We start from the raw sequence: 72089 nt of genomic DNA, 5'->3' as shown, positions 1-72089 counted from the left end.
CACTTCAGGTCAGTGTTTGGGTGCACTTTATCTATCTTTTTCTTGTTTATTTTCCTTTTAACAAATCATCACTTATTCTTATTTTTTTTCCCCCTTTGTTTTAAACTGATAAAATGGAGAGAAAATGTAGCGTAGTATAGCAACAAACCAGAAAGTTGAAATAATTTTAAAGCATTCTACACCATCAAAGACAATATGACATTAAAAGAAAAAATACGCATGTCAGCAATAAGTTCTCTCGTTTGTCAATTGTTTTAAAAACTCTTAACTCTACTCTCTTTTAATTGGTCTTATTTGCAGGTGATGGAGGAGGAGAAGCTGGCAGAGAATGCTCAAAGGATGGGAGAGCTGCTGCGGTCTGAGTTGAGAAAGCTTCCCAAAGACATTGTGACAACAGTCAGAGGAAAAGGCCTCCTCAATGCAGTCGTCATCAAAGAGACCAAAGGTACAGTAATGTAAAACTCCCACAACGGCCCTCTGATAGCAAAGGTTATTGGGTAATTAATCTAATTAGAGACCAGTAGTTATTACTGCACTATCACACGAGTAATTAGTACTCATGAGTTAGACCACACCCATCTTCAACCTCGACCTTTATTTTTGATCTCAGTTACACGCTTATAAAGTTTCATGACTGTATCTTGCAAGGTTGTGGCACTATTGCAGGCATGTAAACACCTACCAAAGCACTCAAAGGCGCCTCTGTGGTAGTTTCTGCTACAGTAAGTGTCTCCAGGACAAGGTGAAAACAAAACACACTGTTGCGGCTGGAAAAATGTCACTTAATATACATTTTTCTTGAGCGCATTCCTCAGGCTACTAAATACATCAAACTCGTTTAATTCAGTATCTACAAATGTGTCTATGTACTGGAAGTCAGAGCATCAAGACAGAATTGGTTTATGTTTTTAAGTTGACTGGAACAAAAAAATATCCTAGATGTTTGTGCTATAGAACTTAAGGACAAGTTAAGTTAAGTTAAGAGGGAAATTGGAAAATGCAAAGTAATAGTTTATTGGACTGGATCTTTGTCAGAATTTATTTGCATCTTGCTATATTAAATAAAACGATCTCCCCCCAGACTACGATGCCTGGAAAGTGTGCTTACGTCTTCGTGACAACGGACTGCTGGCCAAGCCCACCCATGGTGACATCATCCGCCTGGCCCCTCCCCTCATCATTAAAGAGCACGAGCTGCACGAATGTGTCGATATCATCCAGAGAACCATCATGTCCTTCTAAGCAGCTGCTACTGTAGTAATACACAGACATTCTTTAAATTGATAATCCGCATTAGCTGAAGCTATGGCCTGTCAAAGTCGCCGAAACATTTATTACTTGTGTTCATTTCTATGTGTTTTTAAGATAGGGGCTCTTTGAAGGGCAATTACTGTAGAAATACAGTATACAGAGACTGTGTATGGAATGTGCTTCTACGAAGATACACTGACACTTTTGTACAGAAAAACTGCTGTAAAGAAAAGGGTTCCGTTAGACTGCCTGAGGAAAGACTGCTACACAGGTGGAAAACATCTGTGGTTTGTTTTAAATGTTCCCCATCTTAAAATGAATTCAATAAATAGATGGACTTTGAAATGGTTAATTCAGGGTTTTGCTGGTAATGGGTGATGTAAATAATGACCATTGTGTCTTGAACGAAACCTTTTTCATTTAAAAAAAAAAAAATCACTTTATTTCACTTTATTTTTTTTTCTCAACAGAGGCGCACAGATACATCTGACAGACTTTTGTATGGGACAAGTTACAAGTTGAAAAACATAAGAGGGAAAGACAGCTTGCTGAAGTGAAATTGTGTCTATAGTACTCAGTGTACCATAGTTTACTGCAGTAGTATAGATTAGTTTACAGTTACAGCTCAGTTACAGTCTACTCAGCTGCCCCCATCTGCTGGGGTTCACGTGCATCTTTAAAAAGCCTTGACATGTAGAGGAAGTTCTCAGATTCCAGGTCTTCAGAATTTCATAAAAAACTTCATAATTGCACTAAAACTCTGACAATGCTAAAAGTTTAAGTAGATTTAATGTCCCGTACAAATTATAAACATATTATATGAACCTGTTTCATTTTAATTTAAAATAAATGACTGTTACTGTGGAAGAAATGCTTTTGTGGGAACTGTAGTCCTTGAACTTAAATGCTGAAACCGAACATAAGTTTTTTTTCCTCTTTGTTGTATTATTTGGTTTATTTTATTTCTAAAAGGGACATGCTGTGTGAGGATTATGCTGCTAGCTAAGGCTGGTTTAGTTTCAAGTATTTACAGTATCCGTTCAGTTGTTGAACTTTCTAGTGAATGTTTTAACTGTTGTAAAACAATGTAATTTCAAGGGCTATATCACCTTGAAGTAGTTACATAACCCATTGTTCATCAAATAAATTTTTTGGCAGTCTTCACTCTTGTCTCTTGGCTATTTGTCCAAACTAAACAAATGTCAGGAAGCAGGTAACTGCTGATTCAAATCTGGAGCTTGATGATGTAAAAGGAGCCTTTCTGGATTAGCAACCAACAACCTTTAACTGTGTCTTGAAACACCGGGTTTTATAGTTACTGAGTAAAATATAAAACATGTCACTCTACACCAGATGATGCTCCATATTTGAAGGAGATAAAAAAAAAAAATGCCTGAGTTCTGCTTTGACATCATTACATACCCGAAGGAAAAGCGTACAGACAATTTTCAGTGCCACATTGTCAAATACTGTCAGTGCACCTCATCCATTATTTTTGCAATGATTGTAAATGTAACACTAGATGGCGCTGTGCTCTCACAGAACTGCGACTGAGCATCTGGGGTAGTTAAATGAAGTAGCCCATACAAACACTTAGCGGGGAGGCGTTAAAGCTTAAAGGAAGAAATGTGTGGATCAGATACTGAAGCTGCACTGAAGATACATTTCAAGACAAATCATGTTATAAAATCCCTGCTTATTATATGTTATGAGCCACAACCTGGATGATCCATCCATCAGTCTGTGTCACAATCCTCCACGCCAAGAGTACACTGACAGAGATTTGACATATTTGACACTCATCATACCCAAGAGACAAACTGCATCTTGGAAAAACAACCACACAGTGTGTCCACATATAATTTCTCACACAGCAACAATATAAACAGCGGCAGTAACAGAATTAATACTGAAATACAGGTCTGAAACATGGTATGAGTTAACATGTCACCACTGCTGTAAAGTGAATTAAGAGAAAGAAGGAGATAAACAAAGAAACACATTTTACATGTAGAAATTTAATGTGAAATGAGGACTCCCTGGCAAACTCTCATTGAATCATTGTGGGAGAACAAACTCAAACTGTGAGATCAACAGAGCCTGACAGGTTCTCCTTAGTTAGCAGTAATTAACAAACCACATGGTCTCCCATTTTCTCACTCGGCTTATTTAAAAGCAGCAAAGTTGTTTAGCAAAAGTTGTGCAACAGACATCAGGTTTCATTCTGAAGCAGGTGCACAAGAAGACATATTGCATGCTGTTAAGAATCAATAAAATCCACTCTAATTATTTTAGTGCCTCGCACTTTTAATGGCATATGCCTGGCCAACTGCTATTTAAAGACTTTGTATTGAGTGCATTTTTGGCACATACGATTTATCCAGGGGAGGCTTGGATGGTGTTTTGTAGGAATGCATTGCTTGACATACAGTACAGCTGCACACATTCTTGACTGGACACTGACCCAGCACTCCCACAATCTTATCTACTGGTCACTGAACAGCTGTGTCAGATTTATTTACATTTACTCATTTGGCAGAGGTTTTTATCTGAAGCCACTTACAAGTGAGGGACATCACTAAAGCTGCAGTGCAGTAGGAAACCTTGGTGTAAGTACTAAGTACTACATCTATTTAATAAGTGCAAGGAGATCAAAATAAAGAAGTGCACCAAAAGTGCAGGGTAAGTGCTAGTCAGGCATGTTAGGGTGTTTAGGAGAGGAGGCGCTTTCAGAAGAGATGAGTTTTTAAGAGCTCTGCTGCTCTGATAGAATTCAGTAACTTGTTCCACCACCGGGGAACCACAGACGAGAAGAGACTGCGATTTATGTTGCCAAACCAGGGATGAAACCTTTGTTTGAGAAAAAAATCTTAACTCAGTGTACACGTACCAGCTTTTCCCTGAGCTTTCAGCCACATATCATGGTCTTGTTCAGTGGATGCAGAATACAATAACAGCTCCTGAACTAATCATATGTTTTTTTGCATGTTTTGTGTGTAAATCCTTAAAGCTGCTATAATGAATTTAATTTTAATAATAAAAATGTATTAACTGAAAATGTGAATGTGAAAGAGGTCGCTCATACTTCTATCTACTTGCTCAGAGATACAAATAATGATTAGCCAATGAACACAGTGGAACATTTAGCAGCTAAAGGGTCAGATGTTTCCCTCAGTTGTTGGCAGAGATGAAAAATGAATATTGGACTTATCTTCACCAGCTGGCCAGAAATGCAACTCCAAATGAAAAATAATTTTGCTACGGAGATGGTGCATGTGTAAATACGCAACCATGAACTGACAAGTTTGCAAGTATCAACTTCAAAGGTGAGTTACGTGTTCACGACCCGTTTCCGCAGCATAAAACTGCCCAAAAAAATCAGTTATTGCAGGTTTAACTAGTAAGTACTGTTGTCAAATAAATCCGTAGTGGAGCAAAACAGTAAGATTTTATAAAAAAGTAGCATAACATGTTACTTTCTGCAAGCTCTAACTTTCTCTAACCTTCAGGCCATTCAGGCCTTTTTTTTTTTTGTTTTATCATTCGTGCTGTCAAAACAGGGCTTGTAGTTCAGGGTGAAAGTGCACACAGCCTACAATGTAGGGCAGGTCATTATTTCATATGAAGCGAAGCAGAGAGATGAGCGAGTCCCAGAGTTTGCTTGTGAAATATGAGTGGAATCCAGTCTGGCAGGAGAAATGAGGGTTATCACTGGGTGACACAGAGCAATGTGCTTGTGTCCTGTGCAGGCTTTGATCCTGCACTCTGCAGAGACCTGCATCCCTCTCTGCCACGACAGGAAAGTGCACCGTATTCCACAAATGAGCTCCAGTTTTGGCAGGGGAGTGACAGGCCACAGGCTCTGTGAGGATCTGGGAACACCGAGGTCCAGGCTCCAGCAGGGCTTCGACAGCCTCAGCCAAACCTAAAGACGCTCCTGTAAAGCTACTTGATTTTCAGCGCCACACACTCGGTGCCAACAGTCAGTGCCTGGTCTATTCAAGCATGTGGTGCAAGGCTGGCTTCAAAGACTGGTGTGTGTTCCACCACAATTCCTCGGACCCAGAAGGTCAAGAGGGGCTCATCCAGACTGGATAGCTGCTCTCGTCCCACTCTTTCAGCTCTTTGTTCCTCTCCTCCTCTTTGTCTTTCCTCTGCCTCTCAGTCTCACTCTTTTTTCTATTTTTTTTTTTAATTTGTTATCTCTCCCTGTGTCCTCCCTCTCTTCCTGCCCCTTTGTCCCTCTCTCAGCCGGCCCATTTGTATTCATCCCTTACATAATAGAGAAATCAGATTGTGGTACTTAGCATGGATGTAATCAAAGTACTGTGCCTGAAATTTAATTCAGGTAAAGTTGCAGTTAAGAAGAGGATAAATTATAAAGCTCTGTATCCATTAAATGTGAGGAGAATAAGGTGCCAGCTTGAGAATTATGACTGATGCAGTGCTGGAGTGGGATAAGCTATTAATTTTTTCCTGTACCACCACAGATAAATCAGAGAAACGTTGGGCTCGCCTGCCAGTGCTCATATTAACGGGCCTTTTGCATTAAGTTTATGACATCTGAGTGCACTGATAAAATACATGTGCATCTTAAAGGGCAAATGACACATAATCCTTAAAGAGTAATGTGCGCTGACCGTTTTTCTCTTCCTCCATGTGGCTCTTTCAGTTCGCACCAGAGGGGATATATATATTGATCAAGTACAGCAAGGTCCTCAGAAGGACGTGTTCCTCCCTGCAGATCTGAGGCACACTTGGCAAATGTGACTCTCAGACCAATTGCTTAAGTTGTCACGCCCTCACCTCATTTATTTCTTGGTTGCAGACACGTGCGCAGTCCTTACGAATCTTTACAAAGGCAAATATGACACGGTCACGGTTGTAGAAGTCTCACCACATTTTCACGATCTTTACACGACATTCAAGTTTTCACACGCAAATGACACAACACAGGTGCCACATACGAAAACATGGGTCACATGACCAGGAAATTATGCAAAAAAATAAATAAATCCCTGTCAATTACAACAATTTGTCTATATTAAGTATTTATGTAGAATACCAATGCAAAACAACACACAAATGTTATGTTGACTTAATAAGAACCCCTTATTATAGGAAATCAGTTTTTCAGATATAAATTAATGCCATCACACTGCATTGATCACACAGGAAATTGTATAAATCACAGTGAAGAGTGACGCATTACATCTCTGTGTGCATCTCTGGCCCCTGCGGCACTGAATGTAAAATGTCTGGCTGTAACTCTACTACATGCAAGAGGGGGGTGACTCATCCATCTGCTGTTCATGTCTCTGAACATCCTCGCTTCACTTTCCATTAGAAAATAAACTCAATTACAAATTTGTTTAATTGTATTATCCGCAGCTGGGAACATAGCCGTTCGTGTTTTTGACTGGTAAGTCATAATTAGACTCAATGGACTACCACCGGTTGAGCTTCGCTTCAGTATAATGAATGAGGAAAGGTTCACAGCAGAGGTAAGCAACGGTTAAAAAAACCAAGACCCTGGGCGGTGAGAGTCTGTTGCCAGAGAGTGTGATTCATTCAACTGACTTTCAAATTCATGTGAGCCAGCGCTATCAGCATTTCAAAAAACGAATGAATAATACTAAATGAATATGTGCATCTAACTAACTATAACAAGAGAGCTACTTGAAACGAGTGAATTTCAGCAGAGCCACTCCCATGTTCCCATGGTCTTATGTTCACCAGATTTATATGGTCATAATGGGAACATGATAAAGGGTCTTATGTTTTCCATTTCTATGTATGTGCTATCCTAGGGTCCTATGTTCTCATGGTCCTATTTTTCCCAGATTTATACAGCACATAATGGGAACCTGAAAAAACCCTAATCCTAATTTCAGTTTTGTATTTGCTTAACATGACATGGGCTATTGTAGGAACTCGTCAAAGGGGTTGTTGTTCCAATTTAAATAAAAAAATTAATAAAAAATTGGATATTATTTATGAAATATTTTAACTTGCCAAATTTGACCCGAACACAATTGGACAATAGTTGATGTGTTTTAACAGAATACTGGATGGGAAACCTAGGACCCTGGGAACATAGATACACTCCCGATGTCAGCGCCTCAAAACCATCCGATAGTCTCGACTATGTTCATGTTCAGCAACCAGCATTAATTTAGATTTTTAGCAATGCTAGCTGTGTGGCTCTCGTGATAGCTGGTTGCTCTCTATCTAAAGATCTCCTGGATGAATTGGCTCAATTCAATTCAATTTGGTACAAATTTTCATATCTATGATTTGTGATAACCTTTAGTGATCCCTTTTACTGAGCAGTGAAGTGAAGTTTACATTTTAAATGATCCGTTGCTTTTTTTTTTAGTGCTCATTATCAAATATTAGCATGGTAACACACTAAACAATGATGGTGAACATCATAAACATAATACCTGCTATTCGAAACATGTTAGCATTGTCACTGTGAGCTTTTAGCTCGGTGCTTACATCAGCATGCTGTACCCACGATCAGCCTCACAGAGATGCTAGCATCATGGCTGTATAATCTTCAGCCCACAAACTTAGATTTTAAATGAGTCCTGTTTCACCGAAGTTTGAAACTCAAATGAAAAGTCTCATGACTTGAGTTTTATCTTGATTCAAAATTACGTCGCTGCAGGTTCTGCAAAGAGTCTGTTTTAGAGTTTAAGAGAAAATCTGGAAGTGCTCTTAAATGTGGGAGTTAAAAAAAATGCTAGTTGGAGCCATGTGTTTCTTCCAGCCTCGTTTAACATTGTTATGTGTGTCTTCCAGTTACAGCGCCAGTTGTAGAACAAACAAGTTAAACACACATTATGTCCGTCCTTTATTCAAATGTAACTGTTGGAGTGGGTCGTCCTATCTCTGGCCGTTTGTCAGTGTGTATCAGCTTGTGAAGGAGTTCTACTGCCCCCAAGTGGCCCAAAAAAAGGAAAACAACATCAGTAATCTCAACTTTAAATGTGATGCAATCACTTTAATCTGATTTTAGGTCAATTATGATTTATCCTAATCTTTGTGTATATCAGTACCAAGGGGTGCAACTTATAACTGGATTGACGTGGGGTTGAAATTTCCACTGATTTCAGTCATTTTCGGGTGCAGCTACTATTCCAGTAGGAGGTATAAGTCTCACATGTGGCAGCCACGACACTGAGACCACAATAAAATGAGCACATGCCGCTACTTGTGGCTATAAAATACGCCTCTGGGTAGTTGGAGGCTACATAAGCCGCAGACAGCACCAGTCACCATGGCTTCGCCTTTTCGCCGCCCTCTTCTCTCTTCAGGTCAACCGAAGTGGCAGTCGGCTAACTCTGTCGAGGCCATACACAAACTGATGCTCCGTAAGGACTTGGCTTTACACTGCAGACTCGCCACAACAGCTGCAGACAAAGCCTCAGTGTTTACAGAGTTCATGGCTAAGGCTAGGGAAGAGGAGGAGGCAGCAGGAAGGAGGAGGAGGGCGAGGGGGAGAGATGTAGGTCTCAGCTTCCACTGCTAGAGGGAAAAAAATGACCAGGGGAAACGGGACCATAACGGTGCCCACAGGAATTCAAGTCTCAGGCTTAAAAAAATGTGGAGCGGTCATCCTGCGCATCCTAGGAGAGGATTCAGACAGTTTACGTAACAAAGGAGAAGCTTTATGACACCCGGGGGACGGAGAGAAAGAAAAGGGAGGTGTGCAGAGGTGAAGGCTAAATTGGCCCTGTACATATGGTGCTCGTTCCTTCAACAGTGGGATGGGGTGTACCCGGCTGTGTGTACCTCAGATTCAAGGTGGTGAATTAGAAGAAAACTGTGCCTGTGTGTAGCAGAGCAGAGGTAGGAGGAGTCCTCCCAGGAAGACTGGCAACCTGAAGTATCACAGTTGGGTTGGGCAAGCTGCCACAGAAGCTCTCAGTGTCATAAAGGATAAATCATGGCGCTAAGCATTGCCGTGGCACTCCCCGTCTGATGCAGCACGACTTCTCTGTGAACACTGGAGCTTGGCAAACATGAAATGTCACTTTTTAACTTCAGCAGTTTTTGTCAACGTCTTTCACGATGGAAGCCATCAAAGGTGCATTTAAGTGGTGCAATAATGCTCAGCACCTGTGTTGTTAATACTGGCATGGTGCAACACTGTGTAAAAAAAAAAAAAAATGCTGCCCTTAGCTCAAGGGCGAAAGGGCTCTCCTCTCATCATCAGGCTGAGGTGTAATGAATCAGCATTGTTGTTCCTGTTCCATGTCTGAGCTAATTAATTACTAATGAGGGATGTCAAATTTCATTTTTATAAACCCAGTCATTTAAGTGCGGTTAAATTAATGACTGTGGATTGTCTGGTGTTTGGGTCAGAGACAGTAAATTAACTGAGGCTGGTTGGTCGTTTATTTTCCACAACCACAAACACTTTCACTTTTCTGGATTTCAGTCAGGGAATCTACTGTACAGCATTTTTTGTTTTTCTGTAGTGTACTGTATCATCATTTCTTACAGGAGTGGATCATTTTCACCATGTATTCCTGCACCAGTTTAATAAAGAATTACTGATGATTCTACATATCTGTTATAATTAGGTGCAATGCTGTTGTAAGGTTCGCACCAGCCGAGCTGTCTAGCTGTGCAGGACATAAAATGAGCAGTGACATCTGCAGCAGGCAGAAGCACAATCACAGTGATGCTTGCTAATTAAAATCTCAATGCTATTTTCTTAAAAGCAATCCCTTTTGACACATAGTAGGTAGGAAGGAACGCGCACACACTGAAAAATGATTACAAGAGTGTTTGACATGCAAATGACAGCTGAGTCTCCTCCTCAGCTTGTCAAAACATGACAAAACGTGCGACATTCCTTATACATGTGAATGAATGTGTGGGTCTCAAATCAAATCCCTCACAGGGTGACACGTTGATGAATACAATCACAGCCGCTTGCAAAATTCTGTCATTACAGCTTTTGCCGACTTTTAAACTTTCATTTCTGGCTCATGCACCTCCAGAATTCAAAGACGTTCTGCAGAGCTTTGATCCTTAAGTGTCCTCCACAATCCTGCTGATGCTGCACATTCAGACCTCATGGTATGTTAGCAGCACTCTAGTCCTCCACTGGGAAAATTTAAAGCAGCCCCTTCGCCGCGTACTTCTCCGTGCCACAGCTCCATGCCCGGGGGCTATCAGCACACCGGTTCTGACAGCCCAGCACCAGACCTGGTGATGCTGCTGGACGACAACACAATATCCCCTTGTTTTTGCAGCAGCCCGGGGAGGGATTACCCTCTATGCAGCGTGCCGACTCTTCTGGCTTCTCAAAAATTGATTTACTCAAAAGACGAAACTGAGCTAAATTAATAGAGAATGACATCGTTTTAGACGTCTGGGTCACATAAACATTTTATTTCAAAAACATTTAAATAACTTGAAGTGTGAAGCAGATCCTAACCACAACTGGTATATAGTCGTAATGCTGTTAAAAATTGGTTATTTGCAGAGATTCAAAAATATTCACCACTTTATCAAATTCAGCCTCTCTCTCTCTCGGACTTAATACTTCTCCTCTGGAACTGGTTAGAACACGTCTAGCTTGAAATCACTGACCTTTTTGTTAACTGCAATTTAATGGGGTGATTTGGTCTACTTTGCTCTGTTTTCAAAGTATACATCCATCTTCCTAAAAGTGTTGACATTGCAATAACCCGTCCTTTCAGCAGGCTCCTCACAATGCCTGCTTGCTTACCAGCGAAACACCAAACAAGCACACCCTTGACATTTTCGCACCCCACTTTATGAAATCCATAAATTCTGTGTATTTATGATTGGGCTGTCCGGTGCCCGTAATGAGAGTCGTGAAAGGTTTGCTTGGCAACACTTTGACCTGCTGACCAAAGGAAAACACACAGTAGGTTCTAGTTATTTCAGCAGGTGATGTCACGCCGAGGTGTTGACTCGGATTGGTTCTTTCCATGTGCGTTAACCTTACATAAGTCTCAATGAAAATGTCACTCCAAAAACATAAAACCTTGTCAGTACAAGGACAGATGTGTGCCTGTATGTTTTTAGTAGTATTCCTGAAACAGACATAGCCAGAAACGATGGTGTTAGGCGACTGCCCCCACCAGGAGAACGACACCTCCATAAATCAATGGTTTCTATATTAAATATTGATTGAATGTCTACATCTAATGTCAAAGGACTCTGCAGTCGCCCTAAGCAGAGCCTTTTAGCGCCTTTTAGCTCGACGACTCTGGTTGGGTCAACAAAGCATTTGACTTTTACATAGGAGACCATGGTTTGCATTCTGTCACCTACAAATATTGATTTAGTTTGACCAAGACCTGAACCTTCTGAACCCGATCAGAAAACGGAGATATAATTTGTTTTTGTTTTTTTTTTAAAATATATGTAAATCAAATGGGTTGTTTTGGAGGATACTGTAAAATGACCCATTTTGTTTACAGTGATAAGCATCATGACTTGGAACACAATGGAATTCTAGTGGTGGTTTGCAAAGTTGGTGGAAAGATGGAAGTGTACGCAATCAAATGTCCATGCAAATTGAAAGTGTTTCATTTTGGGAAAAAAAAGTGTTGTTATGCTGACGCTACTTTACTCAAGTTCAGAGTGTACAGAGACAAGAAACGAACACATCCTCCAACACACTAAACAAATGCACTACTCTACACAAACTTCATTTGGCTCTTTGCGGTGTCTGGCAGTCAAATTTGCCCAAATAAACCATGGCGCAATTTCACTCTAAAAAGGTACTTTAAGCCAACTTTCAGACCTTGGCAGAGTAATATGCAATCAGACACCTAAGAGACAGAATCCTACACTGTTGCATATTGGCCAGTCACCTCCCCGCATTGTGGCCAGTCACCTTTCTGACACACAGCTCAGTGGTTTGTCCTGGCAGACAGGGAGGCTCTGTAATGTTTCATAATCAAGCTTATCCATCCAAGCGTGGAGAGCAGCTGGACTGAGCTGATATTAGTATGCCCCTGGTGTGGCTTGGTGACAGAAGCTGGAGCTCGCTCTCTCTGCCTCTCTTCCGCTCATTGCATGGTGTCGGATGGAGAATTTTATGTGACAGAGGGTGGAATGAAATGTGCGGGTTCTCTCCAGCAAACTTAGATTGGCTTTGTAGCTTTTTGCTGTTTTGAGATAACTGATGGTCAAAGCACGCATCAGTCAAAGCCGGGGAGTACTCGCTCGGACAGCTTGTTTGCGGATGCAAATGTGATCTGATTTGTGGGAAACCCAACACAAAATTGGAGCACAGGTTGAGATCAAAAGATGGGCAGAGATTTCCGATAAAAATGTGCGCAGTTTGGATTTTAAATCTAGTTCCCTGACAGCGAGTTTGGAAAAGCAGGTGGGCTGCTGGTGTGGAGCCTTGCTGTAATCTGACAGACTGTGATAAAATCAGGTTTGGCATTCGGATAGCTGTACCTGGAACAGCTGTCTCTCCCCTCCACCATGACAGATGCTGCAATTAGTGATAGTGACAACTGCCAACTGCTGACATGGCTTTGTATCACCCACCCATCTCCACTATGTTTGTAGCTTTCTTTTTTTTTTTAAGGAATCATTAGCTTATCTCGATAGCACGTTTCCAGCAGAGGACAGCCAATCACAGAGGCAGCTCGGCCTCAGACAGACGTTCTCACTCAGTGGGTGATGGCTTGACACTAGTCGATTTTTCAGAGCTAGACTGAGACATTTTATCCAAGGCTGGTACAAATGCAGATGGTACCACAGCCATGTAAAATACTATTTTCCCCATTGGCTGGCAGGTGAATGTTTGAGGAATCCTGTTATCCTGTATGACAAAGATCCAGGCGGAACAGTTTAACCACTGTTCTAAGTCAATCGGAAAAGCATATTAAACTGCAGGTAACCATTGCAAGAGCTTCTGCTTTATGATAAGCTGTCAGCTCACTGGTGGAAGAGAGACCTAAGACCAAAGAATCAGTTAATCTGACTACAAACAAACTCTGAAAAATGAATGACGACTTAAATCCTATTGTTTTAGCTTATAAGAACGCTAATACACAATAAGTCCTGATTCAATAACGGACTCACTCTGTGGTGGTGTTCGCCTCCATCTCATCTGTTATTTTCATATCTTGTCATGCAATCAAACTTCCACTATAGTTAATAGTTGTCATTTTATCCGTCCACTAATGCTTTGTTTGGAGGATTCAGTAGCAGGTAATAAAGCCAGAGCGGTAAATATGATAATCTTTGTTTCCAGGTGTGTTTTTAAATGTCATTCTGTGAATGTTATATGACAGAGCATAACTTTTACTTTGATGTTTTATATTGAAGCAGTATGACTGACAAAAAAAAAAAGAGAAATGAACAGTTAGACACCTTTTCCAGCCTGTCACCAGTGATTTAGAGGGAAAGTCAGTGTCTTAAGTAGAAAAGAAAGGAAAACTAATGATTATAACACCTTTTAAAAAAAAATCTTGTTGTTGTCCCAAATGGTTAAATTTGCATATAAATCTGCTGCCAGAAACTATCCAGCTAAGGATATCACAGCTGTAAGCTCTTAAAACTGTTTTTCAAAGTTACTTCAGGAACATAAATTTCAATAGGTATCAAATTGTATTAGATTAAAAATACGAAGATACAACAGCTATTATGGTGGAAGGATGTTACACATTACAATACTTCCAACACAGTTCTGCGTTTTTTTTTTTTTTCCAACATCATGCTGAAACAATGCTAATTAGGACTTAGTGACTAATTCCCACAAAATCTGTTTTGTAAAGGCTTATTTTTCCCCAGCAGCTGTGAACACCTCTCCTCATAAACTTGCAGATTCATTCACACAACAAAATAAAAATGTTAATCACTAGATTTTAAAAGCATACAGCAGTTTTTTGGAATTTACTCGCCCCATTTCACAACATTGGTATAACACTTTCATTGTGATTTATTGTTGAGAATATTATTGTGAATGTGCATGAAATCTGAATAGCGTGGATTTAAGAACAAGCTCACTATTGTGTCTCACAAAGCTCACTTTCAAGCTGGTACGCTGGATGTGAACACATGCCAAGAGCCGGGGAAAAAAAACACACAAGAGCAAAATGGCCCTACAGTGGATATCCTTCTTTCTTCTTTCTGCCTCTCCCCTTGTCCATCCATTAATAGTGAATTCATTGGTTGCCAAGTCTGGGCCCAGAGTCCAGATAGGTGACGGGTAATGTTATCCACCTTGACATTTCCCCAGTTAAACGTAATCTCTGGAATTTAAGCTACATTTCTTCAGACACACTGGCTCTCCAGCAATCCGGTTTTTCTCCTCTTTTGTATTGATTTAATACAGAGTCAAGAGTGGTAAATCCAGGGATAGAGGAGGGAAACGCACCATTACTGAAGCAAGGCTTTCTAGAACATGCTTTCACCGTGTTAGGCCGGGATTTCTGGTGACAGAACATAAATGGGCTGCATTTTCCCACCTCACCTCTACATAATATTTGAAATAGTGAGAGAGAAGCTGAATGATAGAGGAAGGATGGGGTCAGTGGCTGAGCGAACATCATTGTCCGCTGTGATGAGCGGTAAAAATGGACAGACAACAATGACTAAGGTTCTTGGCATTCACTCGTTTCACATCTGGCCTTGTAAACACGGAAGAGTTGTATCAGTCAAAGCGAAAGCCAATGTTTTTGTGAAGCTGTGAAGAAGAGAACTCCTGTTGGACTGATGCCTATCTCTTCTTTTTAACCCAAAATAACACGGGAATAGAAGAAATACTCTTTCCAAGTAGTACAAAGAACTTGTCAACGTCCTTGGAGGGAGAGAGAAAAGAAAGCTGCCGAGCTTGTGTGGGTAGCATTAGTGCAACATCCATCCCTGGTGGGTGGGTGTGTGTGTGTGTGTGTGTGTGTGGGGGGGGGGGGGGGGGGGGGGGGAACGACCCCAGCTCTTTGTTATGATGTGAAAGATGGACAATGCGACTACTGTGTGCTGAGAGCAGGAGCCATGCCGCTGCTAGTTCAATAAGACTGCCAAAGCTTGTCACAATTATGCCTCTCTTTTGTCATAGTATTTCTTTTTGTACAATTTTCCCCCGCCTCCCTCTTCTCCTTCGTTGCCTCACATAATCTCTTTGTCTTTTTTAAATCTCACCTTCCACAGTGATGATCTCTCCCAGCACCGCTTCTCCACCATGGACCTGATGTCCTGCGGGAATCCACTGGGGACGGCAAACAATTCAATCATCCCGCAGTAAATTGCTAATATTGTTTTTACATCGAAGGGCAAGACACTGCTCGGGAAGTTGGTGGTGTGATTCTTAATGTAAAACTGGTCAAGTCATTTCTCTAATAAGGTGTTAGATCTGAAACGTGGACTTCAGTCAGACTCAAAAATGAGGACTGGACACTTGACTTGAGACTTGAAAGCAAAAACATTCAAGTCTTTCAAGAGTTGGGCTTATCTCAATTGACTTCAAAACAACTTGGACTCGATTTGGACTAGACTTGGACTTGTTGTGAATGATTTGCCTTTTGACTTAGATCTGTCTCCATTGTTGAGGTTTGGCTTGGGTTTGTCTTGAAAGTTGAACTAATCTCAAAAGATTAAAGACTTGAGTGTTTAAAATGACTTGAGATTCAACTTGGACTTGTAAAATCTCACTTGACTCAGACGTGTCTAAAATGGTAAGATGTGGCTTGGTATTGTCTCAAGAAAGGACATGGACCTCTCTTGAAAGATCTGATACTTGACTTGGACTCGTTTGGAACAACTTGAGACTTGACTAATGTCTTGAGAGCCAACTTGGACTTTTCAGTCTCCAATGACTTGAGACCGGACTTAGTTACTTTGTCTCAAATGACTTGACACTACTTGCTGTGATAGACCTGAGAGACTTGACTTGGACTTACCTTGAACATTAAAACTAACTCTGGGCCGCAGGATATACAGGTTGTGTACATCTTGATAGTAGTTGGCCTGTGGATTTTTTATAGTACTTCACACAGTCACAATTCTCTGCAACGATCTGCTGATAACTTGGACTTGTCTCAAATGATTTGAGACTTAATTTAGACTTTTCTTACTTTGATTTGCCCCAACAGATTTAAAAACAGCTCTGGGCCACGGTGTATTCAGGCTGCGGCCATCTTGATCGTGGTGTGCCTGTGGATTTATTTACTTCACACACAGCCGTGATTCTCTGAAGAGAGCTGCTAACAAGAGAAAAAACGTGGAATAACATGTACACTGTATAAAACAAGGTAGTGGTGCTTGTGCTTTCAGATGCGCTTGATGTGCTAATGAAAAAAAAAAGATGCATAAAATGCTTCACATAAATGTAGAAGCAGCCAGCTGTGGAATATGGCAGCCTTTAAAGTGGAGAGGGTATTTTTTATTGAACAAAGCCAGGACGAGCGCTGAGGAAAGCGGGCGGCGGCTTCGTTTTACTTCAAGAAACTTTTAGGAACAGCCCTTGAGCCTCATATTCAGCGCGCTATAAAATGTGAATGGCTCTCGGAAAGAGGTACCGTGGGAAGGAAGATGAGAACTGATATGAGAAAGTCACGTGTGTGTATATGGGTGTGTGTTTGAGCAAGATGGAGACAGAGAGCGAGTTTAATGAAGGAAGTGAGATCAATGACTTGTATATCTCTCGCTTGCAATCTAAAAAAATAAGGCACATTTAAATGAGTTAGTGTAATGAAATGCTATTGCAATATGCAGCATATTGATTTTATGCTTCTGTATTCAGCCGGAGTGGTCGTTTGTTCCAGTTAAAAAAAAAACAATAGTGAGAAAACAAAGACAAAACTGCCAGATCTCACAAAGACGGGGCAGATGTGAATGGAGTTGTTGTCTTTGTGAATCTGCTTTGTCATCGCTGAGCACCATTTGAATAAAGCTGCAGGAAAATAGATGGTTTGTCTGGTGAGAAAAGATTAAAAGAGTATGAATGAGGGGGTTTCATTTATATTATATACGCTATTGACCATTGACTGATACAGCTGTGTCACGAGACATTTACTGAGAGTGTAACTTTTTTTTTTTTGCTCTGCCGTGCTAAAGGAAGTCGCGTTGCCTTCCAGACGCCTCAGGACATGAATACTTTATTTAGTTCGACCCCAAACACTGACATTATTTATAAAGGCAGCCATCATCAGCCGTGAAGTGAACCCTGTCTGCCTGCACCGAGCAGCTGACCTCCAACAGTCGTCTTTGTGTTTCAAAGCGAAGCTCTTTGTGGGTTAATACAGCACGGATTCAATCAACGCATTAGTATTCTTTTTTTAATTTGTTACGGGGTTTCAATTTATTTAATTGCACCTCCTGTGGTGGTTAATGATTTGCAAGATGTACATTTTCCCATCATCCCTAGCTGTGTTAATAAGTCCCGTTTCTTTGTGCTATTTGTTTCCCTCAGCAGTTTGATGAAGATCTCACTTCCTCCTTCCAGACCGTCTTTGAAACGCCATTGTGTGGTTGATGAAGCTGCTAAAGAGACAGTGTCTGGCCAGAGTGATGAGACGAGACAAGGGCGATGACTTGCCGCAGTCAGACTCACCTGCAGCCACTGGCAAAGTCAGAGTGTGTGTGTGTGTGTGTGTGTGACTCATGTGTGTCTAGCTCAGTGTGATGGAAACCTCAGGTGCTCTCTTTCATCTTAATCCTCACAATTTCTGTGGAGAACAATTACAGTCCGTCAGCCATAGCCAAATAATTTATTTCAGTTGCAGTCAATAAGTGTTTGGACGTTCACTCTTTTTGCGTTGATTCATTGCTGGACTCTGGCACATTGGATTTTGAGTGAAAATATTAAAAAAAGAGTGCAAAATGTCACCTGCATATTCAAGGGGATTACATGCATAATGGGTGAGCGGTGTTAATGCTAACGCTGGCTATGTAGCAATAGCAAAACTTACAAATAGCTCCTTTAAGTTGGGGTTAAAATGTGTTAGCAAAATAAGAAATGTGTTCATGTTAAAAACAACAAACATCTGCTGATTATCAGATATTTAAAACTCTCCATATTAAATTAGATCAATCACATTTCAATTTGGTACAGGCTGAAAGAAAGTATCACTCATTTTTAGAAGATGTGATTAAAAGATGAAACTGAAGATCAGATCTCTGAGGTGAATTCCACAGCTGGTGTAATTGTTTTATTATGAATCTAATATGCTGGAGTACAAAGCCAAAAACAATGGAAAATGTGTGACCGTCCAAATTCTTATGGACTGCACTGTATGTGTAAAGTAGGTCAGCAGAAATGAAAAGTGGAGCTGGGGAGGATGGTTGGTGCGAAGTGATGAATAGAAGAGACTTCAGCTCGGTATGAGTCATCATGGGTGGTGAGGTGGTAGGCAAACAACCTTCCTGTGTCAATAATGAAGGAGTGACTCTGTGAAGAGGGGAGCCATCGCGAGGCCAACTGTGAATTATCAAGTCACAGCAGCTCACAAATGAAACGAAAAATTTAAATACGCTATCACCTTTAGAGCGGTGGGAGCGACACTCTCAGAGGTAACGACGGATTCCAGTTAATTTCCACAAATTGAATGCAACACACACACACACTCACACTCACACACACAAACAGCACAAAAGCATCTGGCTCACACCTCCTTACTGACTTTAGGTCGTTAAGGTGCCACAGTAGCTTTCAGTGGAAACAGCCCACCGGGGTTGAATGCCTTTCCTAATGAGCCTCTGCACCACTGTCAGCACCACAGTACATGTTTGATGGCAAAACATTGTAATGCATTATTCTGTTCAAGTGAGAAAACAACAAAAAGTGTGGAGGGGGGAAAAAGAAAAAAAAAAACCCAGGACACACTGTCAGGCCCTGCAAATCCAGAGCATGAATAAAACATGAGCAGGGGAACGGGGAGGTGTCTCTCCCTGGACTTTTTAGAAACTGTAGCAGGCAGTGGGTGATAATGCACAATGGGAGAGCTTTATGAACAGCTCATTTTCACTCTGCAGGTATTCTGCTATACATGCAGACTCATGGCTACGTTTACACAGGAGTGTGGAGTCTTGACTCTCAATACGGAATAATGAGAGATTTTGTGACTGCCCTGCCTTTTGTGCATGTTATTATTAAATTTAATTTTCTTGCGGTGAGTGATTGGAGCATACATGAGACCTCTATTTTCTGAGATTTCTATATTTATGTTTTTCTCTATGCTTTTCCCTCTGGTTTCAATAAGCACAGCTCCGCTTTTCAGTGTTAAACTGCTAATAAATAATACCTAAGGTCCCCCCCCACAACTTTAACTTTGAGTGTTGCTTATTTAGTTATGAATATTTAATGTTCTAGACGAATACGTATGTAAAACACGTTTTCCAGGGCTTTAAAATCTGACCTTGCGCTTGCATTTTCCATTTTCATTCCATGAAATATAAATCTGCCTCCACATTGTCTGTACGTGCATTATGATTCGATCGTGTCCAGACTGTGGAATTTTAGCAACTATCCTCATTCACAATAAGCAAAATCAGATTTTTGTGTGCAACCAGATGTGTGATTTAATCTCCTCTCCCCATAATGAATATCATCAGATGATGGGAACCACAATAACATGATGAAATATAACCGTAGCCCATGGGTACTTTCCTGACTGTCTAGCTCCGTGAAGGTGCCACGATTCTATCTGCAATTTTCCTCCAGCCCCGTGAAATCTGTGAGAAGTTTGCTTTTCCACTCAGCTCGCCTACACCTTGGTGACAGGGCTAGCCAGAGTTTACATCCATGAGAGGCCCCGGGTTTTCATATTACAACATCAGAAATTCCTGTGGGCTTGTTGGACAGTGCTCTGACTGTTCAGAGCGCCTGCCAAGTCCATAGTAACAGACAAACCTATATTTAGCCGTGTTTATGGGCTGTTGGAAAGCGCTTAAAATAGTTTGGAGGGAGACACTTCTATAATGCTGCCCCACAGGGGTCCATCAGGCTTGTGAATATCAAAACCTGCATAAACACAGCTCTTATTGTGCCATGACTGAGTCTTGGCACTTGAACATGGACATGATTGTTTACCTATTTGTCTGTGGCAGTTGTGAAGAAGTCCAAATGCTAAATTGAAAAGTCTCTAAAACCTCATTGAATCATTTACTCCATACTGGTTGCCAAACAGGATTTTTCCTACTTTGCTGGTAGATACAGGAGCTTTTTAGTTCGTGGTTACAGGCTCAACATTAGCCAAAACACTGTGGACTTTTAATGCAGCCTTTGCACAGGTCCTCTTATCTAACAGATTCAACTCTCCAAACGTGTCCAAAGAGAAGCCTGCAGCTTTTACAGGAAACAATGACTGACAGTCCTCAGCATGAAAGGTTTAACCCCCTAGTCAGTTTGAAGCAAGAGGTTCACAAGCAGAGGAACATCAAAACTCCAGAGTCTCCAGTCTGAGGTGCACTCACATATACCAACACACACACACACACACACACACACACACACACACACACACACACACAAACACACACACACAGTTCAGATAGATGTCAACCACCTTTCTACATTTTAGATGAGACTTGCACAATCAAAGGCTCAAAGGGAATTACAACATCGGGGGGTCGCACCTTCAACAACGTACATTTCTCTTGAAATTTTAACTCTCGCATTTGCAACAGCTCGACAACTAACTCTCTGGGGCTTCTTTCAAAACTTGGCATCAGAACGAAACAACAACATGCTATTGTCTCCATCACTTTCCCGGGTGATCCTAAGTATATGTTTACTGCCTGTCGTGAAGGAATCCGTCTAATGAAGCATTACGTGCACTGTTGTGCAAACAAAACCTCATACGCAAAAGACAGTGGAGCTGGCGAGCAAGTGAGCGACGAACCCCAGATCAGACCGCAAAGACAATTGCTGTTTAAGCGCGGAGAGGAATGTGAAGATTGCTGGAAGCTGAGTTAATGATGTGGGATCAGCACATAAACTGGTGGTTTGAGTCAATAACAGAAATTCCCACTATTGTAAACAGAGGAGCATATCAAGACTATATTTAGACTGAATTCCATAGAGCCTGTTTGGATTATGCCATCTCTTTGCTGATATTACGGATTGATATCACAGCCAGATTTTCCACTGGAGGACAGAAAAATGTAATCAATCCATCCATGTGCCGGCAATTTTCTTGACAATCCACTGCAGTCCACTGATCCACGCCTAAACAGAAAGTCTCTCTCAGTCTAAGCATGGAGTCCGCAACTGCAGGAGTAGATCTCGGGCTGCAAAACACCTGCTTCATACACGCTGTAATAACCTTTAACCGGCTGCAGAATCTACAACTAGTAAACATCGAAAATTCAGCCTGAAAATTGTTTTTCCACCTGCAGAAAATCACAAGGAGCTGGAAATTCAGACTTGTGCAGATATATTGGGAGCAGAAAGGTGGAATGGTTTTTTTGGGACTGCAATGGGCTGAGAGTCTCGTGTCGGTCCGGGCTCCGTGACCCTTGCGTGTGATGGTGTGAGGGGACTTTTCAGACAGCGCCTAATATCTAGCCAGCTGGAACCAGTTCCCAGAGTGTTCCTGGCTTGTTCACTGTGCTATTGACAGTGAAGCCAGCGCCCTGATTGCCTCCCTCCCTCCCTCCCTCCATCTACCTCTTTGGACCTGAATAGCTTCTCCCGTGAAGCAGCGAGATGCTGATTATGTTGAGCAACACGTGCTGGGAGAGCACCAATTACCCTGATGTGCCTTTTCATGTTTGCACATTGTTGAGCAGCACAACGGCTGGAGTCCCAGGTGTACACAGCAGCACACATGAGAGGCAGCGCCAGTGACAGCAGAGGTGACTTTCTGTGAACGGATGACAAGGAAAGATGGAGGGCACAGTCATGGCGGGCACAGGAAACATCATGAATATGAATATATGTAGAGTATATCCCAGTGAAATAGGTTTCAGCCAACTGCTGTTAACCCTTCTCTGAGCCAGGGTAACAATGAAGTGGAAAAAAAAACACCTTTATTTTCCCAATTATAACATAATTTTTAGCAATTAATGATAATTTTAATTATTGTTTAATTTATTCTAATCATGTTTGATTAATTGATTAATCGTTTAGTGTATAAAATGTGAAAAATGCCCATGACAGCCCAAGATGACATTGGCAGACTTGTAAGAGGCACATTAAAAAAAGAATTCTAAAAATGATCGCAGTTGTGCCGGATATCTTGAATTTTAGTTCATAGCATAGGCTGGCTAATCCAAAAATGGGCGAAGAGGTGGTGTGTGTCGGGGCGTTTTGCTCAAAGGCTAACCCAAAGCTAATTCGTTTGCTGGCCAACTAGCTAGTTACAGGGCTACGCTAACAAAGGCAGGGATGGAGAGTGCAGACAGATACTTTCTAATTAGTACTAACATACAGCATGAGGCTTGGGTCAGGTTCGGATAGAAATGCTCTACAATCTCTATCTCCAAAATGCTGGATCCTACATTTCCCACAATGCAACTCAGCAGTATCGTTTGTTAGATTTCCCATGCATGACAAGTGGACTGAACCTAATTTGTAAAAATTGAAGTGGTGCCCCTTTAATATACAACAAAATAGTTAAACTAACTAAAAAAAACAAAAACCTGCAGCTAATTTTCACCCCATCACCTTTCAATCACGGGGGTTAAAAATCTGGCCTAAGGAGCAAATTTCATCTTCACACATTAGCATCAACCCAACATCCCAACCCCTCGCTCAGCTTCCACAAATTGACTGAGATTTGAAGTGGCTGCAATAAATAGATGACCCGGTGTCAACTCTGTACCACCATCCTGACCTTTGAGATGCTCTGTGCTGTTAATAGTCTTATTGGCACAGAGCTGATGCAGCGTCTCACATTCCCCATAACAGCAGAAGAAAAAGAAGAGGATAGATGCAAAACGGAGCAAATAGCTACATTTAAATTCAGCTTTGGTAGGCTGTAATTTTTTTTTTTTTTTTTTGCAGCTGTATGCTAAGCTGCAGGATAACTGCATTCCATTTTGTGCATTAAATCCTTTAGTATCCATTTCAGAAAATCAGCAAACTGTAGTGCTTTTATACAGCTTTTTATAATGAATACATGAAAGTACAAGTAGCTACTGAATGCTGATGTTTACATTAGGACGAATGAAAAGTAGTCCGCCGCACGTTTATCCGTGTTAAAGTCCTTTAATACTACAAGATTAGGCTGACTCACAGAAAGCATTTGTGCAGTTACCGGGGTAATAATATTCTCATTTGGTAGAATCAACAAGCAGAGCACACATACAGTACTGTACGTTGTGATTTGTTATTGTCTCCACCAGGCACAGGTTCAATCAAATAGTTCAGGTGCTCAGTAGGTGAAGCAGGTCCACAGTGCCAGTTTTACTTTGGGTTATAAAGGCACTTATTTGCTTCTAGGCTTGTTTTGAAAAAAATATCAATTTAATTTTTCGAGGGTTGCTGGAGGTGGTAGCAGCCATAAAGCTTGGCGATGCTTCCCACAGGGACCCAGCCCATAATGCCTCTATCTAACCTCCCGGGCTGAAAAACAATCATGTGTGAGCTGAAGGTTTGTGCATCTGCCTCCAATAATAGCGCCCGTCGGCTAGAGGCGTGTGAGTGGCGGCCATGTTGGAGGGCTTTACGGGAGCACGCTTTGTCCAGGAAGGGGTCGAAAACAGTCGAGCAGCGCCGCAAGCTCAGGCAGAACTATAACACCAAACAAAAGAAGAGGACCACAACAATAATATTGCAGCAGAAGATGCACTGATGAATGTACTGGACGGGAGCAACACAGATAGAACTGATCAGTAACCATTAAAATGCTTCAAATTTAAGTGAATAAAACAAAAAAAAAAAAGAAGAAGAAATTAAATGTGAATCAGTTTGTTTCACAAAATACTTTTAAAGCAGCAGCGAATACACTGTGTCCTTGTCACTTGTTCTCACCATCACCACCAGTTACCATGTGTTGTACTGTTTTTCAAAAAGCTATTGTATGTGATGAAGCCAAAGATTAATTTTCCATAATAAAGTTCCTCCTAAAAAGTCGTTGCAGGTTGAAGGGAGCATTCAAAAAGGCATGACGACATTACATCATTAATCAGGATCAAGTAACTCATCCAACCATTTCATTGCTGCGTTTTGTTTTAAATGGTTTGCACTTGTACGCCGCTTCTCTAGTCTTATTGACCACTCGAAGCGCTTTACAATGGAAGCCACATTCACCCATTCATACAGGGCTTTTCCCTACACATATAGCTCTTCAACCATACACACACTCTCTCACACACTGATGTATCACGGCCCATACATCTTGCCCAAGGTTGGACAAACAGAAGATAAACTGGAGGAGCTGGGAATTGAACCACCGACCTTTCGAATTGTGGACGACCTGTTCTACCTGCATTTTCTAATAGCTGTGTGCCCACCAGTGTTTTTAAATCAGCTGATGTTGTGATAAAGAGGGGGCAGGTGACATGCAACAAAGTCTGAATTCAAACCGGGGAGTTTTCAGTCATGCACACCTCTGAGGCCTCTGCTCTTTTTTTTTTTTTATTCCTTATTTTTTTGGGGGGGCTTTCAGTTGGAGTGGTGGCCTGTGACAGTGAATAGCAGTGTGATCCGAATGCTTTGTCCACAAAAGAAGAAGCTGAGGCAGGCACCACAATGTCAAGGGGTATTTGAAAAATGTTCCTATAAGCCTTTATTGAATTTTCTTTTTTTTCTTCTTTTTTTTGATACGGCCATTTTCCACCTCAGCCAAGCAAAAAAAAAAAAAGTTTCTTTCAAATTTCTACAAAGGTTTTTTTTTTTTCCGTGCACAAATTGAAAATATGTATTAAAGCAGGTGAATGGAAATGTACCTGCAGTCTTCTGCACTAGCCCTTTTAGAACAGGAGAGCATGCTGGCTGTGTCTTTGCTGTTTACCTACTGAATACAGATTGGAAACTTCTGAGCATGATTGGGGCATGAATGCAGTAAGAATGTAATAAAATATTTCTCACCAGGTTACCTTTTGAGATTCGACACTGAAACCTCTCGAATGAAAATATGGGAGTCGAGGAGAATCTTCTAGTGTTCATTAAAGGTGCGCCGCAACATCTGTTGAATGTGAAATAAGCGCTTGAGCTATTGACTGAGCTTCTCTGCTTCTTCAATAAAAAGAAAAAAAAACAATGCTATGAGTAAATTTAGGCTGCACCATTAATCAAAGGAATTGGTTTGATTAAAGATTTCAGGCCAGGAGAATGAGGCTGATAGATGATCGCTCTTTCAGGGTGCGAGAGCAGCAATCCCTTGTGTGATACTTAGCTATAAATGGAATAGACAAACACAAGGGATTAACCACAATTAAGGATGCATCCTCATGAATATTCATGAACGGAGGTTGCAAGTGTAACAGAATCTGGCTCTTTATCAGCCTTATGCAGATACCTACCTGAGGCTTTTTAGGGACTTCAGAAGCCTCCTTTGATCCTCTCTGGTATCTCCTTAGCCAGTTTATCTTTCCTCAGACTTTGACTTTGACTTTGAGATTCCTTTGGCAGATTATTTTATATAAATCATGTCTGCACTCTTGAACCTACTTTAAGTGCTTGCACGCCTCAGGTTACGCATGTACAATCCTTACCAGACTTATTTACGTATTTACTTGTTTTAAAAGCGTGTAGCCTCATGAGAAATAACAGGTACCGGCAGGAAGAGGCTGATATCTGCCTCCATCTTATCTTGCACCAACATCCTGTGCATGTGTAACAGTTTTACCAAGCGCGCGGCGTCGGCACAGTTTCACTCAGAACATGATGAGAGGCAAAAAGCGTCCATATTTTCAAACGCTGTGCAGATGTTTTCCACCAGCAAGCCAGGCGGGAGGAGACAAACGTGCTAACTTTATTCATAAACAAGCAAGTCTGTCGATCCTGCAATTTGTCTCCTCCTCAAAGTGCTTCCTTAGTCACATCCAACGACTTTGTTTTCAGAAATTCACAAGTGCGTGAGGGTTTGAGCTGCAAAACACAACACTGACCTTTTCTAGGATGAATTTACCAGGAAACTCTGTGTGGATGTTCTGAGACACGCCAACGAAACTTGGCGACCTGAAAGGGCATCAGCGCCGACCAGAAAGCGCTTTCCAGTGGAATGTGGCCTTCATACTTTCCACATTAAAAGATACATGAGCACAGAGAATGTTCAAACTCACATCTTCTTATAATTGAATTTGCACTGACTGGCAGGAGAGCCTCTCACAGGTTTGTACGCAGACATGTTTCCATTAACAAACCATAACGATCACACCCCAAAAACAGATGTGATGTAGGTGTTATACTGAGTGTAACTACACATCGTTGCTGCACCAACAGCTATATATTTATCTAAACAGACTTGTCTTGTACCAATACTCTCCACTGACCCCTTGTTTTCTTCTGCAAAATGTAGCAACTCCTGTAGTCTGTGTATAATGTGACTTTCCGTGTCCCTGCTCGTCTTTTGAGACTGCACTTGCAGGTTCAGTAGTGTCCCCTGTCTACCTGTAAACAAAAAATGAATCATTTCCCAGCAGGAGCTATACGATAAGGATAAGAATCTCAGACAGATCAACTGCTAAGCATGCAGCGGAAATGAAATGTAAACCAGCTCTGCGTCATAAACAGCGGAGAACAAAGAGGGTGACGGCACTGAGGCGGGACACGTTACAGATGTGGTTTCAGTTCCGAGAGCGATTCATCAGATTTGATTCAAGCAGTATCAGCAGAAGAATAATCTCCCCACTTAAAAAGCACTGAACCGCTGACAAACAGGCTTTTAATGTGCATGTATATGTAAACTGAGTCACTCTTGCATGGAAAATGTGGGGCAGTTTGAGGGGAGTTTGGGCCCACTCTGTCTGTGTTGTGGGACACAGAGCTGAGCCCCACTTTGAACTTTATGCCCCAGTTTCTCACAGCGGGACACAGCAGGCATCTTCCCACTGTTTCCCCCATGAAAGCGGCTCGGACCGGCCATTATCCGCCAATAAAGCCTTTGGCTACACTGTATGGTGGCCAAAGCCCTGGGGGATGAGATAAGTCGTGAGGGCGAATTTGGCTCTCAAAGCTGTAAATCTTTTTTACATGCCCTCCTCCCGGCTCATGTTGGAGACTGTTGCTGTCGGAGCTAATTGGTAGAGAGGACTCTCCAAGCTCACAGCTATGAAAGGGAAAATGAGCGTTGGAAGCCGATTGGCTTTGCCTGCACATAAGGGAGTCCGGAAAATGACAAAGAGTTGAAACAAGGGTTGAGACATTAAAGAGAAGGACTTATAACAGGGGTGTAGCAACATATTGTGACGCCAAAATGTGTTGATATGCATTGTGCAGCAGAGAAATGGATCTGAATATTAAAGCAATAGTTCAATGTTTTGGGAAATAGGCCTTTTCTCCTTTCTGAGACTCTGATCGAAACCATATCTCTGATCAAAGTAAGAGCTGAAAAATGAGTCCAGCAGCAATATTTGTGCAAATAAAGCAATGTTTAAGATGAATACATTATTGAACTGCTGCCTGAAAATGGTGACAGGCTTATAGTCTATATGTAGCTGTCCTTTCCCCAGAAATGTAAAAACAGTCCGTGCAATGACATTGATTTTAACAGAAAAACTCCACATGAAAAACTACTGTGAAAAAAAAGAAAAGAAAAGTGAATGTTTGGCACAATGTAGAGCTCAGGAGGAAAACTACACTTTCTTTTTATTCCAACTTTGTCAGAAGTATCATGATAATTGTGTGTCGTACCAAAATCTTAACACCCAAAAGTTAAGATAGAGAGATGATGGCAAAAAAATATGAATCAGAGCAGGAAGTGTGCAAGAACCCGTGTTTTGGAAACAGCAGCTTGGAGGGGAATAATGACCCTGGACATGTGCCCATGTCTGTTTCAGTCAGCAGACTGTGTGCTGCTGCTGTGAGCGCTGCTGCTACAACACCTGAATGAGTGTGAAACAGCAAGCTATCACAATAATGCTCAAGAGAGACGAGGTATGTGTGTGTGTGTGTGTTCGGTGTGTGTGTGTGTGTGTGTGTGTGTGTGTGTGTGGTGTGTGGTGAGTGTGTGTGCAGATTTGTGGTTGCCCATTGCTTGCCCTTACTTGAAATAAGCCAACTCGTCAGAATGAAACAAGACAAGCTGTTTTTGATGATGAGGAGCCCAAGTAACCCTCTTTGGCAGCTTCTAATTTGAGTTGTTTTTAATTATCATCCCCAGGGGAGTCACATCTGTCTGAGAGGTCATTGTCTCAGACTTTACTTCAGGTGGGGTTTTTCATTTTGACCAAAACAAATGGGAACTAAACAGACATGGTGCATGAGGATTAGTCAATCAAAAATTAAAAAAAGAAAAAAGAAAAAAACTGCTCAAGATCTTCAACAGTTAAACTTTTAAGACAATAATTAAGAAAAAAAAAAAGAGCAATTTTCCCGTTTCCCCTGTTTTATATCAGTGGGAATTGAATATCTTTGGGGTTTTTAACTGTTGCTTGAACAAAAATAGCATTTGAAGACGTCACCTTGGTTTCTGGGCACTTGTTATAGGAATTTCCAACTATTTTCTGACATTTTAAAGACTGGATAATTATTCAATTAATGGTAAAATTGTCAGAAGAGGGACCATAAATGAAAATGATCATTACTCGCAGCCCGATCTTGACTCCTCAGTGTGGTCAGTAGTGTCCTGCCTGACCAGTATTTTCCATTTTACAGGTGAAAGTGAGCACAATATGTATTCCAGCCAGTTTTTTGTTATGAATACTCTGTGTCTACTTTCCATTTCCTTCCCCTCTTTTTTTTCTTAACTCTTGCCTGATCCTCCCATCCCTCCCTCCTGCTCGATATACTCTTTCAGTTGTGAATGAATGGGACTCAGTGTTAATGGAGGATGTGAAGTCACCCCCTTGGCAAGGGAACACAGGTTGGCACCTGGATGGAGCAGCTGTCTCGCTGTCTGTGACTGACAGATTGCAGCTTGGGAACCCGGACAGGCAGCCACACAGCCGGGCAGACAGCGTCCTGGATACAGGCCATTCAATTAATCTTCACCACCATCAGCCTCACAGCCATTTTGACTCAGCCGCTGCTCCGGTGCAGATTTACTCACCTGTGTTCCCACTCCAGACCAGTGGAGTGGAGCCCAGTTGGACAATATCCCCCTTTTTCCATTTCGACAACTGAGGAGAATCACAGACATGCTTCCAAATCGTTCAACAATTCAGCTTGAATGTTGAATTAAACACAGAACTGTCTGTCTCTTTAATGTAATAGATCGACATTTGATCAGCTTCATAACTTAGGTCCAGCACGATGTATTTCTGCTGTAATTTGATCAACTAATCTGTTGCACAGAGGTTGTTTTGGATACGAACGGCTGTATTTTCTCGAATCCTTAACCTCAGAACTCTTTCTTCCATTCAGCTCCAAATCTAAAGTTACAGCGCACGTCTCCATGAATGGATTACTGTCTGTCAACCTGCTGATCCAAGTCACTTTTCATTTGTCTTGGCATTGACTCAAATACTGAATTTGGATGATGAAGTGTGTTTGGGTTTGAGCTCAATTTTAGAGAGCTGAAACGATGCATCGATAAGTAGAATGAAAATCCATCCATCAACAGTTTTTTTTTTTTTTTGAAATGGATGATTTAAGAAATTCATTAAGTATGCTAATGTAAGGCTGAACATTTGCATGGTTCAATCTCTCTAATGTGAGGATTTGCTTATCTGAAAACAAGCACAAAGCACAGATCTAGAACGTTTTAATCAGCTCTTCTCTGCAATTAAATTGTGATGCAAATAATCAGATATATTCAGTTTTGTTTAACAAGAGAAAATGTGTAAAAGTTTTGCACCAGTTGTTGAGCACTACTGTCCCTTTATGAACAACCTAAGCTTGTCCAATGTTATGCGCTGCTGTGCACAATGGAATCGGCACCTGCTCTCACTTTACTGATCATAGCTCTACTTTAGAGACATAATAGGCTCAATCTGCATCTTACATTTCCTTGGGAAATTCATGGGCTTTATGACCTCATCCTCTTTGAAAATCTGCAAATTGGCACGCAGGCTGTGAGGTTTAAATGAAATGGCTGCTGTTAGCCACTCTGCTGGGCTATCTCTCCGCGTGCCGGCCCAGGCATCCCGCGGTAATGTTAACCCGTCAGAACCATCTTAATTTCTCCATGGTCAAGTGTGGAGGCGAGCAGTTGTAAATTATGATGCAAGGTGCAAATCTTCTGCGTTATATACCAATTATCTACGTTTGATCTGTGGCCCGGAACAGCGATGAGGCCTTGAGGCTGTGAAATCAGCTTTAATCACACTTATTTGCATGGAAATGGATATTGATTGGCGGGAATAACCACACGGCTATGCCACGGCTGTGCCCACTGAAAAACATTTCTCTTTCACTCCTTACTCTGTGCTCGCATTGAAATGAACAATCACAAGATGAAGACGTGATTTTGAAGCAAAAAAATAAAAAAAAATGCACAACAAAGTGTGAGGGTTTTGCGAGCATGAACTCTACCAGCAGGATATAGGGGTATGCAAAAGGTGAGGACATCAAAACCGGATACACTATCAAACTGTTTTCATATGAAGCAGAGGAAATGTGAACCCCCGTGGTGCACACCCTGAAACACTGAGCACAAGATTTGAAGTGAGCTGAATGAAAAATAACATGTGCATCCACGCTCTGGCACACAGCAATGTAGTGCAAAATTCACAACTCGGCATCACTTCAAAAAGCCTCTATGTGGTCTCCCTCACTTCAAACATAAACATCGCAAAAATATTCTCCTCGAGCCGCGACTGCGCCGTCTCAACCGGCAGCACCGGGTTGCTGTTGCCTGTCAAACAAGTAAAGAAATATGCTAAACCGGTGGCAGAGAACAATACCAGATTTGACTGACAGGTTTTTATTACTCTGTAATAATTACTTCATCACGACCCTCTTAGAGTCTACAGTTTATTTACATGACCGTGCCATTTAAAAATCTCATTAAAGCCGAGCAAATTATATGTTCTTCTATTTACCTCCAGCCATCTTTCAGTTCATGTTTTGTGTCTCGGTTGCTATTTGAATTCCTTTGTCGGCTCATTAAAATCTTCAGTCCCAAACCAATGAGGGTTTTTTTTCTTGGCATCATGTTTAAAATTTTCCTCAGGAACACATGGAGTGCTAGAGGAAGAATTTCTTATCCACTAATGCAGTGTTTATTTCCAATTATATGGAAATGTAAACATCTCCTGTGAAAGCATGTTTCTCTAATACATCCCAGCAATTACCTGCAGAATTGATATTGGCAAATATTAGCATTGTATTAAAGGAAGAGCTCTGATGCTGATTATTATAGGATATGACAACAATGTATTTAAATTTATATATGAAACTGTTAGCAGAAAATAAGTGTATTTGTAACCACAGAAACAGCCAAGGAGCATTGTATATGCAGCCAGAGCCTTTCAAAAAATATCTGGGCTGTGAAAGCCAGGAAAACGTGACATTATCAGTGCTAAGTTATACATTCAGTCAGCATCGCCCCATCCCTCCAGCTCTCGTACCAACTATCTGTGTTATCTGTACTTTGGAAACTCTAACGTGCCTTTTTCTTTCCGAGTAAAACCAGACAATTAAAGTCTTGAAAGAAGAGTGAACTCAAGGTTAAGACGCTGACAATTAGACTGCTTCTATTCAGTGAACTCCTGAAGCCTGTAAAGTACATCAGTCTGTATGGACACATGAATGAACAGGCCTCCAGTTTTCACCTTCAAAGCCTTTTCATCCTTTCACTTTAAAGCAGAGACACACATTCAGGGTGAGGATCATTTTTGGCCCGATGTTTGTTTTTTAAAGTTGTGTGTGGGTGTGTTTAGGACACTGAAAAATAAGGATGCTGTGGCTTTGGTCTTCAACTGATGATTACTTCCTTTAGTGATTAATCTAACAATTATTAGTTTGACTTATCGTTTACTTTATAAAATGTCATAATATATAAGGTCGCAATGTCCCAAATGACCAAAACCCTAAGATATTCAATAACAACATAGAAAAGCACAAAATCCTCACATTTTAGGAGCTAGAACCAACAAATATTTGGCTTTTTATTTCATTTTTCAAAATTGTTGTTGATCAATATTCTGCATCAATTGATCTGACGATTATTTTCTTGATTAATCAATTATTCGTTAAAATGTTTATAAAATAGTGCAAAGAAAAATGACTCATTTTTTTACAATCAAGTAATTGATTGATTGTTCTGTTACATTAAATTGTGTTACATATCCTTAGGGAGAGTGTATATTTGACCCTGCCTAGTAAACTGATGTATGGCATCCTGTCTAGCACTGCAGGATTAGGCTGTACGGGCTCTCTCCAGAGACAGGACCTCTTCGAAAAACAGAAATAACAACACAACTTTTCCACAAGCAGCAGCTACAAACAGAAAACAGGCCCACATAAATCAAACGCGCATTTCAAGGAGAAAGCAGTTCTGTTTCCCCTCCAATGACTATTGGAGCTCAGCTTAGTCGACATGTAACATGGTTTATTGATTCTATTGAGTATTGCAACAGAAATATCAAATTTTTTCCCATTCATCCACTGATGTGAAAAGAGCAGCCGCTAAACGCACACGGAAAGGTATTACGAAGATGATGGAGTGTGTCAGCTTCGATCGAAAGTCCCCGTTTGCTGAAGTGCTGAGGCAGCACTGTTCTCTGTGCAGTCAGGTACTGATGCCTCCTTCCGATTGTTGAGTCAAATATCTTAAAGCAGATTATAGCAGATTAACACACGCACTAATGTTTTCCCTTTTGATCCAGGCTGAGCACACATCAGCTTTAGTCATCTGAACTTAGAGGAACCCCTGTGCCCTAAGAAAAACATTAACTGATGGTGATAAATTTAGCCTGCTCTGTGTCAGACCATAGGGGGATTTTGCATTATTTATTCATATGATGTTGGTTCATATCAAACCCGACTTGAAAAAATGATGAGTTTATTTAAGAACTCTGTAATGTTGTGTCTCTTCCACCAGATCTGAGAATTTTGTTCTTGTCAGATGAAAACTTCCAAACAGCTGGCTTCAGGGATTTTTGTACCAAGTTAACCTTTTAGGGTGGAGATAATTTAACAGCCCTCAGGTTTAAAACCACAGAATGGATAAGGCTGCTGATATTCTATGTGCTTCTTACGGTCTACAAACCACAATGAACTGATCGTACTAACAAGTACTGTCTCCCAGAAAGTACATTTATATACTGCCAATTTGTTTTGAATGTAATCCAGTACAGCACCTGCTATGTTTTTGTACCGCATTCAAGCCGTATGAAGGTGGTGAGTGTGCACGGTGGGCATATAATGTGCACAACTGAGTTAAGCCAACAAAAGTAGTTTTGTTAAAGAAGTACTATTGGACAGTTTAATAAAGGATCAAAACTGATGCAACAGAACCAGAGCTTCCATGCATTCCTTCTTGGCAACCTCATTACCTACAATGTGACTTGATCACTGACAGTTTGGTTAGAGATTCGAGTGTATTGTGCTAGTAGCTGCTAATGAATCCTCAAACTGCTCGGTTCAAAGCAGAGATGAGGAGCAGGTCACAGAGGTCTGGAGTTTTTTCATTTTCAAACTTGTAGTCTCTAGCAAGCCCCAAGGAACGGCGTTGGGTTGTGAAGCACCGTTGGTGTAGTGGCCGCATGGGGTAACTACACCTTCCACGTTCAATGTGTGATGCGTGTTGGCCAAAAGCATTTTTTTTTTTCCCATTGTACAATCGTTGAAGATTGAGCAGCTGTAAAAACAACAAGTACATTTTTCTGAGCGTCACAAATGCAACAAAATTACTATGGTGCCTAAACAAAATCAATGAAAACGATAATCATGTTATAGCTGCTACTAGAAGGTATTATACAGCAAGAGTGAATTATTGTAAGGAAGCAAAATTCAATACGTTCGTCCACCTTCAGTAGGAGTTGATGGGGTTTAGCCTGAGTGCCAATGAAAGGATAGAGAAGTCAAAAAGTACTGGGACAGTCAAAATGCAATGATAGTTTTGTCTTTTCCATGAGATTTATTGACAGTTAGAGAGACATAGAATGACGCTTGCATTATCCTTTAAATGCAAATTAGATTCAACATCAAGATATTGTTTTAAGACTGTTTTAAGGCTGAAGCTGTTAGATTAAGGTTTGCATTTGGTTAAGATGCTATGTCTAATTAGGGGCAGAGTCAAAGAAATTAAATATCCATAATTTGTGAGACTATTGTCTCTCATCATATAACTTTAGACTAGTAACAATAATATTCTATAATATTATTCTTCATATACCAACATATGTTATATATACTTTCTGTTATATACTTTCTGTAGCAGTCTATTTTTTTCAAGATAAATCTTGTTAGCCGTTTTTCAGCAGTCATTTTTTTAAATGTTGTCAGTTAAGGTGAATGCAGACTTTTTTTAAAATGTATTTCTGATATTGCATTCCATCGTCTTTGTTCAGTCCTTATGTTGGTGTTGAATAGCTTGTACAAATATCATTAGGGTCAGACTATAATCACTGTTCAGCCTTGACACACACAACATGGAATGAAAGAGATCAGCAATGCCCAAGCTGGAAAGAACCACACGGCAGCAGCTGCCTCTGGGAGCTCAAACCAGACTTAACAAAACACATTTGCAAGGACATAAATAAAGACATTTCATCCCATTTCAATGGAAGCAGTGAATCATTTAGGCATGAGGTCAGCATTTACTCTTTCCTTAGAAATCCCCAACATGATTTTAATCAGACATCCTTTCCACCCCCTCTCACTAACAGGCCTGTGTAAAAGCTATTCTTTCTAATCTCATTTGACTGACCTGCTGGGTTCTTTGCAACATTTTAAACTCTTCCCATTATGCAGAAAACAAAAAAACTCAAAGAAAGAACACAGTGGTGCTGTTCATAAAAATACTCCCAAACAGAGAAACTGTGGGGGGTCTTGTTCCTCTCAGAGACTCTTTGCTGTTTTTATTTCTAGTGATGTAAACTGGGATGGATACAGTTTCCTCCTTTCAATCCAGGTGAGACGGAGACTAAAATATCACAAATCCTGGGATGGATGTTAACCTCACAGACACAAATGAGTTATTACAGGGAATCAGCCTGACACTACAGAGTCATTTTAGACTCAACTACAAAATAAAAGCTTTTCAATTTGATTCGTTTTAGCTCCGATTTCAAGGACATGCTAAACCTTGGACAACCTAACTTCAAAGACTATTTTGTGGTTCTTTGATCAAATTTGGAGGCTTAAAAATCCAGTAGTGTAGAGGGAAACTGCTACCCTATGAATTTGATTTGCCGGCCACCAATACTGTGGAGTGATGACACTGATCTGACACTGCAAAATGTTTTTGCACTTTGATCTTTGGCATGCGTTTTTTGAGAAAGCAATACTGTAACGTGTGTGACGAGACAAGCAATTGAACGCCAGAGTCGAACTGAATTACCTGAGTTTCTGGTCCAAATATCTGATAAGTTAGTTCTCTGGAATTGGCTTGAACGTGAAAATGGGAAAATAAAACTTTCACAAGGGTCTCAGGCACAAGCACACACAGACCTTCGCCTTCCTAATGTGTGTGAATGAAACACACAAAACAAACCCGCGTATGCAATTTTCTGAGCTCAGAACACACAGAGATAGAACAAACAAGAACAGCGACTTTTTCGAATTTGTTTCCTCGTCAGTTATTTCCACTGGGCCTTGAAAGAGACGGAGGCTGAGACAGGCTGTTGCTTAGAGGCATGTCTGACTGCAGACACGGGGCATGCTGCAGGCGGGGTGACTCATATGCTCTGGATGACTTGCTGAAGAGACCACCAGCCATTACACAAATCACCTCATCACCATCATCATCAGCGTTGCCTCCATCAAAAACAAACGGTCTTAGTAGTTGGCCGCAAAAAAATTCATATTGGGAGAAGATGAAATTCTTGAAAATCTATAACCTCCCTCGGGCTATTTGTTTATTGCAATGAACCAGAGGGGATACACTGGCAACAACGGATGATGGAGGCTAGCATGTGGAAAACAGCAACTTAATGAGAGCCATTTATTCATGATGATGATGACAACGACTGACTCGGCGGCAGCAGTAACAGATTCGTGGTGCCATCACCGAAACATGGCATGAGACAAAATATTTCCTCATCCACCTCTCGCAGACAGAATTGCGGCTTCACCACAGTCAAACTTTGATTGGTGTAGCTGCTGAGTGGATGTGTCAGGATGAATCATCTCCCACATCTCCAGTCCACATGCATCTATCTCCCTGCTGGACCTCATCAAGCAAAAGTGGAAGTGGGGGTGAGGGTTGGGGGTGGGGGTCTGTCTGTTGCTGAAACACCAACGAATAAACACACACATTCTCAAATGAATGTGAGATTATTGACCTGTGCTGTGCCAGGTAATTGCTGTGCATTCGGGTTTTATTTCTTTGTCTGGGAGGCAAGTGCCTTGATATGGTCTAAAATCTGTAATATTGAGCTCCAGCAGTTTTACTGTAAGATACCAGCAGCTCACTGCAAAGTTAAAGCAGAGCAGAGAAACCCTAACAAACATATAGGCACAATATGGCCCCCTATAAATCCTTCTTTGCCAGTGAGCAGCAGCTGTCTAGCTGTCTCAGTGGTTTCTCTCCCTTCCCCCACTGTCACCCCCCTCCTCTAACCAACCCCTCTCTATACGCTGTGAGGAAAATAGCTCCACAATAATCCAATGATGGTCCACTAGAGACTTGGGCAATAGAAGGTTTGTGATGTTCTTGTATTTACTTAGTTCCTACAGAGATCTATATTGCCTCTGGTGCAGGAGCTGACGTTGAGATCAGTAAATGCTGAGCTGAAAGGGTCAGTACACCCAAATTAGAAAAGACATATTTTCTTATATAAAGTAGGCATGCTGTTAGCTCTAGTTGATTTAAACAAGTTTTTTGTCCTCAAAGTACAATGGACATGATGAATGGAGCTTCTGTGGTGCTCATAGCCTTGACAAATGACATGAAAAGAGAGGTTGGCATTACTTTATGTTTTTCTTATGGTCAACAAATCTTATGAAAAGACCAAAACCAAAAAATGCGTTAGTCTGGCTCAGAATTCTTTCCGACCTCTCCAGTCTGTCTGGATCCCCTGGATGAATCCCATAAAAACAACCATCAATGTGTTCATCACTCAGTTACTTTCCTACCCTGACTGTGGCTCTCATCCAGCCCCCGAGCCCACTGCTTTCTACTGAGCATGTAAATCTTAATATCCTGTTTGATTGAAAATAAAGCTAAATAATCTGGTAAACAGCCATAAATGAAATTCCATTCATCTCCATTGTATTTAGGGTGGAGTCAGAAATCTGAAACGGATATCTAAAAACCTGAACAAATAAAACTAGAACTAAATGCTTGACTGGATACCATTAAGGGCAAGTGGGGAAAATATGTTTTTTTTTTTTTTTTTTTTGGAGTGGGGGGGGGGGTGAACTGACCGTTTAAATGCGTTTATTCCCATTACATTACACTATATAGCCTTTAGTTGATGTAGTTTTCCTGCTGGTATAGAGACTATAGAGGCTCACAGTGCTTGTTAGATGCTCCCTCCCCTTTTGCTCCCATTCACCCCTCACCCTTACCACTCCACCAGCAGAGAGGGGGGGGGGGAGAGAGAGAGAGAGAGAGAGAGAGACTGACTGACTCCCACCGTTCACATCGGTAAGACAGAGAGAAGCAGTAGCTGTCACTGCGCAGAGAGTCTACAACTTGTTCACATGTAACCATCGGCGGAGGAGAGAAAACTAATAATAGTAATTACACGGACTTACAAATGCCATTAATCCCGTGACCGGTGACCGGAATGGAAACATACGAGCCGGCTATGAGAAGTTGTTTGATCCGGGTGGTCGTGTGAGCGCTGCCGGCTCCAAGAAGGAACTCATGGTGTGTGTGTGTGTGTTTTTTTATTTGTATCATTATTATTTCACACTGTGATTTCTCCACGCTGGTTGGCCGCGTGCATGTTTGATTTCTGTGAGTGCATTCATTTCATTTCCTGTTTTTTTGTGTTGATGTTGTTGTTGCGAAATGTTATTGCCTGCGCCTGTCTGCTCCGTGTGGCTTGAAGTTCATGTCCTCGGTTTTTCAGGCTGCATGGTTGGGTGTCTTTGGAGCGAGTGGGTGCAGAAATGGAAAAGTTTTTTTGGGGGGGGTGATTTGACTGTGTGTGAGTGTGTGTGTGTGCGCGCCCTGTATAAAAGCGGGAGACGTCGCCAATATAACGGGCTCCTTTCAGCGGAGAGGCTCCCGCTGCCCGTAGAGAATGAATGGGTCACTATGTATTCTAATCTAACTCCAGAGTTGACTCAGTTTTCTTCGGTTTTTAAGTGGGAGAGCTGCTGCCGCTGCCGCTGCTTGCAGAATGAACAGCACGTTGACTTGCAAGTCGTGGAGCTATAACGGGGAGATTAATAATCAAATCAATCAATATCGGAAAAATCTAATCAGTTCTATAAGGGATTACATTTATTCTAAAATATCCAGAATCTGATATTTTTCGGGGCCTTTTCTTTGTGACTGTGCAGGAATATCTGGCTTCCATTCATGAGATGCGTTGTTAGGGCTCTTCAGCCGTGAGAGCCAAAACAAAAGGATTTCCTGCTGACCAATAGGAGCGCAGGAAGCCTCAGGAGGGATGGAGTGGTCCTCTCTTCTTTGTCCTACCTGAGACACACAGACTGCTGCCAGGCAAATAGGAGACTGACTGAGAATTTTGGCCAAATAGATACAAGTGTCATTTTATTTTTTATTTTTCTCTTCTTTGGCTGAAATCCACGCACACACACGCACACACACACGCACACACGCACACCTCATAGTTCCTATTCAGATATAATGAAGAGTAGTGTGTTCAGGATCTGTTGAGCCATTAAAGCACCTGCCACTTAAACTTCTCACAGTGCACTTCACACCACAACATCCTTCACCGACTCCCAGCACTTAATAAACCAGGGCCCAGGTGCATTTGAATGCATCTCAAGGCGTTACCATCTACATCTACATCTACGCTGTTGCAATATGGATTCATGTGAGAGCTGATAAGTTCTTTGTTAATTGTTGAGACATGCCCTCAGGCTGCATCCCATCACTTTAACGTCGCCCCCCCCCCCCTCTACACTTTCAAGTTGAATAAGTTAATGTGCAGAGTAATACAAGGGTTTTTTAATTACTGCACTTGAGCTTTTCAATTAAGCACATGGTTGCTGCTTGCCAGCACACTTGCCATAAGGGTTTTAAACAGAAAAGTGAACTTGATCTGGGGGAAAAAAGCGTGATGAAAATGCAGAAGTTGTGGGAATTTGTACCAGAGCAGCAGCGCTGGATTAGTTAATCGATTAGTGGAAGTGAATCAACAATGTAAATGTCTCCCGTAAATGTACATATTCACTGTGTCCGGCTTCTCAAGAGCGAGGATTTGCTGCTTTTCTCTGATGTAATTTAATGTAAACTGAATATTTTGGGGGTTTTAACTGGATAAAACAATTTGAATAAGCCACCAGTGGGTGCTTAAAGTTTAAGCGCATTTTTCATAGTGATACACATATAATGTTTACATGGATTTAGACATGCACTCGGTGTGTGTGTGCCATGTTACAGCGTGTAGCTATTTGCTCGCAAGTTGACACAGGGTGTGTGGGAAGCTGAGACGTAGGTGTTGTAAATGTGGTGGGGATCCTCTTGCACCGTACTATATTATTATGCAGCGAGTGGGATGGGATGATTGGAATGATTTAAATGCCACGACTGGGTGTAGTGTGCATGGCCTCTCGCACAGCAAGCCGTGGTGTTTGAGCTCATTTTTATCTCCCCCACCGCGGATTTCTGTGGAGTGACTGAAGCACTTTGATGTATTACTCTGTCCGAGATAAGTTGAGCTATAATATTTCTGGCTGATTGTTGTTGATGTAGATGCAGAGCTATAACTTGGGTCTTTGTAGCAGCTTGATGAAGTATTCATTTAAAGGGACTTAAAGGAAAATAAACAATGAATCACACTGCCACACACTGTCAAATCTCCATGTGAAGCAGGGGCTTTGTGCAACACAAAAGAGAGCGGGCGAAAAGAGACAGAACTATGAATGAATCATGTTTTATGTCATAACTTCTTCTATCAGTTATGAAAAAGAAAGATGTTCCAAGTTTTTAAGACTTTGATTACATGTAAATGTGATCACAGCAGGAAGTGCAGCTTTTAGGAGACAATTTCCATCATTGGTTTTCATTAGCAATTCCAGTGATAATGCTTTGCTCAGTAATAGACCAGCTGTAGACTCTTAATTATTGCAATACAGAATAAGAGGGGGATGTCTTTGTTATTGAAATCTTTGTTGGAGATTTCTCGAGGGACGGGTATTCAGTTTAAATGCCCTTTTTAAAGCCACTTCATCATGAAAACTGGGGAGAATTTGGCAGCAAACACACACTGAACTGTTGCCCTTTTCAGATTCATGGATTTAAAGTCATTAGACACTGACAGTGATAAAATGTATCCTCAAGTTTGGGCAAAATGAACCCACAGACAGGATTAGTGGGAGTTCAAATGTAACAAATGTTTTTTTTTTTTTGTTTTTTTTTTGGAGGGGAGGGAGCCTTCTGGGAATTAGCTGGCATTATTTGACCATCTTGTTCCCATGTTGTTACAGGATGTCTTTATGTAGTTTGCAAAACATGCACAGAGCATCTTGTGTAGCAGAGCAGCTTTTATTAGCAGAGACACTTGTGGTCCAAATGAAGACTTTCATGCGAGTTGTTCTGCATTTAATGTCACACAGATTTAACACATTGGTGCTCTTGTTTATTCACACACAAAAAAGGAGAATGCCGTCTTTATTGACATCCATAAATCTTAGGAAACGTGCTCATTTGCATCTAGATTCATATTCGGTCATGGCCCGGGCTGTGTTATGCTTCATCAAAATTAACTAGAAATCAGAAGCAATGATAAACATTGCGCTGCATGACCTGACTCGCTGCCAACTTCCTTTTGCTCCACATTTGCTTAATTTGTTTTTTTGTGGGAACACAAGCTTGTCTGGGACATTTTGCACCAGACAGGGCAACTAACTGTCCCAGAGCCTCAGTGTCTGTCTCCCCCCCCCCACAAAAAAACAAAAAAACTCTGACCAGTCCTTTAGATATCCTGCGCTCCTTCATTTTCCCAGTGACTCACACATTCTGGCCTTGCTCTGATAACTCTGACACCTTTTTTTCTTTTCATTGTTTGGGTTACATCTCCTTTTTCAGCCTGAGAGCCTGAAGCAGCGCTCTGTGTTTCTCAAATGAAGCATTTGACCTCTCTTTTAGGGGTCCTTTATTTTAGTCACTGTTGCAGGAAGCTCAGTGTCAAATGTTCACCAGGGGCCACTGTGTGCAGCTCTACAGGGCTCCTCTGGGGCACGAGGCTCGCAGACTGTCTATATGGACCATCGGCCTATATGAACGCAGACAACATTAACACAAAACAAGGTCAGCTGAGAGTTTCACAAAATGATTTCCTCTTTTGATTTTGCAGCTACCCTCAGAATGGGCCGCTCCCTTTCTTTTATCCACCACATGTTGGTCCTAAAACAAACAACACGCTTTCATAAATTGCACTTGATGGCATTGAGCAACGCTGTTAGTATTTGCGTGTTTTGAGAATTGACCTCACTGGGTCAGATCGTCACCATAGTCCCTCGGTGCTTAGAGATTATTGGTTAGTACTGAAACAATTAGTCAAATTATCAACATGTATGTGAGGATTTGCTGTTATTCTCCATTTTATATCATTTTTAATTGCATCCTTTTAGGTTTTAGGGAAATTAAGTGTCAAAACCTCACACCGACTCAATCTTGCTCACGACGGCTAATTTTGTTTTTTTTACTTTCTGCAATGCGTGCGTTCATGAACGGTTCTCTAACTACCTCGTGTCCAGTCACACATCTCCACGCCGTCCAACTAACGTTCACTCAAAGTGAAATTGGCGATATGGATGACACGAAAGCAAACGCTGAACCTCAGGCTACGTCCACGCTAAGACATTTTAGTTTTAAAATGCATCGCTTTTGGAAAAGATGACGCAAACACCTTTATCAGTCATGATTATCAGACAGTGGTCATTATCCGTGTTGCACTCACCAAAGGTAACGACACCAATTTGCTTAATCCCTTGGAACACAATCACTACAATTTCCGAATATGAAGAGTTCATGGCTCAAAAAAAAAAAGAGAGGAGAGATCGATAAGCGCCAGAGTAATCGCTCATTAACGGTAATCAAGGTAAAAGTTAGAAATAATCATGACATTGATTTGAAGTAATTTTTAACTGTGAGACAAAACAAACAATTGAAGATATTATATTATTATTATATATGATATATATATTGAAGACATATTGGACTCTGGGACGTTTTTCATTATATTTTGACATTCCAAAGAATAGTTAATTTGGTGGGGGGGAAACAAATTATAGAAAAATTTATAATTATTGGTTAGAGTGCTGTTATTTGAGGGTTATCATTGATGTTAATGTGAAGACTTCCACATCGTGAACCAACTATAGTGGATATGTACGTATCTCATCAGTATGCAGTTAGAGTGTTTACATCATCACAAACAAACCGGCCTGTCAGATGCTGTTTTGTTCTGTGTCTATTTAAATAGTAAAGTCTTTGGCTATTCAGTAGCCTATCCAAAAGATATCAACTCTTTAAAGATGCCATCTTTGGCGTCACGCTTGTCATCAGTAACCCTTTGTTGTGTGAATGTTTCATAGACAGAGTGACATTTTTGTGAGCTTGCATCCAAATGATGCCAGTTTTAGACTGAACGATCAGCACAGAAGGCAGTATCCGGCTGCGCTCAAGTGTAGGAGCCGGACGTTGAAAATAATGGTGCATGCAGGGTCCCAGTGATGGATCGATCCCTCAATGAAGTTATGTTATGTATCGCTGATGAAGGTAGTGGATCACAGCGGGCAGGATTTATGTGGCTGTGGAGGAGCAACCACTCCAGAAGATGCTGTCTGTCTGAAGCAGCGGTCTGACGCTATTCGTCATCGTGACTGATGAGCTTCCAGTGATTAAGCTAACATGCTGACAGGCATTAATCTGCTTTATCGTGTGAATGACTCGCATGGTTTTCTTCTTCAATGTTACTGGCTCTAGTAAACAACGGGAATAATCATTTTAACAGCACACAGTGCATTGAGAGACAGGAGACATTAATTAAGTTACATATAAGAATCTGCGTGTAAATCCATACCACACAGGCTATATGAAGCATTTCTCAAGGACACTTTGCTCCAATAACATGAGATCCTGTGTGTAATAGGGCCATGATCCTAGGACTTTGCGATGCTGAGTAAGAATATAAATCTGGCATCCTGGAGATGCTGTGTGCAGCTGCCAAGTTGGGGGTCACTGCTTGTATTAATGACGCATGGGAAACTAAACTGGCTTTTATTTCCCTCACCATCTGTACCCAGTTGTGCCATATAGATGGGAGTCTGGCGAGCGAGGACAGCCCCCTTATGCAGCTACTAGTTTGATTTATGGGACTGTGTGGTATGGGGATAATCTTATGCAGAGAAAATTGTATGTTTGCAAATTTGTTAATATCTCTATTTACTATGAGCTGCTTGGTTTAAGCCAGAGGTTTTCAAACAGCAAGGCATCCCTGCCCAGGGCGCTGAGGAAGAATTGCAATGTGCAGCAGGGGCGAAGGGAGAGATGTAAGGTAAAGAGATGCAGCGTGAGGTGAAAGGCAATTAAGGTACCTTAAAACCCTTAGCGCCCAATTTCGACAAATTTGCATCAACATTCATACTTCTGAGTCATATCTCAGTGAAATTTTAAAACATACAGACATGTTATGCATATTTTTAGATCCAGTAGGACTGGTTCTTTCTGAGTATCATTATCTCTGATGTCCATTGCAAATTAACTTCAATAAATCTGCTTAGAAAACAGACATAAAAACAAGAAAAAAAAAAAAAAGAAAACACATTTTCTTCAATATCAAAGTCATCTAGTGATAGTCGTCTGTACAGGAGCTCCTAATAGTTAATTCAGCAAACTTTAATGGTGCCAATTTGCCAAGATGTAAACAACTATCTTAATTTTGTCTGAGGGGGGCCCACAAGAAAACTCACTCAGGGATGAGTTTGGGAAAGATGGTTGGGGATACAGAGTTTAATCCCGCCTCCTACCAATAGTCCACATTGGTGTCCTTCAACCATGACCACAATCGCTCTCTAACCATGAGTAGTCTTAGATGACGCTCATACGGCTCAGTTTTGTAATGATAGTTTTGGAAGAGACTGAAAAACAACTGTTTTCATTGTTTTGACATGAAAACATGTTGGTAAATGAGGGGCATTTATGAACCAAATGTTTTTTTCTGAAAAGAAAGAAATAATTGAGCAGCACGTCGCCGGGTTCGACTCCCGACCGACCGGGCCATTTAATGCATGTCACTCCCTTTACTCTCTCTCCCCGGGTTCCCTGTCGTCTTCTCTGCTACTGTCAAATAAGGACACCAAATGAAAAAAAGGAAGGAAGGGAAGGAAGCCCTATTTGTAGTCAAATCTGGTACTAAAGTGAAGGCAGGCAGAAGAATTTGGTTATTCTGTATTACTGGAAAATTTACACACATGACTTTTAAAATCTATATTTACCCCACCACTGGGTCATGGATGCTTTCATGTGTTGTCATGGAATCCCTTAGTTAAGGCTTATTATTTTAGGTTAGGTTAGCAGAAAGACCCAGTATTAGTGGTTGTGTGTGTGTGTTTGTGTGTGTGTGTGTGTGTGTATGTGTGTGTGTGTGTGTGACTCCAGTATCTGTCTTCCAGATGTCACTCTAATAGGTTTTAGCACAGACCTGTGGGGACCTCAACAATGTACAGCATTGCAGAGAGGGGTGTTCATTTTCCAATTACCTCCGGCAACTCTTCTTAAATGAGCGACTGTGAAACCTTTCAATACCACAGCCATTCCTCTGTACTGTGCTGTCTGTGTTTCTTTTTGGGTTTTTTTTTCTGAATGACCTAAAAACCATTGAGATTGTTCATGATAATGTCACACAGCTGACCGCTTTTCTGTCTCATCACTGAACCGCAGTGAAGTTAGATTCCTATTTACACCATCTTCCAAGTAATGTCACTTAAATGTGTGGTTAAGGTTGTGATTAGCAGTGCAAGCAGCAGCAGCAGCAGCGGCCCTGGGGCTCATTGAACCCAAGAGCTCCGGTAAACAACAAACTCGCATGCACTTGCCACCTAGCCGTACGTCTGTCTGAGTTCAAAGGTCAACATCGAGTTCCGCTTACCAGACATCCTTGAAATGTCAAGCAGAAGCGTCAGACGCACCTGCGGGACTGTTTACATTTTTCAGGCTTTTTTTTTTTTTTTTTTGGCAGTGGAGAGACACACTCCAACCTGGCCCGGGTCACTAGGAATTTGTACAAATGTTATTTTCATCACTGCAGCTATCATTTTGTGGGATTATCCCTGCCAAGTTAATTTGGAGCTGGAGTTTTATATCTGTGCAGGCAGCCGCTGCCAGAATGAACCTTTTGGCGAACTACAGAATTTTTTACACACACTGCAAGACAGATGTGCTGCTGTAGTTAAAACACCTCTACCTCCACCTCCATTTATCAAGATGTGGCTAAGCAGTTAGAATTGTGATTAAACTGTTTTTTGGGTTTTTTTTTTTTTTTTTGCTATCTACTTCCAGAGCATACTGAACAGGAACGATGTATTATTCTGATTTATGCTAAACCTGACTCTCAAATTACAGTGCAAGTGATCCCTCTGTGAAAGAGCTGGAACATATTGGCAACCTTAAAAATGAAGACACTGTGCAATTAATAGTATTAAAAGGACACCTCTTTATTCTCACCCTTAATTTTCCTGCCTGTCTCTTAAGCCTGAAGAATATGTGCAAGCCTTCATTATTGTGGAGTCACATAATGTAGCAGGGAGAAGATAAAGCACAGCGTCTTATAAGTTGAAAATCCACAGGCCAAGTTAATATTATGGATCCACTGGGATGCCCTTGAGTAGCCTCCCTAAAACTGCCTGCATCAGGCCCGCTCTCCAGCGGCAGAGCAGTGAGCCAACCTGCTCGGTAATAGCAGAACGTTTTGTTAATTCACACGTTTTCTCGGCAGTCAAAGGCCAACACTCAATCCACGCATATATCCCTTATCTGGCAGGAGGCTCGGCGCAGTTAGAGATAAAGCTCTGAGTGTTAACTAGGTGTGAAATGCTACTGCAAAGGATTACTACACGTCTCCTGGAGAACCTCACGAAAGCGCGGAATTAGAGGCAAAACAGGAAGCTGTTCTGAAAACATCACAGCCCGGGGGTGCTTCTACTCCTCTTCATCACACATGCAGAAGTCACAGATGGAAAAGCAGAGTCTTTAATAATTTGACTGACTTTTTTCAGTTAGCTGAGTGGAGGCTGGACCTTGATGGGTGCCAACTGTATCCAAGTTGTATCTGCAGAGAAAATTTTTTTTTTCTATATGTGTTACTTCAGGAATCCTCACAACTGCAGGATTTGAGAAAGACTAGTTTTTTTTTTTGTCGCTACCCTGGTTTTCTTCCAGCTTTAAGTAAGCAAGTCTGTAAAGAAAGTTTCTGTCAAGCCTCATTTGATTTAACAAATGAGCTCCTCTTAGTTTCCATACTTGGCCACCCAGTCCTTAGGGAGTTCAAAGTGATGAGTCAAGGGTACCATCACCATCTTCATCTGCCTACTGAGCAACTACTGGAAGTTATAAAACACATGTATCTACTGAGAACAATGAATTACAAGCAACACGACACATCCCAAGTGTCTCTTTCATTCTGTAGTGATAATTGAAAGACTAATAACACCTCTACGCATCACTGGATCTTTGTGTTAACCTAAAAGGAGTGGTGATATGTAGTACAGAACTTTATATAATCACACAGTCGGCTGCTAACAAGCTGAAAAGTGTTTGCTAATTAGGCTTAAGTGTGATAGATGTAAAACAATTAAGTCATGATTGAATTAAATTCTCCAAGCTGGAGCCACTGAAGAATCAGTCACAACTGAGTATAATTTCAGTTCTATGTTTAAAAAATGTCTTTAAAGCCTTTTCATAACCATTTAGTTACAACCACTAAAGTTCTGAGGAGATTATGAGATGGCCAACAGGATAGATAAAGAGTTCTGCTTAACAAAATTTGTTTTTTGTTTTTTTTTTTCTCTCCAATTTTTGTGTTTGTCTTGTGGCTTGCTGGGTAAATTGCAACTAAAAACTATCCAAATCAATCTGTGGTAGGACAGATTCCAGCCTGAAGACACATGCAGTCTGAGATGAGAGGTTGCAAGTCGACATATCCCCATTTAAGGGGTCAGAGGTGAGGCTGCAGCTAAAGCTCATGTTCATTAAGGGTTAATCTACCAAGTATTGTCTCCATAAACATTACCATCAGCCTGCTAACATGTTAATGTATAATATTTGCAGGTATTTGTCCAGAAACCAAATTTAAAGTTGGACCTGGTGATGACACTAGATTTCATGGGAATCCATTTACTAGCTGTCCAGACATTTCACCCAAAACCACAAATGTCAATCTATGTCAGTGTGATTTACCGACTGGGAACCATAAATGTCTGTACAAAATTTCACGGCAATTCATCCAGTAATTCTTGAGATATTTCAGCCTGGACCAAAGTGGTGGGCAGACAGACAAACTCTCCCATCCCTAGAGCTATGCTGCTAGCATGGCTAAAAATTACTTAAATGAATAATTAGTTACCGAAAATAGACAATTATTTTTCTGTCCAAGAGACTAATTGTTTCAGTTCTAGTCAGGAACCAAAAAGGCTGGGAACCGCTGCCTGACGTACGCAATATTTTCACCCAGTAATGTCTTACACTCATACGCTTGTTGCACAGTTTTGGCCACTCAAACATTTCATGTTCCCTGTTATTCCCTTCTGTTGGTAACATACATCCTGAGCACTCTGATATTTGTTTTGAATTTCACAACTTTACTGGCTCTCATGATAGTCCCATTGAGTGTTTACCAAAACATCTACTGTATTTATATGTTGCACAGATGTGCCATAAAGTCAGATTTTAGTAGCGGTTTACCGACTTGGAAGTGATTCCAGAGCAAAGCAGCAGTGTTTACAGATGTGTCCAACAAATGTCAAGGGCGTCAATGGGCAACAACATGTGGATGGAAAAATACCCTACGACTACAATATTGTCTTCAATGTAAACATAGCCTTAAAACCTTTTTTCTGTGTTATCGTTTTCCCCTAAATTTTCTGCTGCTCCGTGGGCTCAGAGGCATTCCACTGGAAACAGTTAACGTTCCCATTGGATTAATTACCAACTGCTTTTCCCCCAGGTCTGTCTGCGTCTTGTCAAAACGGAAGATTAACAGTAGATTGAACTTTGGTCTACATGTAGAGAGCCTGCCTGTCACGTCTCGTAAAGAGAGCGAGGAGGCGAGCAGGAGCAGGTGTTGGTGTTAGACAAATGAAGACGTGGTTGTCTGAAGAAAGAAGGTCAGATTAGGTAAAGGGACGACTTGTAGCATCAGTGGTGGTTTTCAGTGTTGTCTCCAGCGTGTTTCTCTTATTCTTATTACTACAAAAAAAGTAGCTATTTAAAAGGTTGACACTTGCCCTTTTATAGTTTCAGTGTTTATGGCAAGCCTTGTTTTTTTTTTATCAACCTTCCTGAAAAACAGATATGTTGCAGAGTTGCTAATGGTGCTTGATATAAATGTTAAAAGCTGCAATTGTGCAACTGCCACCCACATTATTGGCGATTTAGAACACGATGGACCTCAAGGGGATTGAGAAACCGACTGGCACATCTTCCGCAAATCCCCAAAACATCCGATCCTCCTACACAACACTGAGTGGTGTTTCACAACTTCTCATCCACTTTAGAGTTTCTTTTTTTTCTTGACAGATTACAATAAGTTTCCTCTGTCAGTCAGCATTCTGAAACTCTGTCTTTGCTATGTCTTATATTTCAACCTACATCCCAAACCCACTCCCAAAGAATGATTCATTTTTCACTAACAATGAACATCTAGAGACTGCAACATCCGCCGACATAAAACGCTAGACAAAAGATAAAATAGAGGAACTGAGTTAAAGTGACTGGAGGAACACTGTTAGAAAGATCTTACACCAAAAAAAAGAAAAAAAGTCTCCAACTGGAACAGGAAGAGCCTAGAAATACACACAAGGATGATTTGAATTCATCGGGGTATACATTTTCTAAAGTTAAATAATAAGTTACACACACATCTAATTTAAGTTCACTCTGATAAATTATTCATTGCAAGCTGATCTGCGAACACAGAACTGTTTTGCATATGCACCTCAAATCTGAAGCCATTTCATTCACACAAGATATGCTTGATTGTTTATTGTGTTAAAAGATGCAGCTCTTCAAAAAAAAAAAAATTGCCATCGTTTATTCATAATTTCATGTAAAGTAGGCTCCTATTAAAGAGGAGATAGATGACCTCTCACCTTTCCTCATATCTCTGAATAAAAAATTTTCGGTACCAATTTAGCCTCATTGTGTGCGCTCTCTGCAGAGACCAGAACACACCATGCTCTTCACAACATATCCATTTACACAATCAATTATTTAAATGGCAGCCATTGTTTTTCTGCACTTTTTAATGACACCATCATAAGCACTTATCCACCTCAGAAAGAGCCCAGGCTGTGGGAGGCTGCCAGCGAAATTAAAATAATGAATAAAAGATAAGATAGAAGAAAGTGCTGAACTGGGACTCTGCCTGAGATCCCAGCTGAGCAGCAGTTATGAATCCAGGGCAGAGGTCACGTTTCTCACCCTCTCCTCTGCAGTGAGAGTGTCTGAGGGCTGTGTTGATAATTTGACCCGGCGGCTCCTTGATAGGGTCACGGTCAGTTCCTGGTCTCTCTGGTCCCATTGGGGGGGGGGGGGGGGGCTGCTGCCAGACTTCCTGGAGAGAGATTCTGATCTTTTGGTCAACAGCGTGTGTGATCTGGGGGAATGTGATGGATGTCTTCTCCCTGGGTAATATGATCCATGAATCCACTCTGGGTCACAGTGAATACTGATCTTCTATTTCTTGCTTGTGTTACATGGTTGTGATTTACATTATTGGATTGGGCTGCGGCCCCTGGGGGGGTTAGAGGAGGAAGTGACATATTTGACAGGTCGTATGGCTCCTGCTTGCTCTATTATCAGTGGGCTTTGTGGTACATTGTAGAGATGTAGCACAATGCAATCCTATTTCCAGATGTTTCTCTTGTACTCCCAAGCCACTGTAAGGATTAATTTCACGCTTCGGTAGCTTGCTTTAGTTCTCGCTTCATTTACTCCCACCAATGATGCTTCATCTAATTGACTTCATTTATTTACATAGATACTCCATAGTTAAGGCTCATAATTTGTTTATCATGTATTTATTATCAGTATTTACTTTGATGATTAAAAAGGGATTTCAATAAGTCAATAACCTGGTTGAAAATCAGGTTTCAACACTCCAGCAAACACACCAACTTTTTCCAATGCACTCTGCTGTTGTGTAGTAAACTACCGGAGGCGTGTGCGGTGTGCAATCAGACCACTTTAAGAGTTTGTTTGGTTGTGCGCTAAACTGAAACGCTTGCTGCTTCTCTTGTTGCATTTCTGACAAAGTAGCTGCTTATAGAGTGTTTGCCGTAGTGTAAAAACCACACTTGCTGTTACCACGGTAACCACAGGTGTCAGCAAATAAATCAGGACTAAAAATCTTAAAAGGCTATAACTTTTAACTCCAGTTAAAAACTATATGCTCTTAAAGAATAAGTGAATAATTAAGGTAAGCTCTGGTTCCTGTAAGATCCCCAGGGAAATTTAAATAGCCTTGGAGGAGGCAGTGTCAGTGTGTTCAGCAGCTATATTTCTCTAGCCCTCTTCGACAAATCATGAGGTTGCGTCAGTGTCACATGTCGGGCTGAGTCTCACAGTTGTTATCACTCTTGCAGTGGCCTCATGCTGAACTTTAATTATTGTGAATGGCCTGGTGGAAAAACATTTTTCTCCAGCTGACGCAGCGATGACACCCCCTTTGTTCTTCCCGCTGACTGCCTCTGCCCCAACAGTACTTCCTGTGTTGTTACTGGACTTCAACCACAATCCACTTCCTGGCTCCTGGAGATGTTCAGAGGTCAGGGGATGAGCAGATGGTTTCTCAGAAGTGAACATACAGTAAATATGTGTTTACAGCCCTTAAGCCAGTTCTGTCTTTTATAGACAGCTCATCAGTCATTTGTGTTGGAAAAAAAAAAAAAAGAACATACTGTGAAACTGGCTGAGGCTGCAGGAAGTGCTGAGATTCTGCTAACAATCTGAACTGAGTCATTAGCTGTTTACTCTATTCCTCTTCTTTCTTTTTTTTTTCCGTTTATTTGCTTTTGAGAATCCATAAGTGGTCCTGAAGGGGAAATGGCTTGACAATGTTTTGTGGACGGGGCTTGTTCCTTAATGACAAACCAGTTCTTCAGTGTGGCAGTGGACGGTTGAAATCAGTTTGAGAGAGTAGGTCGAGAGCACTCCTGGGTAGCTGCACACAAAGACTCTGTGGACAGAATGTGCTGTTCTATTCTCAAGGTCTCCCAAGTCTCTTCATCGCAGGGTTTTCAGTCCACTCCCTCATTTCGTGCTCATGTTTTATACTCCCCCACTCCGTGAATGAAGCAAAAGTACCTGGCTTGTTTGCTTTGTCTCTTTCCTCCAGCTCTGTGGTTGTGAAGGAAGGCTAGCAGCAGATTGTTGTTTATGCTGTGCACCTTCCATGTGCTCATCTGTTTTTTGTTTTTTTTACTACTGCCACAGATAACAGAGTCTGCAGGTGAATTCTATTTCTGGCTGCATAGGGAGGCAACGATATTATATGACTTTACATGCACAATGACTCAGAGATAATCACTTGTTTACATTGCATTCTTGTTTATCAGTCAGTATTACATTACCCCACTCTGTGCCTCATGCTTATACTGGATAGTGCACATCCAGAGAGTATGAATATGCTTCCTTTTTTCTTTTTTTTTGTCCAATGACATCTTGATCGCCTTCTTCCATCACCCACACGTCACTGATTTAACTCAGGATTATAATTGGGTATCAAGTAAAGAAGTAGAGAGAATTTAACCATATTTCTATTGGCTCTTCATGGTAATATGGATAAGGATTGCTTGAGCTTATCGACTCGCCTCATATAGCATTCCACTGTGTCCCAGTCCCCAACACAACCTCTGATCTGCCTGTGGCACCTGTAGATAGGTGAAGCTTAAGCTTTCATGCAAGGTACACAGCACTGGATAATGAGAGATGCTCTGACGTTTAGGAAGACCTCCCTCCTCTGATTCTCCGAGGGCAGACACATATACTGAGGCAAATTGTCTTACAGTGTCTTCAAGAGTTTCCGGCACTATTTTTCAAAGAGAAAACAAGCAGGAAACTTCTGACTTCCACTGTAAATGGGTTAGGGTTATGCCCAGTAGAAAAAAAAAGGTCTTTTAATCTTCTCCAACAGTCGAAGATGAAGACAACAACACAGGGAGGTCTGTGAGGATAACCAAGATAGTTTAACTATTTTATGTGATATGGAGAAGCGTGTTCTCCGTAGCCTGAGAGAGAGTTGGCTCTTTTGCTTTGAATCAAAACAAAAAGGGGCATTTCAGGCAATGCAATTAATTTCCTCCATTTGAAATACCAAAGAGCCGAGGAAGTAGGACATTGTGCTCTCCACCGCACAGACTCCTTCTACAGCCAGGTATAATAATCATTCACCGATGTTGTTTGAGGAATGAATGATTAAAAGGGCTGTGGAGGGTTTTTGTCATTCCTATTTTGCGAGAGCGTTTATTATGGAATATGACCACAGTTGATGGACATTATAGGAAAAACAGAACAATACTTCTACCCTACCCAGCGTCACCACTTGGCCCCTTTTTGTCGTCAATCAATCAATGCCAAAGAAAACACACTTTCATATTCACAGTGTGAGAAAAGCTGTAATGTTACAGGTCTGAAATTTGATTTACAACAGCAAATAGCTTAATATTGGTTAACAACAATGGATGGCAACTGGTGTTTCTATTAAGTACAACAAAAGATAATCTGTCCATCTACACTGCAGCTTTTCAGACAAATAAATCAATCACCCTGCACAGGCAGCCGTAAACACAAAGAAAAGAATTGTTAAGCGAAGAAGAAAAGGTACAGAAGAGAACAACAATTAGCTGCCAGCGTGTGAGGCTGGCTTGCTTTTTTCAGAGCAGAGATGGACAGCTAGGAACAGAGTAGACAGCACACTTGAAAAAAAAAAACAAAAAAACAGCTTGATGGCCTGTGTGTGGTCCCACATCTTGGCCTAATCGTCTGTTGAGCGCGATCTTATGATTTAACTATTCAAAATTGGTTAAAACTTATGTCTGTGGTCTCCTACGCTTTTAAAAATCGGTTAAAATCTGAAAATCTTCTAGTGTGCATCAAACCGAACTGTTAACCAAATACTCCTAAAAACATTTCAACATTTAAAGGATCTTAATCAAAAACAACTTTGACAAGCATAACTCAGATATGGATATTCAATAAAATTCAGAATTGTCTAATGGTAATACAAATGCTTCTGCTAATATTAAAAGTAAAAAGACAAAAAGGACAATATGCCTGAGGAGGAGATACACTTGCCAAAGGGATTTTTATAACAACCTGGCAACCCGAATGTTTAACGCTCACTGCTGATCTAAAAACATGTTGGAGGTGTGGGAATGAATGCGGTAAACATCCTTCTTCAGAGAGGAAAATGTTCAGATCCACATGTCAGCTGAAACGGCGGATGATGCAACCTTGAGTCCTCTTTGTCCATTGCCCGGCAGCCATATTTCTGTTCGAGTTAAGCTATTTCATCATGTTTGATGGACAGGAGCAACGTATTTGCTTTATGAATAGAGCAGGCCTGTCAAGCTGCCAGTCGCCCACTGCTTCACTTAGCTGACTGATTGATTTAGATGCGAGTTCCCTTGAGAGTGACATTCTCTCGTCAATGACACAGTCTTTTTTTTTTTACTCTATTTTTTCTCCCCATCTCTCTGCTCTCTTTTTACCTCCCTCCATCTTTAACCCTCATGCCCCCTTCTTCCTTCCTGTTGCGCTAAATAGCCTTGAGCACGAGCAGCACCCCATTGACTTCACTTGATGAAGGACGCAGACAGTCAATAAGTGCTAATGGCATGACGACTACAGATGAGCGCGTATGCTCATCAATAGCAAACAGTGGGCTTGTTACCAAAGTACAATCCTGAAAATGTCATTCTACTTTTAGCACTTTGATTACACAGTGCAGTGCCCATCTCTGTGATGGAACGGGACATCTGACCTGCAGTAATTACATTTCTGTTAAAAGCAAACCTTTTAGTCTTTTTTTGAAGCTTTCCTTGCTTTGGAAAGTTTGAGAAATACAGAGTATTTAAATAATAAGACGTACATACTTTTTCTGGTGAACTTCATGCAAGAGAAGCACTGATACACCATCTACAATGTGTGGGCAAAACTTTAATTGAAGTAGCTATCGTAATTTAAAATCCATTACTCTCACTCTCATATTTCTTTTCTGTGAAGTGATAAAAATAATCCTGCCACAGAAGATAGGTTCATTTTCTAGCTAAAAGTGAAAAACATATTAATCTGACTGTGGTTTCAGCTTTTTGCAGTGAATCCTTTATTCTTCAGCATTTTCTTTTTCTCAGACTGAAGTTGCAGTTGGACAAACTTCTTGAGGGCTAGAAATCTTTTCAGAGCAGGGGGCTCATTTGTTTTCTCCACCTGTGTCCTGGAGAGGACGTTGCTACGGTGTTTTGCTGAGGGCCCTGCTGAGGGTAAATGACACCGCTTGAGCAGGTAGGCCGGAGCTCTCCAGCCACCCCCTTATCAGCTCTGCCGCAAGCTCCATGAATACAGAGTTGTGCAAAGGGTGTGTGCGATGGGTGGTGTTGGTGTTGGTGGTGGGTCGGTGGGGTGTCAGACAATATCAGCAGCTGTGAGGAGGAGCGATGACTCACTTCCATAGTGCCCTTATCTCATGATATATGCGAGCTGGAGCAGGTTGCGGGTATAACATACATCAACCTCACGACTGTATGCATATGCAGTTTCAAGTGTGATGGTGTGAAACATTACCAGGGGCTTCTTTCCGATTCCCAAACATCGTACTCATCTTTTGAAAAGCGCCCTAGACCCTCAGCTCTGTTGGCTTTTTGTCATTATGCTATATTGTATTTCACTGCCACCATGTTGGCTCAGCTCCAGACACAAAGAAAGCCTCAAGGATAAAACTAGACGTGGCTCCTGCAGGTGCATTATCATTAAAGATCCCCAATTCTTTCACCCTTTAGACATTGGCCCTTCTTTTATCTGTGGGCGACTGTTGATCCATGTGACTTCACAGTGAGGAATACCATTTTCTGATAATATAATCCCTTCTCCGGTCCAAACCGGGTATCTCTTATATTCGTGTCTCTCCCCAGGAGAGTATGACATGCAGCCTGGTAGTTACTAGGCTGAATGCATCCCTCGTCCTTATCGCTCCCTCCATATTGTGACTCCGACGCACGGGAGGATGGGAAGATGGACTGTGAGGTTGGGGAGGGTGGTGCTATGCTGTCCCATTAAAACAGTAATTTAACCTTGTATAATGTCATTTTTTTCCTCTTTCATTAGTCACAGGGAAAATTTTTTCAGAAATTGTAATGTTTTGAAGTGAATTGCCATTTACAGGATGATTTGATACTTCCTTGTCAATATTCAGAGCAGATAAATTTCTCACTGTTTCTCTTTGCTGTCAATTTATTTTTCTTTGTACAGCCTGAGGTTATATTACAACAACTGAGTTTAACACAGCTGCATGATCATTCAACTGCTTTCACAAGTCAGCTTTGAGATTACTTAGAGACTAAGGGATGTGGTGACCTCCTTTTGAGGTATAAAATGTACAGTGAAACTAAAATGGAAAAAAAATGTAATCTTGGCCTTGGTGACAACTTGGTTCCCAAAGGAAGCAGACACTAAATGCAAGTCAGCACTTAAACAGCGTGTGACTGTCTATTCTTTGCCACAGTATTGCATCAATGGAAGTTCTGCTACACAGTAAAGCGTAGGTGGTAACAAAGAGTTATTTCAAATATTTTTGGACGTTGCTGCATCAGCCCAGACATGATGGGTCATCTCTCTTATTTCCTCTTTCCAGGAAAGTGTGATTGGATAAGGTGGGCTGTTTCCCACAACCCATCATGGACATCAACTGTAGGCCCCATCTCAAAACCTCCTATCTGGCTGGTTCCTGCTACATAACGCCTCCCTGTGTCTGAGCTGTGACACTTGGGACTCTGCCGACACCATGACACAGATGGACTACAAATACAGCCTGCTGGGCTCAGCAGCCGATGACTACCGCAAGAGGCCGTTGCTCCTGCAGGTGGACGACACGCCCATGAACCTGTTCGCAGTCCTGGAGGTGAAACGGGAACTACCGAGGCGATGGAGCACCCTGGGCTGCTTTCGCAAAATCCGTCTCTACAGCTTCCTGTTCGGCCTGGCCGTCACGTTCCTCATCATGGCTTCGTACATTCTGACGGGAGACAAGAAGGGCCTCCTCCTAACCCCTTCCCCTTACCACTTTAGCAGCCTGGTCAGCCCGGGACCTTTTGCCTTTAACCTCTCCTCAGTCAAGGACTATGCACATATCAAACTTGTTGTCAAGTCCATCACATCCAAGGTGGAGTTTCGCAGCAGTCGACAGATCCCAGAGCTTAAGGCGCTGGTTAACAGTGAACCACATGTGAGTAGCCAAAACATACTATACATCCATCTTATTTCTCATTTAATGTATTCAAAGAAAATCTTGAGGATGCAAATTCTATCAAAAATGTAATTTTATCATCAGATTGATTGTGTAATGAATAGTGTAAATGTTAACTCTTTTTTTTTTTTTTTTTTTTTTTTTAAATCATATTACAAACCAGGCCCAGCATGATATTGATCTCTATTTTAATTGACAATCACAGATGTGTCTCACAGCGTAATTGAATGCTTAGTGAAAAGGTGATTCAAATCAGTATTCGTGTCTACATGCTGTCTACACAGGGTTCAATACAGCTACACTGGTGCAATTCCCCACCGGCTGCAGTTTCTAATTTAATTTATAAAGAGATAAACCTGCTCTGAAAACCTTGTATAACACTTCATATCACCACAGTTAATTGCATATATGTCTCTACCTAATTTTTTTTTCAGAGGGGATTTAAAGCTCAAAGTCATCCCACAGTCATCAAACACATGGGCCCCCGTGGCTTTCTCGCAGTGTCCGTCTCACCTCAAAGCCTGGTTCAATTAATTGTTAATCCTAATGATAATGGCTTGTGCCAGGGCTATTTGCAACACAACTAATTTCTTATTGAACAAGCTAATGAATAGTAGAGTGTGACCGTGGGACAATCAATACCACATCTGTGGATGGATCTGCCATTAATTTTCTTTCTTAAAGTAGCTGTGTCTCACAGGCAGCGAGAGAGTCATAGCAACATGGGGCTTTGTTGTGTTTGATCACCAAAAAACCACTTTGAAATGTGAGTATAGAAGAGAGTCGGAAATATATATCGCCTCACTTCTATACTTGAATATGAAGCAGCTTTACTCCCCCAGTGCAGGCTGCATGTATGTTCATTTACACTGCTATCAGAAAGTATTAGAGCAGATTAAGGCTGGGCAATATGTCTTCAAATCAATATCACGATTACCGACATGAGCAAGATTAAGTCGGTGAATGTGGGTTGTGATACTTTTTCGGTTAATTTCCCAGCCCTTGGACGGATTTGCTTTTTATTCCATTTTTTTTTTTTTTTTTTTTTACATGTGTCTAGCACTTTGTACAAATGAAATAACTACACTATAAGATTGAAGTGTTACGGGTGTGTACATCCATACAGGGCGATTAATGAAGGACCTGTAGCCGTTTTAAGGGCAGTGCATAAGGACTGTGAGTCAACAGTGGAATGAAAGAAGATTGAAGGCAAAAAAAAAAAAAAACAGATAAGGGAAAATTGCTGCAGTAAAAGGCCAAGCAGAGCATCAACAGGAAAGATACCAAGTGTCTGCTGATGTCTGTTCAATGCAGCCTTCAGACAGACACTGAATGTAAAGGATTTGATTTCAAATATCAAAAACATCTTATCATGTTCTGTGTATAAAAACCTGTTCCTACACTGTTAGTCTGATGTGGATGTAAACAATCTCAAATAAAAACTCAGAACTTTACCCCATAGTTCAGAGCTGACACAACAGTAAAAGTCAGTTTGTAAATGATCTATGCCTCTCTAGAGACTATATCCCCCAGTACAAACTTTTCATCAGCATGTACTTCTATCCCACACAGTCAGTGTTTGTCTACCCCTGCCACAACAGTGGCCCACATACAAAAAAGTTTTTAAATTGTTCTTTAAACAGATCTCTTCTTTTACTTATCTGTGAAGTGTCTGGACTGTTTATCTTCTGTTGTGGAGCCTTAGCAAAGATAATCTCAGGAGGCTTTGCCTGGAATATTTTCATCTTGTTATTTGGGAAGTACGTTGACTCAGCACATCTTGACTCAGCTGCCTTTCTTTGCCTTTACAGATGTTTTCTGTTATCCCCCGCAAATTCCTGCCTAGCGTCAAGAACCCCTGCTGGTATGAGGAATACACTGGGAATATCACTTCGGACCCATACAGGACAAATTTGTACGCGCGCTATTCGAAGCGCTTCCGGACCGTGTTTCAGCACTTGAGGAACACTTTCCGAGAGCACTTGTTTCACCATGACGGGAAACTCTACCGTATGCGGTGCCTTCCTTATTTCTATATCATTGGCCAGCCAAAGTGCGGCACAACGGACCTGTATGACAGACTGAGGCTGCACCCGGATGTCAAGTTCACCACTTTCAAAGAGCCACACTGGTGGACCCGCAAGAGGTTTGGTGAGTAAAGAAAACTATAATCTGCGGTGATAGAGGCCTCCAGGCTGGTACACGATAATGAGACAGAGCCCAAGAGTATTAGAAGTGTGAAATGTGACTCTCTACAGTATATCATTTTGGCAGAGCCAAACCTTAGGGAGCTTAAGAAAAGCACTCAGTGACAAACATTTCAAGGGGTCTCATCCCAAAAGGCAGGCCTGTCTGTTTCACGAGCATAATTAAATTTATCTCCTGTATTCTTACAATTATCATATTGTTCTGAAGTGAGGATTGGGTTAACTGAATTCCATGATTTTTATACATTTTAGTAGCTAATTGGATGGAAAGTGCTTAGGGTATTGACTGACAACGTCACATTGTAAAACAGATTTTTCTACATCAAATATACCACAAACTGTAACCACAATGTATTTCTTTTAATGTGAAACCTAGCTGGATGTGAGCCCTGAATGTGATATGAATTAAGTATCTCTGATGCACGCAGTTTAATCTCCCAATGCAATTAACCGAGAAATGAATTTTCAAGACCCCATCTAGTGCTGCGCATGAGAATAAACTTAAGCTGTTTATTTTCTACCTGAGAGTTGTTAGCCCCAAATTCACAGCTCTAATGGTTTATTTACAATAGTTATTGCTACTTCCAGTCAACATTTTGAATTTTAGCCCCCCCAACCTGTGCTTTGCAGATTTGGCATCATACGGTACATAGATGGTTGAGCTCATGCAGTGACGGCACTCATTACGGGCTAAACCATGACTATACACAGAAGGATCTAGACTAACTGCGCTTCACCATCATCCGTCACTTAGATTTATCTCTGTGGTTGAAAACCGCTCGCAACGAACACATGAAAACAAGTTACAGCCGCCACACATGTTCTGAACCCATATGTGGGCGGATGGGTACGCTGTTTCCTGTGCTTGCTTAGCACAAAGTAAGGTAACTTGCACAACACATCTCCAAAACACAGATTTGCTTACGTCAGCTGCGAGCTGTCGCCTCATTTTACAGCTTTCTCTCTGCACATCATGGATTTTATACTCTCATTTAAACAGCTATAATTTATTTAATTAGACAGCAAATCATTTCATGAGGGAGCTGTGCATGTTTTACAAATTCTTAGAGCCATATTTTCATGCTTTTTCTCTCCATTCAGCTGGTTTACACTTTAACATCAGCTATTACAGACTATTTTGTCTCAGTTCAGATTTTTTTTTTTTTTTTTTAAGACACATTCAACCTCCTACCACAATTCTGGCTCACACTGTTGGCTTTCATTTTCAGCCTTTGAACAGGTGGCAGTATGTCATCTACTCAAACAAAGAGATAAACCCTCAACCTGCGCGTTGAGAGGTAAGAGCCGCCTCACAGCAGACATCTGGTCGTACGGCGGTTCTGCCATCTAAATGTGTGGATGCCACATTGTGTGTTGCCTTCACCATGAGCATCTGTGATGTTAAAAGGAGCCGCCACACCACCACAGATGGGATTAAAAGCCATGCGAGATCTGGGAGGGAGATTTTATTTGCACAGAATATCATGCAAATCCAACCCTCATTTAACCTACGTATGCTTTGTCTCATACCTCCTTTAGTTTGATTTGGTGGACTTTTCTATTGATGCTATAAAAAAAGAAGAAGATTTTGTATCTGTTCTCCCCTTAGATCTGAAAGATTTTTTCAAAATCAATTATAGTTGATAATTAAGTGTACAGAGTAGAAGGAACAGTTTTAACGTAGGCTAAGATTCTAATTTTGTCTTAGTTTTTGCTCCCAAAAGAAAGAAAATCATCCCCAATACCTACATGGTTTTTTTTTTTTTGTTTCTTTTATAACTGAAACAGCCATTAAGACTCATGAATAATGGAGAATCTTCAGCAGCTCAAGAGGCAGGCATCAGGAGTGTGAGTCAGTGTGTGTGTGTGTATCACTCGTGTGTGTCTGCATTTGCGAAGAAGTATTGGAAGAAAAAAAAAAAGAAAAAAGTGATGCAAAGAGCAGCAGTTTCAACTGTAGGGCACCGATCTGCCTCTCGTCTGATGGCTCTGTTCAAAGTCAGCTCATCTTATGAAATAAAGTCAGATTAGATAATGACTTTATAGGGAGTTGAAAGATGCGTACATACAGTGTGCAGATAATCTCATAATTCTCCTTTAAGAACAGCAGCTGCAGTATCACATCAGCGCAGTATGAGGACTCAATTGTCATGGTGATTTCTCTGTGGATGAGCACTATTCTTCTGCTCAGCAATGACTGATACATACATTTTGTTTTGCCCGGAGCCATCTGTCTAAAAATTACTTAATGATTTCAATAATAATTTCACCCAGGGGTTTTTGGCATGATACTTATTGAAGGTATGACAAAGTATTGGCCAAATTTTATTTTATTGAAAATTTCATCCAAAATTCTTACTGCAAATATAAAAAGGAGGCTTAAACTGTTTCAGCCAAACCGATCCTTTTGAAGTTCATCCAGTTGCTGACGATGCCCCTAATCCCTCTGAGACTCACAAACCCTAATTGGTGGATTGATCAGTCAGCATGCAGTACTTATTTTAATATGCCGCGTTCGGTTTTAGTTGATAATTATTTGAACCTCATAAAGCTGCGGGATGTGGATGCGTTGTTTGTCTTAATTCGCCTGCCTTGTGCTTGTGTTTTCTGCAGCCTTGTGATGTTGCAGAGCAGGAAATGCAGTTCTATCCCAAGGACATAGGTCCCTCTCAGTTATTGTGTCCCCCCCCCCATTCCCCATGCTTTCATCTTTGCTGTCACTTTCTTTCATTCTCTCTATCCCCTCTGGTGTTGCACTCAAGGCTATGCGCTGGTAATCAGCACTTTTCTCTTAAGACATCCGTTGAGAACACCGAATTCAAATGGTCTTGTTTTGTATTTATTTATTTCATTCCCCCTCGAGGCTTCACTCAGCCGATGCTGTGAAAAGGTGATTTGATGCTACCCGCGATGCATAACTTTCTTTGAGGAACAGTTTGAATCTTAAACAGATGCGTCTGCCTCATACAGTACCCATCAAGAAACACAGACTATTTGAAAATTGTGTGACGCTTCATTCATATCAAAAAAAGTGTGGAGATGAGAGGGGGAAAAAAATGCAAGAAAGAAGCCCTGAAGCGAGACACCCCAGCACAATCACACCTCATACGAGTGTGACCGTTCTGGATGAATAATGATGCAGGCTGGCTGTGAGGAGAGTTTACTAGAGTTTTCTAATCATGTTTTCCTTCTAACTAGAGAAAGGTATTTTACTGCGACACCATCAAAGCATCACTGAGAGTAACAGACGCCTGAGCTACCTCATTATCCTTATGCTGCATGGATATTCCTAAGTCCACTGAATCACCACAATTGCCTAGTAAATTGTAATTATACTGTAGACCACAGGAGCTCGGATGGAAAACACATTTGCTAGTCTTACATTTAAAGCATTAACTTGACATCGGCCCTTAATTGGAAACACTGAAAGCTGAGCAGAGACAGTATTCCCTGCTGAATTTTGGATTGGATCTGATTTTATTAGGTCACCCTGCAGTCAGGGCAACACAGAAAAGCTAACAACTGTCTTTAGTGTGATCACAGGGACACAGGAAGGGGAGAGGGCAGGCAGGAATAAAAACATGCTTGATGGATACACACCCATCTCAGTGCTGCAGATTCCCACCCAAACCATGTCTAATCTGAAGCAGCTGCATAAAGAAAACCATACTCTCTACAAAATATCAGATGTGATAACTTGCCAGCAGAAGTAAATATGCACTGGAGATATAACTGCACCCTACAAAATATATCCATGATCCCTTTCTTCTTCTCCCGCCAGGTATCATTCGTCTCAGTGAGGGCTTCCATGATCGATACCCAGTGGAAGACTACCTGGACTTGTTCGATCAGGCTGCTTACCAAATCCAAGGCAACCTCACAGCAAATGCCAGTGGAAGCCCCAGCCAGCCTAACATCATCATAGGTGAGCAGCAGTCAGTCAATCCACTTAAATTTAATAATAACTACAAATCATTTTGAAACCTATTGAATTCATTATAAATTGTGCCACATAACTAAAGTTTTTGAACTAATTCACTTCCCTGTTAGCATGTCACCTTTTCTGTCCATATGGATAAACTTAACATCCTAAATTACTGATGTTAAAAAGCAACCAAAATAAAGAATGCAAAGGTCAAATCCACAGGAACTCTTACACAGAAAATATTTTGATGGATATTTTATAAGCTTAAAAATTAATTTAGTTTTGAACCAGGAACTTCAGTATTCGGATCAAGTAGCTTGTGAAAAATGGATTTAGTATGCTACTGCTGTGATCTCAACGTGTCAGATACAGTACATGATTAATCAACATTTAGGAAAATATCGGCAGATTGACAATACTAAAGACTAGGACTTCACCAGCCCTATGCAAATAGCCTAAAAACTGATCTTCATGAATGACCAATCAAAACGTGAGTCCATTTTTAATTCTATTTAAAATATCAACCCTAGTTTTAAGATGAACTTTTACATAGACACAAAATATCAAACAGAGCTTTTCACACAGAGTAAAACAAAGCATCACTTGAAACTCAGCAAACCCTAAGAGAAGCACATTCTGACGTGATCTTTCTATTCCCATGAAGCACCACTGATTATCTTAACAAGTGCGTGTTAGTGGGAAGCTAAAAGAACAAGATACAATGATACCATGTAAAACACTCTCTACCATCTCGCTAATCAGATCTCTCAGCGGTTTTAGCTGCACAGACATTTCCTGTTCGGTGTACTTTCTGCCTTCCTGTTTTGTCAAAGTGTCACATCATGTCAGAGAGCAGCTTTTGCCCTCCTCCCTCTGCTGATTCATATTAGTTACTCAGGTCATGTATCAGCGCCGCGATCTGTGTGGAACGTGGAATGACAGTACTCCATGGCCTCATCAGGCTGCAGCCAATAGCGTTTGGCTCAGGTGACCCGACACTTCCCCACAACTTCACTTGTAATCTTGCCTCCAATATTACAAAGCTGCTATTAAAGCAGCAGGTAGAGCGGCTGTAGCACAGTGCTGCTCTGTAGCAGCTACTCTCACTCCAGAGAGTGACTGTGATTTTTAAGAGAGCCAGTGACTCAGCCCTAAAGAGAGGTCTAACAACTTAATAATATTGGACTTCCTTCTGCCTCACTTAGCCACTTCAATAAAGTGCCGTAGAAAAGAATTATTGGGTTTTTTTTTTTGTGTCAGACTAGCAATAATATCCGCAGCAGGGTGGAGAAGTCTTACAAACCTCCTTCCTCTAGCTGCATATCCTACTTCCAGCCCCTCTGCTTCCATCTGTCTCTTTCTTTTCCTGTCATCCAAACACGATCTCAAAGAACTGCTCAGCTGCAAAGAAAAACTGATTTAAGTTTTCAACAATAGCCTTTTCACACTGGACTGAGTTGGTGCATTGAGCGCAGCTTAGCATGCCGCCCTGTTTTGTTTCCCTCTTTAAATAAATAATCCTTGTAAGGGGGGGGGAGTGTGCCAAAGCCCCGCTCAGTATTCACACCATGCCCTGGGAGAGCCCAGCAAGGTGCAGGCCTGTGGCCAGGATCTTGGGCTTTTGACTCTCCTCAACCGCCGGCCAAGACCAAGCCGCTGTGAAACACCAGAGGCACGCCGGTCTGGCTCCTCCATTTGTTTGCCCTATTACGGCCTCTCCCCGTGGTGCAAAATAAGCCCTTTTAATGGACATGGAGACCTTTAAATAGACTTGATCACAGTGTGTATCATTTTAGGCATAACAGCATTAGCAGCGATCCTGTTTCACTCTCACCGTTGTCATCACAGAAAATAGGTCCTGGCTATCATCCCTTTCTCCGGGAAAAGGAGGCAGATAAGGCCCCTCGTTGTGTTCCCTCCAAATACATCACAGCTTCACTTCACAGATAAGAGGATAATGAAGGCACAGACAGCCTAATGAATCCTGGATATCATTTCTCAGCACAGCCTGATAAAGTTACGGCTCTCAAACTGTTGGAGAAAACAATGTCTTCTGACATGTTATGAGCACCAGTACGGTCACTGTGTGGATTGCAGTCATTCCACAATTTTGTTCACAGCTGGAGATGTAATTACTCTCACTTGTTTTGTTTGTGCACTTGCACAAGAATCTTTTTTATTGACTTGTTGCATGTGTGTAGGGAGCCTGCTGTGTCTGATAGTTACACCGTCGATTCAGAGGCGATTATAGAAATGATTGTTGAAACAAACTTACATGCATTTATGACCTACTGCTGTGTGCTTTTCCAAAGAAACAAATTGGGGAATCTATCCATTTATATAGATTTTTTTTTTTTATGATTGAAAATCAGACAAAACATTCAATAATACAAATAAAGGTGAATATTAGATGAATAACTTTAGCAGTGCAAACACTCAGCAGTTTAATCATTTATTATTTCTTACATGCTTCAACCTTTTTGAATAAAAGAAAATGAAGTTTAAAATTGGCTTATATATTAGAGCTGCAAGAAACAACTATTATCATTATCAAAAACTGTAGATTATTTTCTTGCTGTCTTGAGATTTTTTTGATTTGTCTGAGCAACAGTCCAGAAAGATATTCAATTTATAATATCAAAGAGAAAAGCTGCAAACCAGAAGCATGAAATATTTGGCATTTCTGCTTGAAAAATCACTTAAAAAAGGATGAGTTGATTATCGACATTCTGGCAGGACAGAGAATCAGCTACAGCAGCAGCAAACGTCTCAGCTCACTGCGCTGCAGAGCACAGAGGTTCATGAGATCCTTTGTTCCCGCTGCCATCAGACTATACAAGAACTCAGCCAAAGGATGTGGAGTAATTTATTATTATTGTTTATTTATTATTAACTGTTAATGGACACATGAACTTCCCCTAGGGGATAAATAAAGTATCTATCTATCTATCAAAATAGTTGTAGTTTAAACTAAAATGCTGTTTTGTAAAACATGTTTGGTTAAAATCTGTTAACAGTGACCCTTCTGTATATTCAACAACACACACATCAAATGCAAAGCAAAAGAGGGAGAAAAACATATAAATGTGTGCATGTGCATTTTGTTTTGTCTGCGGCTGTGTTTTTATTTGAACCACTGTGGGTGTGTTTTGCAGGAGAAGCCAGCGCGTCCACCATGTGGGATAACAACGCCTGGGTGTATTTCTATGACAACACCACAGAGGGAGAGCCTCCCTTCCTTATCCAGGACTTTGTTCACGCCCTGCAGCCTGATGCCCGCTTCATCGTTATGCTCAGGGACCCAGTTGAAAGGTGGGAGTGATCCGTTTCACTGCCCTAAAAAAAAAAAAACAACCTGTAACGATACAGATCCAGCTCTGACACGCACACCGCCGCCTTTGTGCCTCCATCATGACTGTTTATAGTGCAGATACAGACAGATACCTTCCCTTGTTTATAGGCAACAAAAGACCTGTGGTCACAGAAGATGTGCTGCCTTTTACTCAGTCTGGTTGTCACATAAGTCTCATTATGACGCCTTTATCAGACGCGTGGAGAGCTTACTGCTGAACGCCTGCGAGGCATTCTCTTTAAACTGGGGATTACTTTATGCTGTTAATGTTGATTTTTACTTAAGAGAATGTCTGAGCATGCTCTCTGTAATTGCCTTTGTCTGTCAAATCACAGCCTGTGCAACCTTTCCCTACAGCAGCTCTAAGGGAAATGAATTTTTATAACGCGGGACTTGTTTACAACCTAGGCATCTCTTCAGTGCAGACACCGTCTACCTTTATATGGTTCATGGGTTTCTGGTGTTCCTTTTATATACAGGCTGACATCAATAAGATAACACTTGCAAAATAGTTTGGCCTTTGGTTTATTACATGAGGCACCAGACACATTTACTGAATCATTAGAGCTGAGATTAGCAGTCGAATAAAGAAAACTTCACCAAGATCTGAGTTTACTGCCAATACATAAGGCTCATTATTTTCAGGATAAAAATATATATATATATTTATATATTTATACATATATCATGTTTGTTTGTTTTTTTACTCTGAGTGACTCGAGTTGTATAATCAGCAGCTGACTTGTGCTTTCTCCCATTTTTTTTTTTCCTTATTTACTTTGTACTACTGGAAGCATTTTCTTAGCTGTCAACATTGCAGCCGCGTCTTGTTTAAAGTAGTGATCACTGCTTGTGTTGCTGCACAAAAAACTTTTTTTTTATGATGCAAAATATGGGTAAAAAATAAAACCTGTTTAAACCTGTCCGCTTCTTTTAAAAACCAGCATATGTCTAAGAACCAAAAACTCAATTAGCCTTACAGTCTGCACATCCAACAAAAGGTGAAATTTCATTGTCTGCCTCATGTTCAAATTTGTTTACAGAGTGTCTCTTTTGTTGTCTTGCAGGCTTTACTCTGACTACCTTTACTTTGGTATTGCCAATAAGTCTGCGGAGGATTTCCACGAGAAGGTGTCAGAATCGCTGCAGTTATTCGAGGGGTGCCTTACGGAGTACACAATGCGCTCCTGTGTGTACAACACTACTGTCAACAATGCCATGCCAGTGAGTCTACGCTCCCTCCTGCTTTAGTCTCGTAGCCCTGCTAAACAACAAAAAAAGAAAGGCATTTAGTGAACAGCCAATTAGCTGGTGGGAACAAAGAAATATAAAAAGGAGTAAAAAAGACAGATGGAGTGAAATCCTCACTTCATTAGCACATGCTAAAGCTTGCAGGACCGACTTCATGAAAGGGATTGGCGACTCTGTTGAATTGCTGAGGAGTGCAGCGTCTACAGCCTCTCTTTGTACCAGAAAACCTAGTTTACCAGCATCCTCCTTACTCACAAAACAGACTTAGTCTTAGTGTCAGCCAGTGCAGGGCCCCAGTGTTGGGCCCCTGGCCAGCTTTTCCCACAGTGCCTTGAGGCAGACTGGCTGAGAGGGGGAGGAGGAGGAATCTGGCCCGTCCTCTTTTGGCTCCCCCTCCAAGCTGCCTTGTATTCCGAGGTCCTCCTCTCCAACTGCCACTGACAAGCTATATGGCCTTGTGGGAGCGTGCTTGCTCTCTGCCGCTGGCCTAATTGTCCATCCACTAATATCTCCTCAGAGTTATTAGACCATGTGAAAAGCATTACAGCTGTTCTTACAGCAGTCTTGTCATGCCTGTGGCTCCTTGATAAAAGTTTTAGAGCTCAGATTAGAGTCCAGAGAGAAAAGATGAATAAACACCAGCATGAGAAGATGATTGACCTTCACTAAATTGATTTAACAAAGGAAGAGTTACTTGGCTTTCATTTGCTCTGAAAGTCCTTTTAATTTTGCTAAAGGGGCAAAAGGACACAGATAATTTCTTTGCCAGTTACAAGGTGTTTTGTTTACGCCTACTCTTCATCAATGAACTGTCACAAGGGAATCTAAAAATCCATTTCAACAGCAATTAAGCTACCTGCAAATCCTCTGGTTTTTGGGCAGCAACTCCGGATTATTTTTAATGAATTGTATTATTGGTCAATCTACAAAAATGTCAAATAATAGATGAATTTGCCCATAATAACCTCCCCAAGCTGACAAACAGTCCTAAATTCATAATATATAAAACATTTGACAAACTAGAGCCAGCGAATGTTTTGCTTGAAAATGTATGATTAAAGGATCACAATAACCGAGTGAAACAAAAATAACATCATGTGGGGGTATTAAAGTGCATATCTGGTCCACTGGTAGGTAGTCATGCAGAATTTTGCTCATATCTATCAACTACTCACACCACATGACATCAGCACATGTTCTTATGCCCACATGGTAGCTAGCATTACCCAGCTGAAAACATGGGGGTGAGATGAAAGAGAACGCTGGTGGAATTCCCTCCCTCCATCTCTCCTTCACTCCCCCTGTTCATCTACTTAAAGAAGTTTAACCATGCATGCACCTACCACCATGTCCCTCAGCATAGGGGGAAGTTTCTTGATTGCCTCTCATTGATTCTTTTGTTTCGTGTCCTCAGGTCAGATTGCAAGTCGGCCTGTACATTGTGTACTTAATGGACTGGCTGACCGTCTTCAGCAGGGAACAGATTCTGGTACTGAGGTTGGAAGACCATGCCTCTAATAGGAAATACACAATGCACAAAGTCTTTGATTTCCTTAACCTGGGTGAGTGACCAACACATCCCAACATGTGACCTTGACTGCACTCATTCCCTGTGAGGGAATCTGATTAACATTAAACAACAGATCTGTAAAGAAAACTAGGAATATGTAATGTTAAATACATACCACGGACAGTAGGGATTTATTGATCTAAAAGCTTGTGTATGAAAATCTATAGTGAGATAGACAGATTTGAGAAGTTGAAATCTCAGTTGCTTTGCATTGCATTTCTACTTTCAAATGGAAAATAGAACCATGTCTTTTTTCTTCATTTGTGTTGACTAGTGCAAGTACTGCATTAGAAAATTCTGCTGATTCTTAAGTGTTAAGTTGTGTACAGCCTGCTAGCTTAGAAAAGAAAGTTACACTTCCTTCACATACAGTTCTGCACTTACTAACACTTTCCAAACTTTCAGTATCAAAAGGTGCCAGCCTTTCCTTTGGGTATACTTGAATTGATTGCTGTTAGTAACAGGCCAGTGTATATGTGCAAGAGTCAAATACAGTTTTTTTTTTTTTCCCTGTCTGCCCCTTGGTTCTGTCTCACTGATTCATCCCACAGTTTAATTGCCCCAAAGCTCAGACTTAGCTCTTCAAAGGGCTGCCGAGGTGCGATCACCTCCCAAAGCATCAAATCTTCTGCTCAGAGCACTGCTGAGACATGGTGACATTTCAGTGTCCTTTGCTGTATTTTCTTCCATTTGTTTAGTGCTTGTGGAAAAATCTGAAGTGACCAAGAAAGAAGGGATGAAAGAAGTGTTTGTATGTGTTTTACAGGGCCACTGACAAAGGAAATAGAGTCAGATATCACAAGAAGTCCAGCATCAAACACCAGGAGGCCAGCTGACAAAAACCTGGGACCCATGCTGCCCATCACTAAAGAGATCCTGCGGGATTTTTACACGCCGTTCAACGAGAAATTGGCCAAAGTGCTCCGGAATGACTCCTTCCTGTGGGAGAATAACTCTAAACTCTGAACAATCCACCTCCCTTTTACTTCAGTTAAAAAAAGAAGAAAAAAAACCACTGATGTGTCAGCCAGCCCCTTCATTTGAGTTTCATCTCTCTCAAGTGCCCATGTTAAAAATCAATGGTTTTTTATTTAAATTATTTTTTAAGTTATAAAAGCAGAGATGAATCAAAGATAGAAAATAGCACAAGAGAGTGTGGTGATTTTGTGTGTGTGTTTGAGTGAGAGAGAGTGAGTAAATACAAGAGAGAAAGAGTTGTTGGCAGGTCTTGATCGTTTTTCTTTTTGTGAACAGGTGTATAAAATTAAATAGTGAATTCCAAGATATGAAAACAGAGTCCTGTGTTCTAATTTGAAGCTTGGTTTGATTAATCAGATAGTCTGCCTCACAGAACTAAAGAAATGAGACCTCATGGTTTTCATTCTTTTTATCTGACTGAACAGCACAGTCTGTGAGCAGATCACAAGTGACCATTGAAACGCCACCACCCTCTACTGGGAAATACATGTAGTTGCAATCCTAAAGTTGCCTCAGTTGCTGCTGCAATAACATAACAAATGCTAAAAATAAAAATATCAAAATGGGATAAATGCTTTCTTCGAATGCAGACTTCAGTCAGAGAAGTACTGTATAAACATATTAAAAACTGTTACTGTAGATTAAGGGAAAACTGATTCATTTTTTTTGTTTTTTTTATTGAAGTTGAGTGAGTCAGTTTTCTGAAAGGGAGGCATGTAATTACTCTGATATAGTCTTCATAATAATTTCCTCTCTTCTACTGAAAGTTTGTCACGGACACGGAATAATTAACAACTAGTAACAAGCTTAATTAAAAGGTTTGTCATTGGATTTGAGACTATTAAAGCTGGTAAATTAATTCAAAGACGACTGAACATCTTAGAGACTCAGCTGCATGGATGAGAGATAAGTAAGTACAAACAGACAGCAACTCCATGTGTTTAAAAACACATGTCAAACACAACTGAACAATTTCTATTTAGGACACACAATACAGTGTGCTGTGCTGAAGTTGGAATATACCCATTCTGTACACCAGAGGGCAGACAATACTTAAGAATATACAGCTGCAACAATAGTAAAATAAGGACATTTTTCAAGCTTCAGCAACATCCAGATGATCTGGTGTATTTTAAAAACAAAAAAGGTGCCTCAATTTTAAACAAGAAATAGGAGAGGAGAAATAAAAAAAAAACACCTGTTAGCAGTCTCTTTTCTGGCAGCCCCTAAGAACTTCTTTCCCAAACTACACATCAAGACAAACTGACCCAAATACCACAGATGAACCCTCTTTCATAATTAAGTGGAAACCTGCAATTACAGAGATTTATTGAACAGCATGAGCCATTCTTTGTGTTGCCGTTTTCAAAAAAGGGAATATAGCTCTTTCACTGTACGGTCTCAAAAATGCCAGCGGCTTTGACTACGTCCTCCTCACTGAAAGAAAGACAATCTGACTGGAGAAAAAAAAGTGACTGCAAATCATTTGCATATTTTGTTTGGAGTTGGGACGGTCCATCTGGCTGGCTGAAGAGGTTCCGTTTTGATGAGAGCCTC

The 72089-nt window shown here is 41.1% G+C and overlaps 2 protein-coding genes across 2 annotated transcripts in view; both read left to right on the top strand.

Moving 5' to 3' along the window:
• The window catches only part of oat (ornithine aminotransferase), a 7981-nt gene extending 5566 nt beyond the window's left edge, over positions 1-2415 (top strand). Inside the window, exons 8-10 of the mRNA XM_023413398.2 lie at positions 1-8; positions 301-445; positions 1082-2415. The exon at positions 1-8 is cut by the window's left edge and continues 106 nt beyond it. Coding sequence (XP_023269166.1) covers positions 1-8; positions 301-445; positions 1082-1242 — 314 coding nt within the window. The 3' untranslated portion in view covers positions 1243-2415. The remainder of the gene's footprint in view (positions 9-300; positions 446-1081) is intronic.
• Positions 2416-37999: 35584 nt separating this feature from the next.
• Positions 38000-70846, top strand: chst15b (carbohydrate (N-acetylgalactosamine 4-sulfate 6-O) sulfotransferase 15b). Its single transcript, XM_023413409.2, has 8 exons — positions 38000-38237; positions 56638-57228; positions 59061-59400; positions 63238-63381; positions 66537-66693; positions 67801-67957; positions 69399-69546; positions 70321-70846. The coding sequence occupies exons 2-8, from the start codon at positions 56788-56790 to the stop codon at positions 70518-70520; spliced, it is 1587 nt and encodes a 528-aa protein (XP_023269177.1). The 5' UTR covers positions 38000-38237; positions 56638-56787; the 3' UTR covers positions 70521-70846.
• Positions 70847-72089: the final 1243 nt, after the last annotated feature.

Source organism: Seriola lalandi, unplaced genomic scaffold, assembly GCF_002814215.2.
Source record: "Seriola lalandi dorsalis isolate HSWRI2012SDOR001 ecotype SW California unplaced genomic scaffold, Sedor1 jcf7180002054516, whole genome shotgun sequence".
Taxonomy (NCBI): Eukaryota; Metazoa; Chordata; class Actinopteri; order Carangiformes; family Carangidae; genus Seriola; species Seriola lalandi.
The sequence above is the reverse complement of the archived record's forward strand: the minus strand, read 5'-3'. Positions and strand labels throughout refer to the sequence as shown.

Excerpts from the sequence above, each read along its gene's own strand:
- chst15b (XM_023413409.2), top strand. The coding sequence starts at position 56,788 with ATGACACAGATGGACTACAAATACAGCCTGCTGGGCTCAGCAGCCGAT. Across the intron at positions 59,401-63,237 it reads GTGGACCCGCAAGAGGTTTG|GTATCATTCGTCTCAGTGAG; the intron begins GTGAGTAAAGAA and ends TTCTCCCGCCAG. Across the intron at positions 63,382-66,536 it reads CCAGCCTAACATCATCATAG|GAGAAGCCAGCGCGTCCACC; the intron begins GTGAGCAGCAGT and ends TGTGTTTTGCAG.